The 60948-nt window shown below is 39.6% G+C and overlaps 3 protein-coding genes across 4 annotated transcripts; 2 read left to right on the forward strand and 1 right to left on the reverse strand.

The window, feature by feature from the left end:
• The first annotated feature begins 35338 nt into the window (after positions 1–35338).
• On the forward strand, positions 35339–37186 carry LOC105207268 (extensin-like). Its single transcript, XM_039454564.1, has 3 exons — positions 35339–35664; positions 36318–36366; positions 36429–37186. Exons 1-3 carry the CDS (start codon positions 35557–35559, stop codon positions 37115–37117), a joined length of 846 nt encoding a protein of 281 aa, XP_039310498.1. The 5' UTR covers positions 35339–35556; the 3' UTR covers positions 37118–37186.
• Positions 37187–49775: 12589 nt separating this feature from the next.
• Positions 49776–51426, reverse strand: LOC120358847 (THAP domain-containing protein 1-like). 2 transcript variants are annotated; one of them, XM_039454426.1, is made up of 4 exons: positions 51104–51426; positions 50791–51020; positions 50226–50647; positions 49776–49892 (listed from the first exon to the last, which is right to left on the reverse strand). In XM_039454426.1, exons 1-4 carry the CDS (start codon positions 51172–51174, stop codon positions 49830–49832), a joined length of 786 nt encoding a protein of 261 aa, XP_039310360.1. In that variant the 5' UTR covers positions 51175–51426; the 3' UTR covers positions 49776–49829. The 2 variants fall into 2 exon arrangements, with proteins under 2 accessions (XP_039310360.1, XP_039310359.1); XM_039454425.1 differs by lacking the exon at positions 49776–49892 and having other exon boundaries at positions 49971–50647.
• A 5085-nt stretch (positions 51427–56511) lies between these two features.
• On the forward strand, positions 56512–59927 carry LOC120358756. Its single transcript, XM_039454009.1, has 2 exons — positions 56512–57338; positions 57509–59927. The coding sequence occupies exons 1-2, from the start codon at positions 56512–56514 to the stop codon at positions 59925–59927; spliced, it is 3246 nt and encodes a 1081-aa protein (XP_039309943.1).
• The last annotated feature ends 1021 nt before the right edge of the window (positions 59928–60948 follow it).

The following is a 60948-nucleotide window of genomic DNA, read 5'->3' on the forward strand; positions in this document are numbered from 1 at the left end:
AATAAATTTTTCTTAATATTAGTATTGCTGTTTACATATATTATATAGTTAATTTTAAACTTATATAGTAGACATATGTTATATTGTTCATATTTTATTAATATTAACCACAAATATGTGTTTAGTTTGATAAGAATACATATAGTTATTGAACATAATATAGGATTGAATATTATCCACAAATATGTAAGGTACAGTTAATAAATGCTTTATTTATTAATATAGGTATTGGATAGGATATAAGGATGTATATTATCCATAAATATGTAAGGTTTGCTTAATAAATACTTTATTTATTAATATTGTTATTGAATAAGGTATAGGTATATTTATTTTATGTAATAAGGTAATTTTGTATTATAATTGGGATTATTATCCACAAATAAATGTATTTTATAGAATAAATGCTTATATTTATAAGAATACGTAGCAACTGCGGCTTAAAACCACAATAAATTGCTTTTGTATAGTAATTAACGATAATTATAGATAACTGGCTTAAATTCGTTAAGCAAGTATGGGATTTGCACGTATGCGTAAAGCAATGTGCGTAAAAATGGATTTAATCCACACGGAAATGTCCTTTATTAACTTTAATCCACAATGTAGTAATTGAGATTGAAATTTGCAATTATTGACTTAATTTGGCCATAAATCACCTTTAGAATACGGCTATTTGCAATTATTTGCTTTAAGGTTATGAATATTTGTATATTTGGATTGTACTATGCTTATTTAATGCATTAGTCTGACCAAAATTGGGCATAGGTTCGTTTCAACCATAAGTTACTTAAAGTTTCACTATGCACTTTAATTTTTCACTTATATACCCGTAAAATACTCAAATTGTATTTATTTTGTTTAATTCTCACTTAATTTGTCACAATTAATGTGTATGCGTATGATCACTATGTGTTGTCCACAACTGGGTAACATAACCTCAATCTGTCACTCGTGATACTTGTACGCTTGGAATAATTGTTTAAATGGTATTAAAGCACAACTCGTATTTGTTTATAACGTTATGTATTATTTTTCTTAAATTGACGCAAATTTTATGCGTTTCGGAATAACCGAATTGAGTTTACACTTTATCGTGCAATGAATATAAGTTTTCCCGCGCGTTGATCCACAACTGGCGATTACGTCATTTAACAAGGATTAAATCGTTGAGTCACTTTATCGTAATTTTATTTAATCTAAAAGATTTTACGAAATTCTGACACTTTTAAACACGACTGTACCTCGAACGTAATCTACGCGTTTAATATATGAAAGGTTAGTTTAACATAACGTTATTGTGCATTTAGAATCGTTGATTACTGAATAATAATCAATTTTCATTGTTAAAGTAATTTAATTTTAAATTTTATTAAGTTTTATCCACAGTGCATAGGATTGTCCACAATGCTTGGATGAGTCTATTATACGTGGTCGAGTCTATTATGCTCTCCACAACTGCATGGAATAGTCCATTATCTTGGGTGAGTCTATTTTGTGGATACGGCGTCACTTTTATGTGCCGTTCACAATAGCTCGTAAAATAACAACTTAATTTTACTGAACGATTTCCTATCTTAGCGGAAAATTTCCTTTGTCATTAATTACTTGTTAACGATTTCACTATCGTATTCACGAATGTTCTTGCAACTAATTACACACGCCGCGTCCTGTCACGGTCGCCATTACGAGAGCTTTTGCTTGTAAGAGAGCTATTTTTACTTGGAAGGATTTTACTAAGACGCATGTCATATTTATAAAGCGTGCCTTCAACGTCTCGTATGATTTGGGTTTTATAAGGTTCACGGGTGGGCGAAACTGCCTCTTATTAAAGTGCTACGTTGCAAGATTCACTTCGCGTTGCGTAATACACTGTGACCGGACGAACAAATGCTAATTTCCGAATTTTCACTTTTCAGGTTATTTCACCTACCTTTAAGATGAATCCTGCGTGAATTTCACGGTCGCCAGGTAATTTGACCCTCTAATTACCAAGGTGTAGTATGTAATTGTAGTTTCCCTCTGTTTCAGGAATCCTCGTACGTGTTTGGCCAGGCTCGTCAACGGTCGTCGTGGGATTGATTACGCCGCTGCGTAATGTTCGTCGGTACACAGGTAAGTTTATTATTTCAATTGCGTGCACTGAGTTTAATGTTCATGCACTTCTTATTTCAGGTAGTGACATGTGGATGGGACTTATCAATGTCAGTTGCGCAAATCACTTATGCCGATTTACATAATATAATGTTTATTGCACACACATGATAATAAAAGAAAATAAAAGTACAATTGGTCCCTAGTCACTATTACTATCGTTCTTAGTAAATAACTTAACTGTTCGCGTCGCGCGCGAGATGATGCAATGTTGCATCATACCACGTATGCCCGATGGCATAGGTCTGTCTCTGAGCTCGGTCTGTAACCGACTGACTGTCAATATGGCGACGCTTGGCTTCTCTCGTCGAGGCCCCTATTTCGGACGCCGCCATGTATCACTCCGCCAAGATGGCGGTATTACCACAACTGAGCGCGGGAAGGCGCATTTGAACCTGTGGTATTTTTAACAAGCTATGATTAAATGACATTTTGTTGTGATTAATTATGCAAATATTGATATATTAAGTGGAAAATTAAAACTGTTTAGCGCGTATTGTTTGATTGTGTGTTTAACCTATTTTGTGGTATACTTTATGCTTATACTTGTGTATTTTAAAATAATAATAATACTGGGTACAAAATAATAATTATAAAAATAAACTGATAATGAGAATATTTATACATGTTAAACTCTTAGCTTTAGTATTATCAATTTGTTTTGTTGGACGGTATTTGGCTGTTGTCCGGATCTCCCTCTTTCCCTGAGGATGCTTCTGTCGCGTCGATCCTCGTTGTGTGGTCGCTTGTTACGTCGTTGCGATCGTTGTGGGATTCCTGGATAGCCGTGGTCTCCGCTTCCTCCGGAGTGGTTTCCATGTTCGCTTGGCTAGTTTTCGGGGTGCTTTCCTTGGCTTGCGGATCCATTTCAGCCTCTGGAGAGTGTTTTACGGGGGGCTGTGACCGGACGAACAAATGCTAATTTCCGAATTTTCACTTTACAGGTTATTTCACCTACCTTTAAGATGAATCCTGCGTGAATTTCACGGTCGCCAGGTAATTTGACCCTCTAATTACCAAGGTGTAGTATGTAATTGTCGTTTCCCTCTATTTCAGGAATCCTCGTACGTGATTGGCCAGGCTCGTCCTTCCTGTCAACGGTCGTCGTGGGATTGATTACGCCGCTGCGTAATGTTCGTCGGTACACAGGTAAGTTTATTATTTCGTTTTCGTGCACTGAGTTTAATGTTCATGCACTTCTTATTTCAGGTAGTGACATGTGGATGGGACTTATCAATGTCGGTTGCGCAAATCACTTATGCCGAGTTACATAATATAATGTTTATTGCACACACATGATAATAAAAGAAAATAAAAGTACAATTGGTCCCTAGTCACTATTACTATCGTTCTTAGTAAATAACTTAACTGTTCGCGTCGCGCGCGAGATGATGCAATGTTGCATCATACCACGTATGCCCGGTGGCATAGGTGTGTCTCTGAGCTCGGTCTGTAACCGACTGACTGTCAATATGGCGACGCTTGGCTTCTCTCGTCGAGGCCCCTATTCGGACGCCGCCATGTATCACTCCGCCAAAATGGCGGTATTACCACACTTCGCAATTTGTGGTGATATAGTATGGCCATCTGTTGGTGTGTTATTGAACCTTGTAGCCAATAGTACCACAACTGGAATTTGTGGTTATTCTAATATTTTTGGTTAATCTTAGCCTTTAGACCTTTCGTATAATAAAATAAACTTATAATTATTAGTTTGTTGATGAAAGAGTGTTATAACCTAAATTAATGTATTGTTGTTTGATTATATGTTGTGTTTACACATATCTTGTATATTAGATTTATATGAATGGTTATTATGTGTTAATTATGATTTCTTGAAATAAACTAAAGTGTGTGGTTAAGCTACGACTAATATTAATATATTATATGTGTTATACATGCTTAATAATGTTTTATAATATTTCTTTAGTTGACTCGGTTGCTTAATCCATTTGCCGTTCCTCTGATGTCCGCTGCGGGGAAAAGCTTGGATATTCGAGTGGGCCCTGATCCTGTGACGAAGCTGACGGCTCCTTTGCTGCGTCGCTGCGATCCTCAGGCGGCTCCCTGGTGTCGGCCGTTATCCCGCCGACAGCTATGTATTCTGTCATACCCTGATCCGGCTCCTTGCTCGTCTCGGGTTGATTCGGTAGGTTTTCTTTGGTTGTTTCGTCCGTTTTTGCGTCCTGCCGTTTTGCTACCGGGGGCTCCTCTTGCCTCGGCAATCTTTTGAGTGTAACCACGGGAAATATTTCCCGCGGTTGCATCTTTCCCGCCAAATTGTCATCGTATCTTGTTACGATGGCAATTTCTGTAGATGGTGGTGTAGGATGGTGTTTCTTAATTATGTATTTGTATGTTGTAGCCTTCTCGCTTATTATTTTTGGTTTCTTTACGAATTTACCTGCTTGGTTCCTTCGTTTAGCCTTAGCTATTTGAGATTTTATCTCGGATTTTACGATTTTTGTCCTTTTGTTGTGGTTATGTTTTTGTATTTTTGGACTTTGTGTAGGTATTATTGTTTGTTCGCTAATCATTGATGTGGATTCGTCCGTTACGTTTGGAGAGTCCGGTATTAATGATTGCGTTTCTTCTTTTTTACCGCTTTGTTTTTTGAGTTCGTATGTTCTTATTGCTGTTTGATTTTTTATGTTGTAGTTTACGGTGCATTCTCTTGCCTCACCGTCTTTAGTTTTTCTAACGTCGGACATGTTTATTACCACGTTTATGTTGTAATAAGGCTGCCCGTTTTCGTCATTTATGACAAATTGGTCGACTAACCTCTGTTTGTGGTTGTCCTCTTCGTAATATTTTTGTATAGTGTTGTTGTATTCGCTTTCCCATTTTTCTTCTTCCGCTAAAATGTTCTCATCGACTTCCTCGTCTTCATGCGTCGGAGATGTATTAGCGGTGAACGTTTCCAGTGCTTGGATCCTTTTGCGTTTGTTGTTTATAATCTTTTTTCCAATTTTTTTGCCTTTCTTCTTTTGGATTCTTCATGAATTTCTTTTTCCCTGATGCACAGTTGTTCGTACCACATTCTGCCGTACGGTGGTTCTAGATCCATATCGTTCATTTTGATAATTGTCTTTTTATCAGCTAACCACTTTTTATTTGTACGTATCGTGTCGGTTTGCTGTGACAGCTGATCGCTTTTGCGTCTACGGGTTATGATGGGTGAGCGCGTTCTATGACTAGGTTTATTTTGTCCTAGTGTCTTTTTATGGCTGTTATCGCATGACATAGTATGATCGTGCGATTTAGCGTGTTGGTTCGCATTTTTAGCGAATATTATTGATTCTTTTGATGAATCATTGTTGATCTGCGTAAGAGATTTAGTTTTAAATTGGTTTGGTGTGCACGGTCTGTTCTTTTGTTGACCGATTTGTGTTTTAGCTTTATCAATCAAGTTCTGCAATTGGTCTTGCAGGTTTTGAATATTATTACTTATTGATTGTACTTGTTCCTGTACTGTTGTGGAACTTGGTTCGTTTCTCGTAAGAAGTTCGTTTTGTGTTGCGTTTGCATGTACTTGGTTTACGTGTAATGCAATTTTCGCTTGGTTTTGTTTACCTTTTGTTATGTTTGCAACATTTAATGTGTCTACCTCACTTTTCTTTAGTGCGTAGGTCTTATTTAACACTGTTTCGTGTTTTTGTCTGTTTTCATTGACTAACCTTACTTTTTCTTTTTGTTTCAGGTTCAATGAGTCTTCCTCGGTGGGAATTGGCTCCATGGTCCTTATTGCGGTTTCCATGTGATATTCATCATCTTCTGTGGTAAGTATGTTGGTTTTTGATACGTTTTCGTTTTCTGACTTTATTATTGGGTCAGTAACGTTAATTATTTTTAAAATTTGGACTTCTTCTTCGTCCTGGTGTAGTGATTTGATGGCATTTGTGGGAATTGCTACCATCTTTCGTTTTTTGAGATTTTCCTTGGTTGTCTCATTATTTGTGGTATGTTTATCCACTTTTGTGTTTGATTTCAATGTTTCGATCTCTTCTCGTGGTCTCATATTGTTGTCATTGATATAAATACCGTTTATCGCAATTTTTCTGCGAATTGGTGTTACAGTGCATTCCGGAAGATTAAATTGTTCCGTAGGTTCTTCCTTAATAGTAATGGTGCACAAGCGATATTCGCTTTCTAGTGTGGCGTCCGTAGTTCCGCCCCTAGTTGAATATCTTGTTGCCTTTATTCTGGCTTGAACACGGTCGTCCTGGTAGGTCTCCTGGTGTTGATTCGGCAAGTTTGCCATTAATTGTGCCAATTGTTGACTCTGTGTCGCTATACTGCGATTTTGTGGTTGAATCGTCGTGATTCTATCTTCTTGGTCACTGTCTTGTGGCTCCTCGACAATGTAGTCGTCTTCTTGTTCTTGCCATTGTGGTATTTCGTCCAGGAATAGTCCTCCTCTGGGATCGTATTCTGTGAAATGCTCTTCTTGAGAAGAATTCTCGAATTCGTCAGGGTATTGTTGATCTTCCTGCGAATATTCTTCAATCGGCTCATGTTCGCTGATGATTTCGGAATCATCCAGTGTTTGGCTTGTGGTTGTATCCACAATTTCATTACCCTCTTCGAGGTATTGTTCCGCCTCTATGGGTTCGTAGTCTTGTTCATACTCTGCGGTATCAGATGGTTCGTAGTTTGAACCTTGTTCGTCAGCTTCCGGTTCGGAGTAATATTCTTCCTCCTCTGGAATATATTGTTCGTCATCTTCGTCGGAATCATATTCGTTATCTTGATCCTCTGGTAGATATTCATCTGGAACGTATTCGTCTTGCTCTAATTGGTCGTCTCGTGGTATTTCTTCATCAAGACTTTCGTATCTCTCATTGTAATCTTGTGAACCGTCTTCTGCATCTAAGTACTCGCTCGTTTGTGGTGAGTCCTGCTCGGGTTCGTCTATTTGTTCGTCTAGGATCTCCTGTCGTGGCTTCATGTGCGGCTCGCGATCAGGTCTTAGTAGACGAGTATTGTAAGCTCCCCTCACGTTTCCGTTGAGGTCTCCAATGAGATATGCATTTCGTCTCAACACATCGAGAACTTGGAAAGGCCCGTCGTATAGTAAATGAATTTTTGCAACTTTTCTCTTTCTCGCGTCTGAGCGTGGCCTTGTTTTGATCCAAACTATGTCTCCTGGTTGATAGACGTTAGCGGTTTGAAATTTGTCCGCTTGTTTCTTTCTCTTCTGCGCGTTTCTTTCTAGGTTCACACGCGCCTCGACAATTTTGTCGTCTTGTGAGATTTCTTCATATATTCGCGGTAGAATTTCTCTTGGCAGCTCCAGATGATCGTCAATGCCAAAATGTAATTCATTTGGTGTGAATCCAGTGCTGGAGTGTATTGTTGCATTGATAACGCGTTCCGCGCGTTGTACAATGTTTGCCCATAGGGTGTGTTCGTGCGATGCGTAGGTACGCATTATTCGTCCTAGCTCACGCATGACTCTTTCTACTGGGTTGGACTGAGGGTTGTATGGCGTAGTCTTTTTTATTGCGCAGTTATATTCCTCCGCAAACTGTTGCCATCTTCTGGACAAGAATTGTCCATCGTTGTCCGTAAGAATTTCTTCTGGCACTCCGATGTTTGGAAAGTAGTCATTCTCCAATTTATCGATGATTGTGGCCAGTTTTTTATACTTTAGTGGATATATTTTCACTAGTTTGGAGAATTTGTCCATAATCACGAGTACATGCTCGTATTCTCCTCTGGATTGTGGCCATGGTCCGCATAGGTCCAATGATATGGCTTTGCCTGGTTTGTCCGGCAACTCGTAGTATTCCATTCCTACGGTTGGTCGGGTGTAAAACTTGGTTGCGTGGCACACCTTGCATGATGCTACCACATTTCTGGCGTATTTCTCGAATTTCTTTCCGATAAAATACTTTTTCATGAATCCGATTAACTTATCGGTACCAAAATGAGCTAATAATTTGTGTGCTCGTTTCATCATCTTCCAGTTCTTTTCTTCCGGTAAGACGATTTTGTCAGAGTTTCCGTCCATGTGTCGAACGATGTTATCCCTTTCAAGGAACATATGTGGATCCGTTTGTGGTGCGTTCATCAAATCTGGGTGCGCTTCTTGTGCTTCCCGTATGATTTTTACCCAATCGTCGGTCCTGGTTCCATCTCTTGCGTTTTCAATCAAACCGATGTACTTGTCATCTTTCGTGAGTATGCGCCTTTCGTCTGCGCTTCTGGACAAAGTATCGGCGAATGTGTTATCTTTCCCTGGGATATGGATCACATCTAGGTCGAACTCTTGTAGAAAGCTGAACCATCTAGCAATCCTTGTGTTGTTTTGCACACAAGTGCTCAAGAACTGCAGGGCTCGGTGGTCAGTGTGTACTCGCACTTGTCTTCCTAGTAAGAGAGTATGCCATTTCTTCAGGGCCCAAACTAGAGCTAAACATTCTAGTTCGGTGATTGTGTAATTTACTTCGGCTCCATGCAACGCACGGCTTGCGTATGCAATGGTAAATTTTTCTCTGCCGTCCTCCTTGCATTGGTAGAGTCGGGCTCCCAATCCAGTTCTTGCTGCGTCGACATATATGCCGAATTTGTAGCCTGGACGGGTTAAATAAAGATTTGGCGCTTCCTCGAAGGCTAATTTTATCTCCTCGAATGACTTCTGTTGCTCATCGTTCCATGCGAACTTTTTTCCTTTTCTTAGAAGCTCCTCCAATGGCTGTGTCATTCTGGCTAGGTTCTTGATAAATCTGCGGTCCCAGTTTACAAGACCGAGAAAGACTTGGACGTCTCTTTTATTCTTTGGTCTTTGACAATTTCTGATGGCCAGTTTCGTATCGGCGTTTATTTCCGCTTCGATCTCGTTGAAAGTGTGGCCTAAGAATTTGATCTCCCTCTATATGAACTCGCATTTGTCCTTGTTCAAACGAAAACCTACTTCCTTCAGCTTTCCAAGGACGTAATCGATGTGTTTGATATGCTCTTCCAATGTTTTGGAGGCAATCAAAATGTCGTCGAGATAGACGATTAAGAAGTCGTTTGCATTTGGGCCTAAGGCTTTGCTCATAGCCCTGGTGAAGGAAGCTCCGGCTGTTTTGATTCCGAATGGCATGCGTCGAAAGACGTATGTTTGGCCATTAAACATGAATCCGGTGTACTTCTGCGATTGCTCCTCCAATGGGATTTGCCAAAAGGCATTGCTGATGTCGAGTGAGGTATAGTATCCGTTTGGTCCAAATCTGCGGAAAACCTCCTCTATTGTAGGTGGCTGCGCGTAATCTTCGCACATTCTTTTGTTTATTTCTCTTGCGTCGAGACAAAGTCGAATGTCTCCGCTCTTCTTGATAACAACCACAAGTGGGTTTACATATTGAGTGGCTGCTTTTTTAATTATCCCTTGTTCCTCTAAGTCGTTGATATAGCTTGCGACTTTCTCGAAATGTTTATCGGGAATGGGATATAACCTTTTCTTGTACGGTGCGTTAGATTTAACCACAATTTTATGCTTGTAGTGGTTGACCAATCCTATGCCGTCTTGGAAAATCTCGGCATTTTTATGGATTATCTCACGTAAGGCTTCATCGGCCTCTTCCATCGTTATTGTAGCGATGGTTTGTGGTTCGTTGTCGGCTTCCGCTTCGAAATTCACCGTGACTCTATCATCGCATAGCACGTTGGTGTGATATTTTACAAGGAAGTCTATTCCAAGTACCACTCTGTATGCCATTTGTTCAACGATGTAGAACTCGTACTGAAACTTCTTGCCGTTAAATTCGAATTTGATTCTTGCTTTGTTTGACACTGCTGCGCCTCTTCCTGCGAAAGCTCCTTTTAAGAAGAACTACCTCACTGGCAATGCATCAATTATGTCATTGGTGGTGACCAAAGCATCATACAGCTCCTTTGTTATGGCTGAGATCTGTGCTCCGGTGTCCACTAGCGCTTTCACTGTGAACGCTTTGAATTTTATGGTAATAAGTGGCACGTTAACCTTTGTTATTTTCTGGTTTTGCGCCTCGGTGAAGGTTTCCTCCACGTCTTTGATCATATCCTCTATCCTAAGGATATTCAATGCATCTTCGACTGTACTTGTGGTTCTTTTGGCCTTTAGCACTCGTCGTTTGGCTGGTTTTTCGCGGGAATTAGCGTTATCCGCGCGAATCGTTTGAATTTGTGGGTTGGATTGTACTGGAACTGTTCTCGTGGCAATTTTTTCGTCACTGGGTTGTTCCTTTTCCAAATCCTTCGAAAAGATCACTTTGCGTTGATCTAATACAGCTTGACTCGGTGTTTTCTTCATCACTTCCACTTCTCCGTCTTCTAGAGTAACTGGAATTGGCTTTGTTCCGGTCGTTTTACGCTGCTTCTCATTTTTAGCCCTTAGAATCCTCCTTTCTATGGTTGACTCTTGTTTTCGGACCGTTGTACTATTGGTACATTGTTTATTAGTGGTTCCTTTTATTTGATTTTCATTAATATCATCCGCTTTCGGAACTCTTTTCTTTGCGGTATTAGTTAAAGTATTGGTGGCCCCTAAATGTTTATTTTCTTTATTGTATTCCGTTTTCGAGGCTCTTTTCTTAACGGAAATGTGATTTTGTTCCACGTTCTGTGGTTCGTTATCCCATTGGTCCATGAAATAAGTGCTTTTTTCAATGGATTGTTTGCTGTGGGATCTTGCATAGTCCTTTTGTAACTGACTCTTGCGTTTTTTATACGTTTTTGAATCTTCTTCGGAATGGGATGGTGTTTGGTTTCCCGCCAATTCGTCCTCTCGGTGTACGGTCGAATTTTGTGGCTGAGCGGTCTCCGAACTCGTCAACTCGCTCGCGTTTGACTCGTCATCGAAGTTTTCTTGACGAACGGTCTGTTTCTTCCCTCTCGAATAGTTCTGGTCCACTAAGTGTGGTTTAAGTTCGTTACCGTGTTGGTGAATCATGTGAATGCCACCCAATTGTTGCTCGGTTGGCATTGTTTTAGTTCTTGGCCTTGAGTTTCGCTTTCCCCTTTGTTTGTTTCGAGGGTACGGCGAATTGAACTCTGGCATTATGATATTCATGGATCTATCCGGAAATTTTTCGGATTTGTCCAGAAATAACTCGGTATCTGCGCTGTCATCTATGTTGACTGCTCTGCTTGGTTGGCTGGATACTGGCACTGCTTTGCTCGTGTCGTCGCGTATTACTGTAGCCAATCTTCTGCGTGTTTGTGGTGACTGCTGCTGCTGCTGCTGCTGTTGTCCCACATTCTTGTGTTGATTCTGCTTCTGGTAGCGGTTGTCGATCTTTGCGACGTTTCTTCGCTGCGTAGCTTCGTCATCGCCGTCTGTAACCTCGGTGATTACGACTCTTCTATTCTGGTATTCTCGCGATCGCGTTTGAAATGAGTTGTTGTTATTAAATCTCGCTCGCGGTTCGCTCGCTCGATTGGACTCATTGTTCCATGATTTTTCTGACGCGGTAATAGCCAATGGTTTTCGCGATGGAAATGCGGTTTGTTGACCGTAAGGTCTGTTGAATTGCTGTTTATTTGCGTTCATATTCCGTTTTGGAATGGTTCCGGCTTTATTTACATTTTTGTTTGTGTTATAACTACCTTTTTGTGGTTCGCTTTCGCTTTTACGCCCTTTGCGCGTCGCTTCTATGGAATCTAGTAATCTAACTAAATCCTGCAACGTCTGAACGTTCGTGGGTCTAATTTCCCTAGCTACATCTATAGGAAAATGGTCTCCTAAGATACCTATTATATCGTCGTCTAATAACGGTGGGTTTAACGATCGTGCCTTTAATGCTGTCTGCATTGCGTATTCGGCCATTGATGTTCCCTTGATGGGTACGTATTTACCCGTAAATAATTGTTTTTTATACGCAGTTTGCGCTTCGCGACCCCAATAGTACTCACGAAACTTGTCTTTCGCGGTTTGGATGTCGTCTGGTTTGGTCATTTCGTACCAATATTTCGCGCACGATTTCATCGCTCGCTTAAAGTAGAATAACTGATCTTGCTCAGGTACTTGTTCTTCCCTAGCTATGTTTTCGAAATCTCGAACGAATAACTCGGGGTTTTGTTTGTCATCTTTTCCCCTGAATGTTAAATGTTCGAATGGACTTTTCAACCATCCGCCTCGTGGTAAACGAATACCACTGCCTCCGCCTGAACCGACTCCGCCTCCTCCGGCTCCTCCTCCAGAACCTAATACGGCTCCGGCTGAACCAAAGACGTCGTCATCGGTCAAGACGTGGTATCGGTTGTTGTCATTGTCCGTATCGCGGTTGGCTAGACACGTTCCAGGAACGTTTATGAAGATCGGGGTTTGTTTTTGTGTACGCGGTCCCGCTTCACTCGCGTTTCCCGCCAAAACCTCGCTCTCCGCGGTTTTGTCGCGTTACCTAGTAACGTTTTGCACTCGCGCTTCTAATCTATCAATCTTATCTGATAATCTCCTTATCAAGTCCACAATATTTGAATCTGACGTGGTGCGATTAGTGTTTGACGCCATTTCGGTGCTCGCGGTTGTGGGTAAAGTAGTATCTTCCAATATTTCTACCTAATACACCTACTGGTCGGTCGTCGTATGATAACGATCTTCGCGTATTCGAAACGCTCGCTTGGGTTTCGATTTGTTCGTTGTTTTCGACGTTTTGTCGACTGTCGCCCGTATCCTGCATCGTACGCGCTGTATTTCGCGTCTGGATCGGCGATCTCGGTAAATTCGGCATGGTATCGCGTCTTATTTAACGGTATCACGGCTATCGCGGTTGCAATTTCGATTTTCACAAGCGTTCGCGTACTGCGTTTACAACTTTCGAAGTTTACAATCGTATTTGTTTTAATTAACCGATTAAGCCGTATGCGCTTTTGATCAATGCTCGCTTTAACATAATCTACGGTTTATGGTAACGCACGGAGTCGTAACTTGGCGCTGAAACATAACACATAGATTAATATGTTCGAAACTCGCTTCTCGAGTTCCCTATGCATCGAATATTACGATGGTTGTGTGTCATCCACAGTTTTGTGGTGAACTCTTAAAATGGGTACTGTGTATCCATAAATAAATTTTTCTTAATATTTGTATTACTGTTTACATACATTATATAGTTAATTTTAAACTTATATAGTAAACATATGTTATATTGTTTATATCTTATTAGTATTAACCACAAATATGTGTTTAGTTTGATAAGAATACAAATAGTTATTGAATATAATGTAGGATTGAATATTATCCACAAATATGTAAGGTACAGTTAATAAATGCTTTATTTATCAATATAGGTATTGGATAGGATATAAGGATGTATATTATCCATAAATATGTAAGGTTTGCTTAATAAATACTTTATTTATTAATATTGTTATTGAATAAGGTATAGGTATATTTATTTTATGTAATAAGATAATTTTGTATTATAATTGGAATTATTATCCACACATAAATGTATTTTATAGAATAAATGCTTATATTTATAAGAATACGTAGCAACTGCGGCTTAAAACCACAATAAATTGCTTTTGTATAGTAATTTAGGATAATTATAGGTAACTGGCTTAAATTCGTTAAGCAAGTATGAGCTTTGCACGTATGCGTAAAGCAATGTGCGTAAAAATGGATTTAATCCACACGGAAATGTCCTTTATTATGTCTAATCCACAATGTAGTAATTGAGATTGAAATTTGCAATTATTGACTTAATTTGGCCATAAATCACCTTTAGAATACGGCTATTTGCAATTATTTGCTTTTAGGTTATGAATGTTTGTATATTTGGATTGTACTATGCTTATTTAATGCAATAGTTTGACCAAAATCGGGCATAGGTTCGTTTCAACCATAAGTTACTTAAAGTTTCACTATGCACTTTAATTTTTCACTTATATACCCGTAAAATACTCAAATTGTATTTATTTTGTTTAATTCTCACTTAATTTACCACAATTAATGTGTTTGCGCGTAATCACTATGTGTTGTCCACAACTGGGTAACCTAACCTCAATCTGTCACATGTGATTCTTATATTGCCTGAATAAAATTGGGCATAGGTTCGTTTTAATTACAAGCTACTTAGAATTTCACTGTGTATTTTATCTTTCACTTGTATATTTGTAAAATATTCGAGTTGAATTTATTTCGCTTAATTATTTACCACAATTAATGTGTTTGCGCGTGATCACTATGTGTTGTCCACAACTGGGTAACATAACCTCAATCTGTCACTCGTGATACTTGTACGCTTGGAATAATTGTTTAAATGGTATTAAAGCACAACTCGTATTTGTTTATAACGTTACGTATTATTTTTATTAAATTGACGCAAATTTTATGCGTTTCGGAATAACCGAATTGAATTTATACTTTATCGTGCAATGAATATAAGTTTTCCCGCGCGTTGATCCACAACTGGCGATTACGTCATTTAACAAGGATTAAATCGTCGAGTCACTTTATCGTAATTTTATTTAATCTAAAAGATTTTACGAAATTCTGACACTTTTAAACACGACTGTACCTCGAACGTAATCTACGCGTATAATATATGAAAAGTTAGTTTAACATAACGTTATTGTGCATTTGGAATCGTTGATTACTGAATAATAATCAATTTTCATTGTTAAAGTAATTTAATTTTAAATTTTATTAAGTTTTATCCACAATGCATCGGATTGTCCACAATGCTTGGGTGAGTCTATTATACGTGGTCGAGTCTATTATGCTCTCCACAACTGCATGGAATAGTCCATTATCTTGGGTGAGTCTATTTTGTAGATACGGCGTCACTTTTATGTGCCGTTCACAATAGCTCGTAAAATAACAACTTAATTTTACTGAACGATCTCCTATCTTCGCGGAAAATCTCCTTTGTTATTAATTACTTGTTAACGATTTCACTATCGTATTCACGAATGATCTTGCAACTAATTACACACGCCGCGTATCCTGTCACGGTCGCCATTACGAGAGCTAGCCTCTATGCGTGTGAGAGAGCTATTTTTTACTTGGAAGGATTTTACTAAGACGCATGTCATATTTATAAAGCGTGCCTTCAACGTCTCGTATGATTTGGGTTTTATAAGGTTCACGGGTGGGCGAAACTGCCTCTTATTAAAGTGCTACGTTGCAAGATTCACTTCGCGTTGCGTAATACACTGTGACCGGACGAACAAATGCTAATTTCCGAATTTTCACTTTACAGGTTATTTCACCTACCTTTAAGATGAATCCTGCGTGAATTTCACGGTCGCCAGGTAATTTGACCCTCTAATTACCAAGGTGTAGTATGTAATTGTCGTTTCCCTCTATTTCAGGAATCCTCGTACGTGATTGGCCAGTCTCGTCCTTCCTGTCAACGGTCGTCGTGGGATTGATTACGCCGCTGCGTAATGTTCGTCGGTACACAGGTAAGTTTATTATTTCAATTGCGTGCACTGAGTTTAATGTTCATGCACTTCTTATTTCAGGTAGTGACATGTGGATGGGACTTATCAATGTCGGTTGCGCAAATCACTTATGCCGAGTTACATAATATAATGTTTATTGCACACACATGATAATAAAAGAAAATAAAAGTACAATTGGTCCCTAGTCACTATTACTATCGTTCTTAGCTAATAACTTAACTGTTCGCGTCGCGCGCGAGATGATGCAATGTTGCATCATGCCACGTATGCCCGGTGGCATAGGTGTGTCTCTGAGCTCGGTCTGTAACCGACTGACTGTCAATATGGCGACGCTTGGCTTCTCTCGTCGAGGCCCCTATTCGGACGCCGCCATGTATCACTCCGCCAAAATGGCGGTATTACCACACTTCGCAATTTGTGGTGATATAGTATGGCCATCTGTTGGTGTGTTATTGAACCTTGTAGCCAATAGTACCACAACTGGAATTTGTGGTTATTCTAATATTTTTGGTTAATCTTAGCCTTTAGACCTTTCGTATAATAAAATAAACTTATAATTATTAGTTTGTTGATGAAAGAGTGTTATAACCTAAATTAATGTATTGTTGTTTGATTATATGTTGTGTTTACACATATCTTGTATATTAGATTTATATGAATGGTTATTATGTGTTAATTATGATTTCTTGAAATAAACTAAAGTGTGTGGTTAAGCTACGACTAATATTAATATATTATATGTGTTATACATGCTAAATAATGTTTTATAATATTTCTTTAGTTGACTCGGTTGCTTAATCCATTTGCCGTTCCTCTGATGTCCGCTGCGGGGAAAAGCTTGGATATTCGAGTGGGCCCTGATCCTGTGACGAAGCTGACGGCTCCTTTGCTGCGTCGCTGCGATCCTCAGGCGGCTCCCTGGTGTCGGCCGTTATCCCGCCGACAGCTATGTATTCTGTCATACCCTGATCCGGCTCCTTGCTCGTCTCGGGTTGATTCGGTAGGTTTTCTTTGGTTGTTTCGTCCGTTTTTGCGTCCTGCCGTTTTGCTACCGGGGGCTCCTCTTGCCTCGGCAATCTTTTGAGTGTAACCACGGGAAATATTTCCCGCGGTTGCAGGGCTCCCCTTTGCTTGGGAGTCTGTTTATTGTGACCACGGGTAAATTTACCCGCGGTTGCAGGGCTCCCCCTCCTCTGCAGCGGGAGGAAAGTGGAGCCTCAGAAGAAGATCGGCGGCTGACTCCTCCGCCTCCCGCCCCGCCCGGCGCTCAGGCCGAGGATGATGGTGTGGCGGGGGGGCCAGTGGCCGATATAGACATGGAGGAGACCCCTCCCGTGGCGGAGGCCTCAGCCGATGAGGCCTTCATCACGGGAGTGATAGAGATCTCGTCGGAGTCATCCGGAGCATCAGGACTCCGGACGAGTCCGCCGATTAAAAAGAGGTGCGAGGCGCTCGACAGTCCGAGCGCCGCGCACCTCCCCCAGGCGAAGGTGGTGCTCGAGCCCCTCCCTCTCCCGCAACGGGAGAAGCAAGTGGGACGAGACTCGAGCACGCCTCTCAGAAAGGCGTTGAGACCCCGGGCGGAGAAGACGTTGACGCCTTCTCCCCCGGGGTCGCCTATCCTCGGAGACAGGGCCGCGAAGTGACTCCCCTGGGGGGGGGGTCATTACGCGATCCCGGGCCTCGTTTCCGGCTGCCCCTGCGCTCGGGGATGCCCAGGAGACGAGTACCCTGGCTGTTGGGCCGCCCGATGAGTAGGGGTCTCCGCTCATCCGGCGTGCCGGCCACGCGAGGATAGGAGGTAGGCCCGGTCGGTTCCTTCGGGACCACTGGACCTTGGGTAGGGGGTTGGCGCGGAACGGGTAAGTTCGGCGCTCGCCTCCTGCCCTAAAGGAGCGCGGGGGGCGTGCGGTGTTTTTCACGGCGCTACCCCGGGGTGGACAAGGCGGCGGCTGACGTATCTCGGCCGCCGCCCTGGCACGTCCTCTCCCAACCTGACGAACTGGCGCGTCGGGGGGCTCACGCTCCGACTCCCGGGGGAAGGCTACTGATGAAATAGCGTATTGCTGGCCGGGGCCTTCCTTCGATCTGTGGCTCGGTGGCTCGGTTAGGTTTTTAGTTGGTAGGCTGGTTAGGGCGAGCCTGGTCGCTGAAACTACGTGGCCGGGTTAGCACCGTCCTGACTCGAGTCCAACACTGTCAGGTCTAGCCAACCTGTCGTGCCATGAGCATTTCCCTCATCGTACCAAAAAAAAAAAAAAAAAAAAAGTAATAACGGATACGCCATTATTTCAAAGACAAATCATTGTATTAGTAATAAAATAAAATAAACTAATTATTTAACAGTTAGATATGATAACAGTAAATACCAAAGACAAACGCATGCCCGTAGAGAGTCAAAAAACATCACAGACACATCTCTCAATGAGCATAAAACGACGGAGTAGCGACTGAAGAGATGACGCGTACGCCTTGGCTGCTACTTGAGTGATATTGTTAAATAATTTTTTAAATAAACAATAAGAGCCGTCATCGCTTTGGTCGCTACTCCGTCGTTTTATGCTCATTGAGAGATGTGTCTGTGATTTTTTTCAACTCTCTACGGATATGCGTACGTCTTTGGTATTTATTGTTATCATATCTAACTGTTAAATAATTAGTTTATTTTATTTTATTACTAATACAATGATTGGTCTTTGAAATAATGGCGTATCTGTTATTACTTTGAGCACAACATTGGCTAACAATTGTTTTTTTGTAATTCTAATCACTTTTTATTTACGGGGCCCCGGCACCCTATTCGTCCCTGGCTGGCTGCTAGGTCTGGCTGCCAGCTTCATGCTCATCACCAGGGTGTACCCAGACATTATTCTATCCTTATTTAACATTTGGTAAACAACAAAGATAAAACGACATAATGGTGCACCCGGGTGAGGAATCTGAACTCAGTCTAGAGGGTAACTTAAGACCGTACTTAAGACGATCTTGAAAATAAGTGACGACTATGGCCCGTATTCATAGTCGGAACTTATTCTTAAGATCATCTTAAGTTTAATCTTAAGGTGCCCTCTAGGTTCATAGTCGAAAAACAAGGTAGGATTTAAGCAAATGCTCAAGGCTTACCTTGTTCAAGATGATCTTATTTGAGAATGTCTTAATGTGATTCATAAACACATCTAAGCATGTGCTTAAGAGGATGCTATAGTGAAGCCCGAACTCCGACGCGAAGGTGCTGCCATTTACGCGGAATTAAAAAAGTCGATAATTTCTCAAATGATAAATTACCGACTTTTTTAATTTCATACAGTACTATATAGGTTTAGATAATACAAGTAAACACACAAGTGTCGCGAAGTGTACGGAACGTTCTATCTATCTCGCTCGCCCGCAATCAACGTCGCGGAGTGTGCAACAAGACTATAGTTCGCGCTCGCTCGCACTCACGGTCGCAAAGTGTGCAGAACGTTCTGTCTCGCTTGCCCGCAACGAACGTCGCAACAAGACTATCGTTCGCGCTAGCATTCATGAGTAATTTTTTACTTTATTTGTACCATGTAAAACGTAAACATATGTATCTTTATTAACGATTTTATCACCACGTTGTCAAATCTCTTTTTGAGTTAGAGAAAGGCTCCGGCTTTTTGACGCATCTCCGAGTACCCAACAAATTTCTACATATGTACGTATAAGCATATAAACATATGTACGCTCACACAATTATAAGCGTATAAGGCAATAATTATTTGCATTACATGCTATATATATATATATATATATATATAGAGCTAGATTTTTGCCGGATAAAAATTAAGGATGACAGTGAACATATATATTGCATGAGAATATGCTCTCGATCTCATTTGCAAGATTTTTCGCTTTAAATTTTCATTTTACAGTTCCATTTAAATACATATCGATGCTTCAATTTTTTTCATCTAGTTCCATTTAAAAGGACGCTTCAAATTGTATTGTACTTCTAATTAAATAAACGGTTAAAATTTTTATTTTATTTTTATTTTACTAATTGCATCTAAATGCTTCCAATTTTTATTTAAAAAGTTATAAATATATAGACTCTAGTCAGGTCTAAATATTGACGCATCAAATTATTAATTTGCCAGTTCTGTCTAAATAGACACTTCAAGCTTTTATTTTGCTAGTTCCATTTATATATTTCTGTCTATACATGTATATATAGACGCTTCATTTTTTTCCGATCCACCTATGGATATTTTAGATTTTTAATTTTTCACTTTTATATTCAGACGCTTCTGATTTTTATTTTTTTTAGTTCCATATGCAGACGCTTCTGATTTTTATTTTTTTAGTTCCATCTGCAGACGCTTGTAATTTATATTTTTTCAGTTCCATCTGCAGACGCTTCTGATTTTTATTTTTTCAGTTCCATCTGCAGACGCTTCTGATTTTTATTTAAAAAATTATAAATATATAGACTCTAGTCCCGTCTACGTATATAGACGCATCAAATTATTTTTTTACCAGAAGTGTCCAAATAGACACTTCAGACTTTCATTTTACTAGTTCCTATTACTATATATATGTGTACATAGACGCTTTAAATTTTAATTTTAACATAAGCTATTTACCGTGAAATTAACAAATTTGCGAATCATCAATCTGACGTGTGTATACGAGCTCATTTTATTTCGCTCTACTATCGTTCTTGCATTCACCTACAAGAATGATATCTCTCGACTCTACATGTACACACGAAGCACATACGTGAGTTTGAAAGCGCGTAGGAGATCGAGAAACGAACGGAAAAAATAGTGGGAAATAATCCCATTTTATTGTTACCGCAAAACGCACAATAAACATAGAAAGCATAATAGGATGTGATGCTGCTTGCGATATTCTTTGGTATTATTACCTGTCCTCATATGAAATAATTTCATCAAAAATCACTAATGTACAAATGTAATACAAATACACCTTCTGTACTGTTATATATTTGTAATTTTATACAAAGTTATTTACAGTACATTTTTTTCACAAGCATACTAAAACTATATACATAAAATGTTGTAATTCGTACATAATAAGATATAAAATGGACCTCTCCATTGCTCATTCCGCTGAGAACGCAATCAATTTTTTTTGTCTCTTCAATTATAATTTATAATTCATTTTATTTGTAATAACCTATAGCGTTAGAACAGACGCTTCGGTTTTTTATTACAATCAGTATGAGATCCAAAATAAACATTTATGCCATCTATTTCTTGAGTATCTCTAAAACGATGCTTATGATTTTATTATTACCTTTATAATCATAATAGACGCATGTTTTTTATTATTCTGATACCAATTGACGATTTTAATTATTATTTTGTCGTGCATTTTATTTGAAGGGTAATTGTTGAACATATATTTTTTAATAATTTTTTAATAGTATTATTGTAAATTGTATTACATTTTTGACACAGTATTTTACATTGCTTCTATCTGCTTGGAAAAGGTAGCAGCTTATTGCTTTCTATAATTTTTATAAAGTGTTGTCTCATGCATTTTACATTTTTTGAATATTTTTCGTTGCAAGGATTACCTCCTAAGGCAACAGTTGTGGCAAAAGCTGCAGCATAAATTCCACAACTTGTCCCATCAGGTTGAGCATCTACTTGTTCATAAATTATATCATTTCTACTTATTTTCGGATATCGGTGTTCTATGTAATTTTTTTCTTCGGCTGCTAAATTATCGTATGCACAACCAGGTAAACTATCATATACGTGAAGTTTACTGCCATCAAAAAATAAGCATCGCCAGTGATTGGTACAATTTCCTCTAATTATTTGGAGGCTTTTGTCGCTACGACTAGCTTCGATCATATGAGGAAACGCTATATACAGCACATTTTGCGTTTCAAAAGAAGAAGTTTCTCTTACGACGCGTAAAAATCGGTCTAACGATTCGTCGTTTAATCTGCTGTTTGTAGGCAAGACATTATCTTTCACTTGAGAGATATCAGGAATATTTTCTTCAAGAAAGACTTTCCATCTTGCCCTGTTATCTTCATTTTTATCTGGATTGTTTGTGTAACTTATTATGACACAATCATCGTCTTGATCCGTATCTACACCACTTACGGCAGACATAGTTGTATCTTTTTGCGAATCGTCTAATTTTATTCGTTTCTTTTTTTCGCTCATATTTTCGCTGTCTTTTAATTTTCGCCGACTGTTTTTTAAAATACTAATTTTTTTAGCTGCCTCTTCTTTTGCTTCTGTAATATATGTCGGATTCCTGATTGGCATATGTCTATTATGACGACTATCCAGAATTTCAGGAAGCATGCATTCATAATAGAAGCGTATTAGTTTAGGCAGCATTTTATTTTTCCAAAAAGCATCGTCTGTATCTACATTGACTACTTTCATGCTTTTTGGTGTCCATAGAACAAATTTACAATATTGTCGTTGCGTTATATTCAATTGACCCTGAATTTGATAAAAGAAACGATGATTTTTATTTATTTGATCTGGATTTCTTTTATCATAAATACCCTTCAGGGCGGGCAATTTTTGTATGGCCTCTTCCGCTGTTAAATTTTCAGCGGATAAAGGACATTTAATCTCGACCAGACCATCATCGTCTACAAGTCCGTCAGGGGAAGCACCTAGGCATGGATTTTCTTTATCTATAAATAATCCGCAACGTTGTATATTTTTATTGAGTTTTGCGGCTAAGTCTTGTCTCGCTATTTCTTCTTGATCGAGACCATACTGCATGGCTACGGTATTGACGGGTGGAGGATACAAAATATTTTTGACTGTCATTGCACAAGACGTTGTCCGTCTTAGACGACATACGTATCCAAAATTAGACGCTGTCAACATTTCCTTTTTAAGTGCCAACCATAACCCGGATTCATTTTGCTCTCTCGTATCTTGTTCAATCTGCTTCCAATTTTTTCTATTTTCCAACAACTTCTCTATGTGATTTTGCTTTAGTTGTTCGAGTATATGATCTGGAATATCTGGCTGTTGCGATTGCGGACCATAATGAAGATCTGTTCCTCGATCTTTCTTGAATTTTTTTTGTCTTCCGTGTATGTGCCGATATTCTGTAGTTCTAGCAATTTTTATTTGCCGTCGCTTCTCTAGATTTTCGACAATAGGAGGAACAGTTTTACCCATGCTTTTATGAATTTCCGTAAGCACTTGCTGCGTATTATATTGTACAACTGCTCCTGCAACTCTAGCATTGTAAGAGCCTCATTTGCACAAATCTACACGCTTTCCGAATACAAATTTGCTTACTACCGAATGAAACACTTCTGCAGCATTATTTGTTACATTTTCTAGCAAGCTTTCAGAGTGAGCGGCTATGTACGCAATAGCACTCTCTATTTTTTGATAGAGACCGTGCAATTTCAAATACGGTATGTAATTTTTATTTATTTCACCGTTATCTTCGCAGTTACGACCGCGTTCTTTACACCGTTTATGCTCACCAAAAACGTGGCTAGGAATATTCAATATATCTTTTCGTAATTCTCTAGCCTTGTAATGATCTGGTTGTTTTTCTTCTCGTCGTATTGACGCTGCATTTTTTATCTCTTTCATAACTGTCTTAATGTTTTTTTTTACAACATTTCGTGCTTCAATAAAACCACGTTTTCTCTGCTTCTTTGGCTGAGTTGTTTCAGCTACAACTGTCAGCTTTTTGCGCAGATTACGATGCATATGATTGGTGCATTCTACTTTTTTCACCATTATCTGCTGTTCGCGATATGGATTATTGTTCTTAATAGAGTTATAAACACTACTATCGCCATCAGCGATAAGTTTATTATATATCAATTGATGCATGTCGAGGCTACTTTTAAAACCTTCTGTAATAGCGTCACTTTCCATCATTGTAGAGCTTGCATTATTATCAAAATTTTTGTAGCATTTATGAACTCTTGCTTCACAATTTTTTCGTTCAGCTACATCGCATATTGCACAATATTTGTTACGGATTCCAACAAAAAGAACTTGTTTTGTGTGAAAACCAACAATTGCGCCAACACCGGCACGCGAATCAAAATTTCTCCCATATGATCTCTTTAACCAGCTGCCATCTGCTACAACTGGTATGCACACAATTCCATTAATTACATCATTTCTTTCTAATGCGAGTTGTCTTTCTAGCTCGCCTGCTTTTTTCATTTGTTCCATGGCAGTTTTTTCAAAATTTTCAACTAATTTTTCGCGCTTATTTATATAGGTCACCTCGGTCATGCAATGTATATTTATTCCCGAGCACACCTCTTCCAGCGTAGAAAAACCAATTCCGGCTGTAATTGTTGCAGCTACGGCTGCTGTGTTTATATCTAATTGATCAGATTCTGGTGGTTCTGACCAAATGCTTGTTTCATATTTGCACATTCGGCACTTAAAAAACAATTGCATTTTTAATCCACGGTAAAGGAATTTTATGGGTACCCAATCGTTTAATTGGCAATCAATTCCTTGCTTATGATCTATATACGTCCTATAGAATTCTGTCAGAAAAAAAGATAGGTCTATAATGAAGCGACCTTTAGGCAAATTTTCTAAGATACGACCTACATCCAATTTGCCTGTATTATCAATAAAAAGCGTATCGTCGATTACATCGTCAATAACGCTTTCGCAAGTATCTTTTTTAATTGTACTTACGCACTGTCCAGAAATACTGCATTCCGAATCTATGTCGTCCGGGATGGTCGCACATTTTACCAACCTCCGACAAGATTCGTTGTCAGTAGTCTTTGTATTGTCCTGCTGTTGTCTCTGTAACTCTCGCCTGAAAAAAACATTTATATTATAATATTATAAAAACATGTATTTTTACATCTTTTATGATAAATAATTATTTACAACTGTACAAATACAATTTAAACTGACAATTTAAATTTTTATTTTACTTTACTTCCGCCTATGTAAATGTTTTTTTTATTTTATTACCTCCATCTACATATAGACGATGCAATTTTTCATTGTACAATTTCCGTTACATCTATATATTCCTGTCTATACATGTATATATACACGCTTCATTTTTTTTTCGATCCACCTATAGATCCTTTACATTTTCAATTTCTCAGTTCCATCTTCAGACGCTTCTGATTTTTACTTTTTCAGTTCCATCTGCAGATGCTTCTAATTTTTACTTTTTCAGTTCCATCTGCAGACGCTTCTGATTTTTATTGTTTTAGTTACATCTGCAGACGCTTCTGATTTTTATTGTTTTAGTTCCATCTGCAGACGCTTCTAATTTTTATTTTTTTAGTTCCATCTGCAGACGCTTCTGATTTTTATTTTTTTAGTTCCATCTGCAGACGCTTCTGATTTTTATTGTTTTAGTTCCATCTGCAGACGCTTCTAATTTTTATTTTTTTAGTTCCATCTGCAGACGCTTCTGATTTTTATTGTTTTAGTTCCATCTGCAGACGCTTCTAATTTTTATTTTTTTAGTTCCATCTGCAGACGCTTCTGATTTTTATTTTTTTAGTTCCATCTGCAGACGCTTCTGATTTTTATTGTTTTAGTTCCATCTGCAAACGCTTCTGATTTTTATTTTTTCATTCCTATCTGAGTAGATGCTTCAGATTATTATTTTATTACTTTCATCTATATGTTGTCAAGTTTTTACAGACAATACTAATTTTATAGTTATACAGTTGTAAAATATTAGTGACATAAAAATATAAAAATAAGAACATAACAAAACATACTCAAAAAATATACATGGGTATCAATATAACTACAGTGATCATATTTTTTTCGAGAAAATAGAACAAATTTGAAATTATTATTTTTCGTTTCTACATGTTTCCACTAAACAACTAAATTTATCAATTATTTAAATTTTTGTGTAAAAAACTCAGTATATTGAATATTGAAACGCTAATTACAAACGAAATTCGTGTAAGAAAGAACAAATAAAATACAACAGATTAAAATAAAAGACGAAACAGTATAGAGAAAATCAATACATTTAAAAGACCATTACACGAAATAAAGGAAACTGAACTTTATAATAAAGGACGTATCATCACCGTATTTATTATTGATACTATTACAATTATTGTGAATAAAGTATACGTACCTCTTTCTCCAGGCTTTCTTCAGAGAAAGCCTACGCCGATATAGAGGCCTACACTTGGCACTATAAAGTCGCACCATGATAGTGACACTAATTGTACACTAATACTGTGTTGTTATGTCACAAAACGCTTTGAACACGATTGCTCTGCTTTCGTGTTACTGCGTGTCACGCTACGTTTCCTTGCGACTCGCGACTTGTCAACTGTTTACGCGCGAGCCTCGATACGCTATCCTTGTCGCTCTACACGTTACCCGTTCGCACTCTCTCGCTCCCGGTGGGCGGTTAGACGAACAGCCCGCGCGAGAAGTCGACGAGCGGCGTGTTGCTTCGCGATGGCATTTACAACCAGGAAATACCCTCGTCTTGTCCGCATCAGGATGTACTCCCGTACCAAAGTATGCACTTGCAAAAACATTTGGGGAGACGGTATTGTGATGCACCCATTTTCATTATAAAAATGTTAATAAATTTTATTCTAGTATTATTTACATTTATGACATAAAAGAGTAGTCTTTTCTTGCATTAATAAAAAATAGTAGTTCTGAAAATAAAGATTTTTAATTTGTAAGCTTTAAAATTTTTTATTTTTTGTTTCTTTAGTTTATAATTTTCAGCATTCATTTTTACAAGTTTTTAGTAATATTTTTACAAAAGGAGATTTTTATGCAAGAAATGTTTTTTTAGACTCCTTACTTGGAATTATTCTTCTTTTTTTTTGCTAATCTTGTCGGTGTGATTATGAGCTTTATAATAAGCTTTGATCTACGAGAATGCTTCAAAGCTATACTAATATGAAGTAATACTTATATAGTTTTACATAAAAAATCAGAAATATTAATTTTACATACTTCTACTTTAATATACGTGAAAAAGAAAATGTAAATGACTTTACTATGCTTACATCATAAACTGTATTAAAAAAAAAATTATAACGTTTTTATTAATGCAAAAGGGGGGAATCGCAGTTACACTGCGATACCCTCGGGGGGCCCAAGTCCGAGGGCGGATTGTTACATCTCAGTAGCCGGCAGCGGATTGCACACCTGAGTTAGACCGGCACGGCGGAACAGGAATTACATCCTGGAAAAAAAGGCCTATCTATCGTGGCCTATGTGGAAGACGACAGTAACGGCGGCGGCGGCTGGGATCGAACCCTGGCCCACGGCGTGACAGTCCGACGGATCCGCTACACCACTGCGTCTTGCCGCTGGTCTTGTCTTCAATTTGGGTATTTCTGTTACACAAGCAGCTTCATACGAAATTCTATTTCTCAGTTTTTCATTCTTACACAAGTTTATGTTTCTGTATGTAAATGACGCTTCATAATGACAATATCTAACATATTGATTGTAACACTTTTTAATTTCTTTCTTTCAAACATAAATAGATAGACAACTTTACGCGTCTTCGGTAACGTTTCAGAAAAAATAAAAATTATTCCCCAAAATAATTTTTTACGCATGGCACACGCAAAATATAATAGCCACATTTGTTCAATATACACATATATGAATATACAAATACATATATATACCGGGTGTCCCAGACCACTCGTCCCACCCGATTTTTTCGTAAACGCGACATTTTAAAGAAAAATGTTTCAGACAAAAGTTGTAGGGTTTTAAAAGATCTATTTACTGATTTTATCAGTTTGACCTTGGATGGCGTCGCCAAGGTCAGATCAAAATAACATTAACTTTTTTAAATAGGACACCTCATTTTTGGTTCCAGAATCTAATAGCTGGTGTCAAGACCTTTCCAAAACACTATAAGAAAGTTTATTTTTGTTGAGTACTTTCCGAGTTGTGAGGCTTGAAAGTTACGGTGTACTGTTACCTTCAAGCGTCATAACTCGGAAAGTCCTTAACCAAAATAAACTTATTTATAGTGTTTTGGAAAGCTCTCGAAATCGACTACAAGAAAATGCAATGAAAAATATACCTGTTTCAGACCACCCGTCCCACCCTTTTAAAACGTAGGGATGTGCTTGTACAAAAAAATGGCTCAGACAAAATTTGCATGATTTCGAGGGATCAACCTGATGATGATCTTGAATTCGACCTTGAGATCGATCTTGGGCATAAAGGTATAAGTCAAAGTAACATTTTTAAAATGTAAAAACGAAATAATCGGTGCCGCCTGTAGGTATTAGCGTTACCTAAGGTGTACCACGTGTAGGTAACAAGATCGTACTTACACCTTATCGTGGTGCTTTTTTAAGGTGGTTCCCCTCGCCGTCACCTTTGTCGGGGTGCTTTCATAAGGTGGTTCCCCTTGCCGTCACCTTTGTCGGGGTGCTTTCATAAGGTGGTTCCCCTTGCCGTCACCTTTGTCGGGGTGCTTTTTTAAGGTGGTTCCCCTCGCCGTCACCTTTGTCGGGGTGCTTTCATAAGGTGGTTCCTCTTGCCGTCACCTTTGTCGGGGTGCTTTCATAAGGTGGTTCCCCTTGCCGTCACCTTTGTCGGGGTGCTTTTTTAAGGTGGTTCCCCTCGCCGTCACCTTTGTCGGGGTGCTTTCATAAGGTGGTTCCCCTTGCCGTCACCTTTGTCGGGGTGCTTTCATAAGGTGGTTCCCCTTGCCGTCACCTTTGTCGGGGTGCTTTTTTAAGGTGGTTCCCCTCGCCGTCACCTTTGTCGGGGTGCTTTCATAAGGTGGTTCCCCTTGCCGTCACCTTTGTCGGGGTGCTTTCATAAGGTGGTTCCCCTTGCCGTCACCTTTGTCGGAGTGCTTTTTTAAGGTGGTTCCCCTCGCCGTCACCTTTGTCGGGGTGCTTTCATAAGGTGGTTCCCCTTGCCGTCACCTTTGTGCATACGCATGTTGTTCAGTCTCGATGTTCAAAATGTCCACCACGTGCATTTATACAGGCTGTTACCCTACTTTGAAAATCATCCGTCGCCCGACGAATTTCGTCAGTATCTAGAGACTGAATGACTTGTCGAATTCTGTTTTTCATATCTTCTGCAGTCGTAGGTCGTTCGCGGTATACAAGGTCTTTTATTCGTCCCCACAAATAATAATCTAAAATTGTAAGGTCCGGTGATCGTGGTGGCCAATTATGTGGACCATGTTTACCTATCCATCGGCCGCGAAATATGCGGTTCAGTTGATGACGAGCAATGACAGACGTGTGGGCGGGACATCCATCCTGTTGAAACCACATATTTAGACGTAATTGGAGTGGAATATCTTCAAGTAAACGTGGAAGTTCGTTTTCGAGTAAATCGGCGTATAAAAAACGGTTTAAATTCTCTTGAAAGAAAAATGGTCCCACGATATGCGTATCAACAATTCCGCATCAAACATTGACTTTCCAGATACGTTGATGATCCATTTCTCGATACCAATGTGGATTCTCTTGTGCCCAATAACGAAAATTATGTGTGTTTATTTCGCCGTCACTTTTAAAGGTGCACTAATCAGAAAATAAAATACTTCTATGGAAATTAGGTAATTGTTGAGTAATCCAATTACAGAATATCAGTTTTTGTCTATGATCGTTCAATGTCATGTCCTGGTGAAGTGACATTCGATATGGATGGAATGAATTTTCACGAAAAATTCGACTGATCGTGCTTCGACTTATTCCACTATCTCTTGCTCGTCGCTTTAAAGAATCATTCGGGGTTACAAAGGCAGATGCAATTACATCAGGTGCTCTTACTGAACGAACTGATCGATGAATTTGCCTTCCCTTATTATGATCCGGCTGAACAATACCTTTTACAATTATTCGACGTTGTAAGCGACTGAAAACTTTGCGCGAATGTGGTGTATGATCGGGATATTCATTTCGCCACATTATTTCAGCTGCTCGAAAACTTCCAGCTCTACCCAAAACTGACATCATTAACGCAGCTTCTTCGTTCGGGTAAGGCATAACTACAAATTACGCTTACGACCGGGTTGCTTATTAGAAAACGTGAATTGGTGACGAGTTGCGTAATATTATGAATTCTAAGCAATGACTTTTAGGAGTGGTATGTAAGGGTGCTTTTTCGTGAAAATTACTTTATTGCTACAATAATCAACATTAAATGAAGATTAATATTAATAAATCAAGAATAAACGGCATCATAGAGCTGTACCGAATGTTAGAGATCTCGGTAATTAGGTATCTTCAAAACTCTACGCGTAGGACTATAGGTACACGCACCGGCAGAAATGGTGTCTCTCGACGCTAGCGCTCGGCTGCCGCACACACGCGGAGCCGCGCTCGTACGTGTGTCTAGGCTGCGCGGCGACGATCGGGGTGCGGGCGGAAAGTGGTGGGGGGCTTTACGATAGTGCATCCTCCTCGCTCGACGCTGGGTCGAGAGAGAAAGCATTATTCAACGTGATACCATGGGCGAAGTCGGTGTCCTCTGCTTATATTTTTCATTGCATTTTCTTGTAGTCGATTTCGAGAGCTTTCCAAAACACTATAAATAAGTTTATTTTGGTTAAGGACTTTCCGAGTTATGACGCTTGAAGGTTACAGTACACCGTAACTTTCAAGCCTCACAACTCGGAAAGTACTCAACAAAAATAAACTTTCTTATAGTGTTTTGGAAAGGTCTTGACACCAGCTATTAGATTCTGGAACCAAAAATGAGGTGTCCTATTTAAAAAAGTTAATGTTATTTTGATCTGACCTTGGCGACGCCATCCAAGGTCAAACTGATAAAATCAGTAAATAGATCTTTTAAAACCCTACAACTTTTGTCTGAAACATTTTTCTTTAAAATGTCGCGTTTACGAAAAAATCGGGTGGGACGGGTGGTCTGGGACACCCGGTATATATATATATATATATATATATATATATAGTAAATAACGTTTTCTATAATTATTTATAACATGTATAAATTTGTAACAAAGGTGACTACGTTATGCGAGAGAAATCATGCTTTTATTATGTTTATTTTTATAAAAAATATGTTGTTTAATTTGCAAGACTTGGTATATCGATATGCACTTTTCATCGATTTTTATCTTCAGTTAACGAAGCGCAATCTAATTGCTCCGTTCTTCCTCCGCTGTACACGTGGGTCGTGCGCGGCGGTGAGGTGAAGGGAAATGTTGGGAAGCGGTATGTTTTCATTTCGAGCTTTCCTCTTTTATCTTAAATTGTAACTCGTCAAACACCGTGTTGTCACGTTACCTCTTCCGTCTCGACTCGCCAAGCGGTGTTGCCGATGCCACGAGCCTTAGGGTCATGGCATCGCTTGACGCTGAGTAGAGAGAGAAAGCATGATACGATACAGTCTTACGGACAACTGCGGCGTTCTCGCCGTTTTGCGTGTCGATCGAACACACGTGTACAGCTGGACGATAGTTAGCGGTCACAACTCATCGTTCTGAGCGATTTGTTACATTGTATTACAGTTTTTCCACTAACTTTTATGTATTAATAATTTTAGATAATTATACACACATATGTATCACATAGCTTTTTTTTGCATTTATTTATAGATATGTATAACCGTGTAGGACATGTCATTGTGTGATGTTTTATTATTTTCTACGATCGAGATCGACATACATTTCTGATCGAGTTTTATCTACAGTCAACGTAGCAAGGGCAAGGGCAATGCTTGCAAATCGCCGGACCGCCCGCGTCTCCTCACGAATCGGAGAAGACTTCTATTTCCTTCTCTCTTATGCGTTCTCTTTCTCACTTCAACTATCCTTTACGCTGTCTGCTTTTCTCTAGTTTAAATACATGATTTCCGATCTAGATTTGCCGACCATGCGACGTTAATTTTGCAGTATTGCATCAACGAATGGAACACGGTTCGCAGTCATTGATTTGATAAATTTGATAGGATTGTAGCAATCATGTATACAATCACTACGGTAGAACCCGCTATTCAAGCATTTATGAGAAAATGATAAAACAATGAATGTTTTAAGAAAGTCAAAAAACTGTTATAATTTTTACATATGTTTTGTGTCCAATTTAAATTTAATTTAATTGTAAAAAAGCATTTGAGAATTTCATGATTTTTGTTTTAAATAGTAGATTTTAAGAAAAAAAAAAATATTGTTATGAGGAATCGAACCTGGAACCTTCAGCACGATAGCCAAGAATCACGACCATTCTGCCAAAGAGATCAATTGCCAATTCTTCTTCCGTCAGTATACTATAGGTGCTAAAAGAATTTTATCATTTTCTCATAAATGCTTGAATAGCGGGTTCTACCGTAGTGATTGTATACATGATTGCTACAATCCTATCAAATTTATCAAATCAATGACTGCGAACCGTGTTCCATTCGTTGATGCAATACTGCAAAATTAACGTCGCATGGTCGGCAAATCTAGATCGGAAATCATGTATTTAAACTAGAGAAAAGCAGACAGCGTAAAGGATAGTTGAAGTGAGAAAGAGAACGCATAAGAGAGAAGGAAATAGAAGTCTTCTCCGATTCGTGAGGAGACGCGGGCGGTCCGGCGATTTGCAAGCATTGCCCTTGCCCTTGCTACGTTGACTGTAGATAAAACTCGATCAGAAATGTATGTCGATCTCGATCGTAGAAAATAATAAAACATCACACAATGACATGTCCTACACGGTTATACATATCTATAAATAAATGCAAAAAAAAGCTATGTGATACATATGTGTGTATAATTATCTAAAATTATTAATACATAAAAGTTAGTGGAAAAACTGTAATACAATGTAACAAATCGCTCAGAACGATGAGTTGTGACCGCTAACTATCGTCCAGTTGTACACGTGTGTTCGATCGACACGCAAAACGGCGAGAACGCCGCAGTTGTCCGTAAGACTGTGGCTGTGTTCCGTTTTTACTGGCAGTACTGAAAATTTATAGTTCACGTCACATATACTATACATTTTCAGTACTGGCAGTTAATATCGGAACACAACCCATATCGTATCATGCTTTCTCTCTCTACTCAGCGTCAAGCGATGCCATGACCCTAAGGCTCGTGGCATCGGCAACACCGCTTGGCGAGTCGAGACGGAAGAGGTAACGTGACAACACGGTGTTTGACGAGTTACAATTTAAGATAAAAGAGGAAAGCTCGAAATGAAAACATACCGCTTCCCAACATTTCCCTTCACCTCACCGCCGCGCACGACCCACGTGTACAGCGGAGGAAGAACGGAGCAATTAGATTGCGCTTCGTTAACTGAAGATAAAAATCGATGAAAAATGCATATCGATATACCAAGTCTTGCAAATTAAACAACATATTTTTTATAAAAATAAACATAATAAAAGCATGATTTCTCTCGCATAACGTAGTCACCTTTGTTACAAATTTATACATGTTATAAATAATTATAGAAAACGTTATTTACTATATATATATATATATATATATATATATATATATATATATATATGTATTTGTATATTCATATATGTGTATATTGAACAAATGTGGCTATTATATTTTGCGTGTGCCATGCGTAAAAAATTATTTTGGGGAATAATTTTTATTTTTTCTGAAACGTTACCGAAGACGCGTAAAGTTGTCTATCTATTTATGTTTGAAAGAAAGAAATTAAAAAGTGTTACAATCAATATGTTAGATATTGTCATTATGAAGCGTCATTTACATACAGAAACATAAACTTGTGTAAGAATGAAAAACTGAGAAATAGAATTTCGTATGAAGCTGCTTGTGTAACAGAAATACCCAAATTGAAGACAAGACCAGCGGCAAGACGCAGTGGTGTAGCGGTTAGCCCGTCGGACTGTCACGCCGTGGGCCAGGGTTCGATCCCAGCCGCCGCCGCCGTTACTGTCGTCTTCCGCATAGGCCACGATAGATAGGCCTTTTTTTCCAGGATGTAATTCCTGTTCCGCCGTGCCGGTCTAACTCAGGTGTGCAATCCGCTGCCGGCTACTGAGATGTAACAATCCGCCCTCGGACTTGGGCCCCCCGAGGGTATCGCAGTGTAACTGCGATTCCCCCTTTTGCATTAATAAAAACGTTATAATTTTTTTTTTAATACAGTTTATGATGTAAGCATAGTAAAGTCATTTACATTTTCTTTTTCACGTATATTAAAGTAGAAGTATGTAAAATTAATATTTCTGATTTTTTATGTAAAACTATATAAGTATTACTTCATATTAGTATAGCTTTGAAGCATTCTCGTAGATCAAAGCTTATTATAAAGCTCATAATCACACCGACAAGATTAGCAAAAAAAAAGAAGAATAATTCCAAGTAAGGAGTCTAAAAAAACATTTCTTGCATAAAAATCTCCTTTTGTAAAAATATTACTAAAAACTTGTAAAAATGAATGCTGAAAATTATAAACTAAAGAAACAAAAGATAAAAAATTTTAAAGCTTACAAATTAAAAATCTTTATTTTCAGAATTACTATTTTTTATTAATGCAAGAAAAGACTACTCTTTTATGTCATAAATGTAAATAATACTAGAATAAAATTTATTAACATTTTTATAATGAAAATGGGTGCATTACAATACTGTCTCTGCGAGTGTATTTGCAAGTGCACACTTTGGAACGTACATCCTGATACAGGCGACACAAAAGTGTTTCCAAGATATTGGGCAAAGGTTTATTCTCGGCCGTCTACGTGAATAATGCTTCACATTTGTTAGGGTACAATAAATGATAATTGTTTACAAAAATTGGATGTAATGTTTGTAAAAATTACATAAGAATAATTACAAGTATGACAAACAAGACTTCAGAGGCTGCAAGTTTTTGAAATGGTTCACCTAAAGGGCGCCAATACGTAAGCGTGAATCTCGCCGGGCCTAGGAGATTGCGCATTGCTTGCGCAGTGGTGGGGGTAAGGTAGAGCGTGGCAGTCACACTTGCAGTCGCGTGCCGCCACGTGCCACGTTTTGTGGTGAACCGTTTTACGAGTGTGATAAAAGTGAGATTAAAAAGAGAAGAGTGAAAGAGAGAGAAAGTGAAAGGGGAAAGTGATAGTGAGAGAGAGAGAGAGAGAGAGAGCTGAAGAAGAAAATGCAGAAAGGGAAATCAAAAGAGGCCATAAGAGAGGGCAAACTTCGTACGAAGACGACAATGACGACGAGGAAATGTAAGTAGACCTTACCCTACATTTATAGTAGTGCACAGTCGCGGTCATTAGAGTTGCAACACTTTTTGTTCGATGGTTTTTGGAATGTAGACTTGCTCATCGAGCGGCGAACGTAATTTGTTAAATCTGCACGTAAGAACAAATTACGTTTGCCGCTCGATGAACAAGTCTACATTCCAAAATCCATCGAAGAAAAAGTGTTGCAACTCTAATGACCACGACTGTACAATAAAAAAAAAATAAATTTATTTGAGCCTTGTGCCTGTGCCCGAGTTGTACACGAGCGAGACAAAAAGCTATCGAGAAGAAATGGCGAGGCGTGTTAAATCTCTCATCATCCGCGACATTCGCCTCGCGGTATCTTCTCGCCGATCGACTCGCTCGAATACAACTGGACTATGAATTGAAAATTGTCGACTTCAATAATTTGTATTTCGGCTTCTAAGAGAGTCCTTTTCTTTAAAATTTGCACACACCTTTGGAATAACATTAGAGTTATCAGTAAAATTTTGAAGAAGGAATCCTCTCAGAAGTCGAGTTATAAATAAATCTTTTTTTATCTTTTTCTAATTTTTAATGTTTGTGTTTGTATTTCAGCAAAAAGTGAAGGCGTCATTTCACGGTTAGTTTAGAGGGCTGAATGCGCTGGCTGTGGTGATACAAAAAAAAGCATGTTTCGTCACAGCCACCGCCACCGTCACCACCACTACCGCCTCCGCCACTACCGCCTGCATCGCCATCGCCGCCACCGCCGCCGCCCCCGTCATCATCGCCGCCACCGTCATCATCGCCGCCACCGCCGCTGCCGCCGCCGTCATCATCGCCACCGCTGCTACCATCGGCGGAACGTAGTCTTCCAAAATATATTTTGTCAAACGAGTATCCCATGAGCGGCCAGCGTATGCCGACGCCGTGTCTCATGGGATACTCGCAAAATATGAGACACCGGGCGCCGCGATCACGAGCACCGCCACCGCCAGTAATAACGCACAAGGTAATACAATATAAATATAAAAAATTAAACACATGCCTACGCACACAAAGGGAGATAGATAGACAGACAGACAGACAGAGGGGAGGGGGGGAGAGAGAAATTTTATTACACGACTTGCTAAGCCGTGTAATTGCTGCTAAGTAATTTATTTAATAAATAATTAATCCTAGATCTTGCTCAGGTAAATTACTAAGAGAAATAATTGAAGCCTTACCTATCCCGGAATAAAAAAAAGCATTTGGGATCTAAATAGACGTTAGGAGATACATTAAATATGGCAATATAAATTAATAAGGCTGATCATTAATATTATAAATAGTACAGAACATTCTAATTTTAGCAATATAGAAAATATTACAGTAGAAAAAAATCATAAAAAGTGCATTTATGATATTATTAGCAGCAATTACACGACTTAGCAATTCGTGTAATAGAATTTTCAATTTGTGTTATATATCCAGAAAATTCTTGTCCTAAAGTCAATGGAGTTGCCTATATATATATATATATATATATATGAATGACTGCTTTGCTACAATCGTACACACATGCGCGCTTGCGCGTATGATAGTAACGAAACAGTGTATATGTATGTATGTGTGCGTGGGTGCGTGTGTGCGCGCATATACACATACTAATGTTTCTTTTTGCAGCTAATGAAGAACATGTTTCGGCGCGCGTTGCAACAGGCGAAAAAAGAAGGTCAGTATATGCAACGTAAAAAAAAAACGGAAACTTTAATATGTTTTCAACGTTTTTTGCAGGATATATTGGTGGTGCAGGATATGGTGGAGGATCTGTAGACGCGCCACCAATAAAAAATCATCCGCCTTTTACTGAGGCGTCCAATCCGCCGCCGCCCACCCAGGTGTACTATCCGCCGCCGCCGCCGCCGTCCACCCAGGTGTACTATCCGCCGACGCCGACTCAGGCGTACTATCCGCCGCCGCCGCCGACTCAGACGTACTATCCGCCGCCGCCGACTCAGGCGTACCATCCGCCGCCGCCGACTCAGGCGTACTATCCGCCGCCGCCGACTCAGGCGTACTATCCGCCGCCGCCGACTCAGGCGTACAACCCGCCGCCGCCGACCCAGGTGTACAACCCGCCGCCTCCGACCCAGGCGTACAACCCGCCACCGCCGACCCAGGTGTATAACCCGCCGCCGTCGACCCTGGCGTACACCCCTCCTCTGCCGACGCAAACGTACAATCCGCCGCCGCCAACCCAGGCGTACAATCCGCCGCCTCCGACCCAGGCGTACAACCCGCCACCGCCGACCCAGATGTATAACCCGCCGCCGTCGACCCTAGGGTACACCCCTCCTCTGCCGACCCAGACGTACAATCCGCCGCTGCCGACCCAGGCGTACACCCCTCCTCCGCCGACCCAGGCGTACAATCCGCCGCCGCCGACTCAGGTGTACAACCCGCCGCCGCCGACCCAGACATAAATTGTGGCGATTTTTTTGTATTTTTCTAAATAAAAATTATCTTAACGTACAGAAAACCAATTCATCAATTTTTCAACCTTTTTTCTATATTAAAAGTACATTGGAACAAAAGTACATGTAATTAATTCATTTAATTATACATACATACATACATATATACATATATAATTATATATATATATATATATATATATATATATATATAAAATTAATATATATATGTATATATAATACAAACACGCAATACTGTTGTTTCGTATATAAGACAAAATTTTTTTTATTTATTTTCAACTCGTGGATGTGAATCGCGATCAACTTTTATCATTTACTGACGTTCTGTAGCTCGTATGTATGAAATGAGACCAGCGCGGACTTCAGAAAACTCTAACAAACGCATCTCGAGCCTCATTCGCGAAAAAAGATATGTATGCATGCGTGTGTGCCTGTGCGCGCGCGCGCGCGCGCTAAGCAAAATTTACACGTACAGCTGTTTACGTGTTAAACTTTTTTGTTACGTTTTTGATTAGAATGACACTCAGTCAGTGTTGTTTGTTAGAGTTTTCTGAAGTCCGCGCTGGTCTCATTTCATACATACGAGCTACAGAACGTCAGTAAATGATAAAAGTTAATCGCGATTCACATCCACGAGTTGAAAATAAACACTGACTGAGTGTCATTCCAATCAAAAACGTAACAAAAAAGTTTAACACGTAAACAGCTGTACGTGTAAATTTTGCTTAGCGCGCGCGCGCGCGCGCACAGGCACACACGCATGCATACATATCTTTTTTCGCCAATGAAGCTCGAGATGCGTTTGTATGTGCCTAATTTTCGCATGTTACATTTATGGAAATTAATTATTAATTTCTTTAATTATACATACGTATATACATACGTACATACATACGTACATACATACGTACATACATACGTACATACATATATATATATATATATATATATATATATATATATATATATATATATATATATATATATAATACAAACACGCAATACTGTTGTTTCGTATATAAGACAAAATTTTTTTTATTTATTTTCAACTCGTGGATGTGAATCGCGATTAACTTTTATCATTTACTGACGTTCTGTAGCTCGTATGTATGAAATGAGACCAGCGCGGACTTCAGAAAACTCTAACAAACAACACTGACTGAGTGTCATTCTAATCAAAAACGTAACAAAAAAGTTTAACACGTAAACAGCTGTACGTGTAAATTTTGCTTAGCGCGCGCGCGCGCGCGCACAGGCACACACGCATGCATACATATCTTTTTTCGCGAATGAGGCTCGAGATGCGTTTGTATGTGCCTAATTTTCGCATGTTATATTTATGGAAATTAATTAAATTATTTATTTATTTATTTAGCTTGAGGCAAATTGAAAGCTGACCAATCGATGGAAAACTCATTTTTATTCATCAAAAGCGACATAAACATGATCGAACCCATAAATCCTCAGGCGAGCAAGCCGCTATTTTACCGAACGCACTTGATCCGATTATAGCGCCATCTGCGAAAGAACCTATGAACTACAGCCACTGCTCTTCTTGCCATCGTTTACGTGCGCTAAGCGAAATTTGGACACGTACAGCTGTTTACCTATTAAACTTTTTTGTTACGTTGTTGACTGAAACGATACACAGTCAGTGTTGTTTGTTAGAGTTTTCTGAAGTCCGCCCTGGTCTCATTTTATACATACGAACTACAGAGCGTTAGTAAATGACATAAATTAACCTTGGTTGACAGATCTACGAGTCGAAAATAAATGAATTTTTAACTTTTTGGTCGATTTACTCATAAAATTTACCAGAGCACACTTTGTTTTGGTGCGTACTTTTATTTTGCAAAAGGATTTTGCGATCTGTAAAGCCAATTCGAAAATTAATGAACACTGTAATGGTCGGTAATTCCCGTCAGTATAGCATCCTCTTAAGTCTACCTTGTTAGTCATTAATTCATAGTCATTTAAGACTGTCTTATTTCACGCACACATTTATAAATAAGACGATCTTTGCGAAGACGTGTCCGAGGACGTATTAAGCAAGGCTTTTGGAGGTTAAGTTGTTCGCGTGCTCCGGTCATAGGCCTAGTTTACATCGAGCACTTGATACGCGTACTAACTCGTAACTTTCTATTAATTTATCTTATTGTCGACAATACGTGTATACATAATGCATATATTTAATTATCTTGATTCATATTATACCAACTTAATATACTATTTTTTAAATTTATTGCCGAAATCAAGACAATTTAATAGAAAATTACTAGTTAGTACGTGTATCAAGTACTCGGTGTAAACTAGGCCAAGGTCATACTTTTAATTGATCTGAAGTAAAATCTGTAGTGATAATAAAAAAGTTCTGCATTCTTAAGGCTGGTTTATAATTACTTAAAGTAGGTTTATAATAGCCGTAACCGTAAGAAATTGACCAATCATAGTTAATTTATAAGAAAATAATCGACGATTAACCAATTTCTTACGGTTACGGCTATTATAAACCTTAAGTGTAGTATTAAATTTTAAACTATTAATATCAATAATGACACAAATCAGAAAAAACTGTTCTGCATGTGGTACATTGCATTACAACAATAAATTTATTTTTCAGAAGGACGGTGTGAACATAAGCAGATATATATATATATATATATATATATATATATATATATATATATTGTAAGAGCGGGCCGAAAGGATTTTAAAATCCCGCCTCACAAAGGAGAGGGGAACGTGCGAGCCGGAAAATACTAGGAAAGGAAATATCTCGTCACGATCCCTCGTGTGTCAGGAGCCGGAAGTACCGACGGAAAGGAGGGTAACTAGAATTAACTGCGCACCAGGAGTACAATAGCAGAACCGACTTTATTCACCGGTCGTGTACAGAAAAACGTGGCGGCCATGCCGCACTTGACGAGAGCTTCGACGAGTCTGATGCTTGCGATGATACACCCACGAGAGAGACCGCAGGGGCGCGCTAGTGAGCCTCGCAGGGCCAATCGCATGGCGGTATATGTCTAACGTGGTTTGCAAAACCAATTGGGGCACGAGACAGAAGGTCACGTGATCCACGCAGCCAATCAGGCAGCAATCCGCTGACAACGCCACCGCAGTGGCGGCCGATTTGAAATTTATACCGAGTGAGCCGATTGCTCACTTACAATATATATTTATACAGCTCAGCTAGTCAGCTAGTCGCTGAATTGTCATCATCACCTTGGTTTATCTTGAGCGCCTACTCATGCAGAAATAATATCGGTTAATTAGAAACGAATTGTGCTGGAGACTATTTTATTGCCAATTTTATCAGGCAGTGTAAAATGTGGATCACTCGCAAAAATTGAGAGACATCACGGTGAAAGACGAATGTAAATATGCTTATCATAAGGATTTCTTTGTGCTCGAAATACTCTAGGCCATCCCTGGTATATTTGCAATATTTAATATTAATTAATAATACTTAACAATTACCTGCCGATTCCGTTAACTCTTCAGTTCAAATGAAATTAAAATCATAGCTTAATAATATATAAGATAGTATTACAGTATATAAAAATTACTTAAATGCAACGTTTCTATTGGAGGAGTCCTAGGGAATATTACGAAAATAGCCAAACGGCAAATAAGTACAATCTTAAGATCATCTTCGTCAAGTCGAATAAGAATTACTTGAGCAAAATCTTCTTCGCGAAGGTCACCTTATTTGGCGACTATGAATTCTTATGACTTAAGACAATCTTGATTGAATAAGATGGTCTTGGCCAAGACGATCTTAAGCGCTGCCTTGAGCTTGGACTATGAATACGGCCCTATGAATACGGGCCATAGATTGTAATTCGTGGCTCATCATTCCCGTCTATTATCGATAAATAAATCGCGAACATATATCAAGATACTAATTACTATCAAGAAAAATGATTTTACCTAACAATATCGAGGACTGGGTGGATTTCATTGTGATGCTATTAAAACCAAGGATCATTAACAATTTACGTACAAGTATAGTAATTTATATTAAAGAAATAATATTTTATTTATTATTCTCTTAATTGTATAAGCTTCAAAAATGGCAAGTGTTATGCCTATTATATTTTTTAACAATAAATAAATTTATAAGAAATGACATAATATGTTAAAAAAAACACAATATAATATTAAAATTTACTACAACTTTTATTAAGAATACCATATCGAAGATTATAAAATTAATGTTGTAAAACATTATGAAATGTTAAAAGATAAGAATAAATATATATATATAGACAGAATTACATAACTCTTTTCTTTTCGTTTCATTTAGAAACTTGTTATAATTTATTGATATAGTAATTAAATTATTTTCTTTATATCATCTTTATTTAACAATTAATAAATTAAAAAATTTATTGTAAAGTTATTTCTTATATATAAATAATTTAGCTTTATTTATAATCAACAGATAAATTTATTATAACAAGTTTTTCTTTAAGAAAATTAATTTATTAACAATGGATATAATTATTTACTAATTACAAATTATATTTTTCAGAAAATAAGACATCACCAACGAATACTTCATCAACAATTACTTCAGATATAAACAATATAATAAATTTAGATTCGAAGAGTAAAATTGAATATTGTATACATATAATATCGTTATTAATTTCTGTTTTGTTTGTTTTTTTAATTTTGCTCGCTATTATTTGATTTCAAGTGCTCTTAACGGTAATTATGTGGAATTTTACCAATTGGTCCTACAGACTATTAGGGGAGGAACACTGGATGCGCTGGATACGCTGGATACGCCTCATGGCTCTGGCAGACCAGCGCGATTTACTATTCTAAAAGTCGATAAGTAATGTCGTTTGAATCAGTCAGATGACATACATTGTAGAGCTCATTAGAGACCTCCCAGATAACAAAATGCGCGCATAGTGAGTTCACGGAGCGCGTATACCGTGCGAATTATTCGCACGGTGTCAGCTCACAGTATCCGACAGATGCGTCATCATATGAGAATCATATCAGTCGCACGCGTGCGGTACTCATGCATGCGAACGATATGAACCTCAAATGCGTTCTCCAAATGAGACTCATATTGCTAGCATGCATGCATACAGCACTCAAAAATTCTAATCATTGCCCATTTTTTTCACGTCCCAATCAGCACACAATATTTAAAAAATGTTTTTAAAAACGTTAAAATTAATGGATTCATGCTCCTTTCTACATTAAACAAAATTTTTTTTAATATTGAGGTTTTTTTAAGAGTTTTTTTTCTGAAATTTCTACGCGATCACCCATTCAAGTTGCGACCCCGGTGAATGTTGCTTGATCTCTGTGATCACTGCGAATTGATCCCTCGTGATCACCTGTAAACACTTTATGCTAATACATGTACATCACTGATAAATCAAGTCAATATACAATATGTTATCGAAAAGACGAAATATATATAATTAAAATATATTATTTATATAAATATATGTAATTAAGTTAATTTTTTACTGATTTTTATAGATGTTATTGAGACATTTTTCAAACGAATTTTAAAATCAATAATAATTAAAAAATAAGTAACTTAAATGTTAAATAAATAATAAATAAATAAAATTTTATAGAGATGAAAAATAAATAAAATAATATTAAATAAACATTTAAAAATGCTTAGTGAAACCATTTTTTTAATTAAATAATTCATTAAAAATAAATAGTAAAACAATATTAAATAAACATTTAAAAAACATATTTAAAAAAAAATATTAAATTAATATTTAATAAATGTTAAATTAATGTTTTTGAAATTGTTTCAAATAAAAAATTAATATAAAATAAATATTAAATTAATGTTAAATAAATGCTGAATTAATGTTTTTAAAAAATGTTTTTTTAAATAAAAAATTAATGTGAAATAAATATTAAATAAACGTGAAATAAACGTTACATAAACATTAAATAAACGTTAAATAAGTATTAAATGAATATTTTCTCTAAATCATTATTTTGAATATTTAATTAATGTTAAATAAATATTTAATAAACCTTTAATAAATATTTTTGTTATAATAAATTGTACAATGAAAAATTAATATTAAATAAATATTAAAAACAATTTTTTAAATATTGTGTGCTGATTGGGGTACTTTTAATTATATTATATATCAATGTTTTTATTTTTTTATGATTTATAATTAAAGATTAATAATATTATTATTTACAATATTTTTGTAAATTTGTTAATTTAATATAATATACGGGAGGGTCTTGTTTGATTACATTGCGATTGACCACAGCCCCCATCACACCGTGAGGACAGCGTGATACGTTCTTGTGCGCTCGGCGGAATTATCACGTTACCCTCACACCGTGAAATGTTCCCATCACGCGTGATTGCACCATGCGACCTTTTACGTGTACACGTGTGCGCCCATTACATTGTGAGGACACTGTGATGCACTTTTGCACGCACAGCGTGATTATCACGTCGTGAAAATAACGTGAACTCACGAATTGTTATCTGGGCTGTCTCTCTAATGTACAAGCCCCCCCTTTTTTAATATATGCATTTTTCATGTATAAATATTCATGGCTGTTCGAGCGTGGCTGAATAAAGATTATTTTTATATCTTTATCAAATCAACTGCTTCTTGTTGTAAACTCCTTTGTACTAGAGACCCTATATCAGAGTCTGGACATGACGCGATTTGGGCATAATCGCACGAGAGAGAAAAAAACATAGACATAGGATTTATAGACCGAGCATTTGAGGAGTGGGAGCGTGAAAAACTAAAAAGAGATAGCAAGCTTTGGACCACTATTCTGTCTTTGTCTAATGACGAGCGTGGGAAATCTTTACTTGTTTTTTTTTTATATATTTTGACGTCTACAAACGTAATAAAGAAACTGATAAATTTAACATTAATAAAACTAAGAATAAATGATTTATTTACTGAAAAGGAACATGCTTTTAATCAAGCTCCATTGATGGATCATAGAAATCAATTGATTCGTATTCTCTTAGAAAAGTTTTTCACTCTTCGAATACATCATTATGCTGCTTCTAAGAATAACAAAATTAGACGAATAAGATCTAAATTCACAAAACTGATTTTATTTAAAAATCAATACTTTATTGTTTAAATTTTAATACACAATTTTATATTATATATAATTCTATATTTTGGCACTTTTTTCAATGCTTTTCAATTCCCCTTCATTCTTTTTTCACATTCACTTACATTTCCTTTTTCTCTTTCCCTATAATAACCTTACCGAGAGTTTCGTTACCTTTACTGTACCCCCACGCGCGTCATTAGACAAAGACAGAATAGTGGTCCAAAGCAGGCTATCTCTTTCTAGTTTTTCACGCGAGAACTTTACCCCCACTCCTCGAATGCTCGGTCTATAGAGCCTAAGTCTATGGAAAAAAATACACCTCTCTCTCTTTCTCTCTCTCTCTCTCTAACTTATTCTTGACGTGTCTAACCTCAACTTAAACGCGAAACCACGTTACACTATCGTTGTTGTTTTCTTATCGTGTGTACAAGAGTTTATTTTAAAAATTATTCAAAATGGGCGGCTGTGCAGCCCCATTTTGCAATAATTCAAGAGCCAAAGAATACATCATGAAAATTTACATAAATGTACATAAAACAAATTAACAATGGTAGTTATGATAATAATGATAGCAAATATTTATCAGGCTTAAATTTTTATCAAAAGAAAAACAAACGAATAAAGGAAACATTGATATTGTAACGCTGGTGGTTTTCGTGCTGTTCTGGTAGGTGTCAGGATACGGTTGCGGATAAGCTCGCCGGATTGGTCGGGTTCGGTATAATAATCGCACTCGGTATTTAGTTGACAAAAATACTAAATCTTTGTTTGGTGTGATGTTTACAAGTAGCCTCATTAGCCGATTGTGTCTAACGCCTCGTGACAAGTGGACCCAGCCTTAGCGGGGACGCGATTGGCTCGCGGTGGTCGCGGCGACCAATTGCCGCTGCGCGGTCGGAATTGCAAGCGGTGGTAACGATAAGCGCGCGGTGACGCGTGGGCTAACGAGCACGCTAGGCGAGAGCCAAGACTGAAGTTCGAAACAAGAATTTTTAATAACCGCGAGAGTACGGATGAACCGTTAAAGTGACAAAAGATAATTCTAACTTAAACGGAGACATAATAAGAACTGAAGTACTAGAACTACGAAATCATAAGAATACAAATAACTCCAACTTAAATTAAATCGCGTGGTTTGAAACGGACTCGGTGTCCGGGGTGGTCGGGGAGCCGCGGAACGCGGGATCGGAGCGACGGCGACGATTCCGCGTCTCGCCCGAGCCGCCTCGTGCAAAAAGAGGCGAAGTTCTCGTCAGGACGCGGATGCCCTGACGAGGCTTTAGGTTACAAGAGACTCTTCCCTGAGGGAGAGGACCGATGGGATTGGCTAGGGATACCCAGCCTGCGGACTCGACGAGGATGCTCGTCGTGGGCGGTGATTCGCCGAGGATACTCGGCTACGGAACACGGCGAGGATGCTCGCCGTGATTGGCTGTGTACGGTATTCGGTATGACAGGATTAGCCGAGGATACTCGGCTAGCCGGAACGACGAGGATGCTCGTCGAGGGTAGTCAGGATGAGGCGAGTATTCTCGTCCTCTTGGGAGTCGGAGTGCGGTCGAGGATACTCGACCTGTCGGATTCGGCGGACCAGGAAGATCTGTCTCGGCGTTCCCACTGCCGGCTTATATATCCGAACGCACGGTTGGGCGGACCAATCCGTGCGTTCGGTCGGCTGGCCCGGAGTGGGAGCGTTGCCGAACGCCACGGGCGGCGCGCGTGCTGCCGCGTGATCGCGACGGCAGGTTAGCTCGGTGCGCGCACGTGGCGTTCTGCCGGTGCATTGCTCGGGTGGACGGAGTGGAGTGGCCGTGCGCGCGAGGTGGAGGGGCGTTTTGTTACATCATGAATAATAATAGCACAAGTAATAGCGCAATTCCGCCTTTCAATAAACATTAATAAGTTTATCAAATTTAGAATTAAATAGTTTATATAACATTGCCGGATACCTCATAAAATCTATTACAAAACATGCAAACTGTGTAATAAATATTTAAAATCAGTTGGTTCAAAAACTCCAATATTATATTTATTTACAAAATTTGTACAATTAAAATGTTATAAGAATAATTGTTTATTTTTTCTAAATATTAAAACTTTTTTAATTTTTTTTAAGTTTGAACAAATGTTTTGACATTATTTTAAATATTTTAATAACATTACAGATATTAGTTTAAAAAATTTTTTAATTAAAAAATGTAGTAAAATGACAGCAAACCATATTTTACCATGTCACAACTTATATACAAATTATACATATAATTAAGAGGTTTGTAACATTTAGATTAAAGGTTTTTAATAAAAAAAATGCAATAAAATGTAAAAAATATGATAGTAAGACGATGGCAATGCATACTTTATTTAAATAAAATATATTGTGTTACATTATTTAAAAAATTGTTATTTATTTCTTTCCTATACTCGCTTTTGCTGTAACATCTAAACATAATACAAATATTTGAATACAAATACAAACGGGAGTTGGCCAGAACTGAAGAACCAATCAAAAGTGATTGTCTCGTGTTCAGACTCTGATATAGGCCTAGTTTACACCGAGCACTTGATACGCGTACTAACTAGTAATTTTTTATTAAATTATCTTAATTTCGGCAAAAAATTTAAAAAATAGTATATTAAGTTGGTACAATATAAATCGAGATAATTAAATATATGTATTATGTACCCATACAGCACAGAGGACTGCAGAAATATTGTTGCAACATTGCTGCAACGTTGTAATATTGCTGCAACGTTGCAACAATATTGTTGCAAGTTTTGTGCTGTATGGGTATACACGCATTGTCGAAAGTAAGATAAATTAATAAAAAAGTTACGAGTTAGTACGCGTATTAAGTGCTTGGTGTAAACTAGGCCTAAGATAGTAGTTTACGCTCGGTCTATAGTTTCCTAAGTCTGCTCTTGTAGTACAGTATACCCAAGGACTTTGATTCTGTCCATGGGGAAATTTTCCAAACTGAGAAGTTGCTATCTTTCTACATACTTACAGTTCATGATTAACGTAACGACCAATAAGCTTTAGTCGTTTCATTAATCATGAACTGCGAGTATGTAGAAAGTGGTGACATCTTAGTTTGGAAAATTGCCCCATGGACAGAATCAAAGTCCTTGGGTGTACATTGGCTTTACATTGGTTAACATTGCCGAAACATTGGTTATGTTGGGAGTACATTGACTAATATTTCTTTATGGGGCAATACTTTATTGACCAATAAAGAGCCAATATTAGTCATAGAAACAATTGCACATGTATGTACAGTCATGTTCATTATAGTTGCGACATTTTTTCTTTGATGGTTTTTGGAATGTAGCCTTGCTCATCGAGCGGCAAACGTAATTGGTTGGATCCATAAGTAAGAACCACAGACTTCTATAATACACTAGACCGCTAGCTCCCTATGTAGGCCTGGCCGAAAAATTTATGTACTGCTGCCAGTATTGAGGAATGCAAGATGGCTGTCATGTTAGGTTACGAGTCGGTTTTGCCTTAATCAGACGTGTGCGTTGTTTGTATGGATCTAATAATCCTAAATTGCAAAATTCTTTTATATTATTTTATTTATAAGATAAAAATACAAATTTGCAATATATATCAATAGTTTTAATTATATATATATATATATATATATTACAATGAATAGAGAATATAAAAAAAAAGTAATTTTTTTTCAAGTGAGTGATGTTTATTTGTAACAATATTATTAAATATCACTCACTTGAAAATAAAATTTGCTTCGTTAAACGATGCCGTTTGCGAATCGGTTTCAGGATTTCGTTGCAATAAAATTTAGAATAGGAGTGTAATCGTATTTTTATATACCGTGTTGCTATCACAACTATTAGTTTTATTTTATGTGAAGTTTCTAATATATTAATATTTTCACAATTTAAATTTGGAAAGATATTATTGTCTAAAGTCAAAGAATTTTTTACTTTGCTTAATACTTTTAAATTAAGATTAGGATCTCTAAGATTGCTAAAATTGTTTGTTTGTATGTTGATTTGTCGCTCTGTTTCAATTATGATTTTAAATACTCTATTATCTGAAATTATCAAACCTCCATTATTAGCAAAATCTAAAAACTTAGAATAAATACTTGAATGGACATAATTATGGTGGCTTCTTTGCTTTTGTAAATTAATGGCACAAGTATAACAATCTATCTGCGACAATAATTTTTTTATAATGTATCCAGCGATATAAAATAAAATGTATTCTTTTAATGTGCTGCAATTAGATAATGAATCATTATTAAATGTCTCTATTTCATTGTCACTTTCATCGTCCATACTTTCAAATATTGCATTTTGTTGCTTCTTTTTTTTCCAAATAAATTGATACATTGTGCCACTAGGATCACTATCTAAATGTAAACAGTTGCTATTTGGTGAGCCTCTTATTTCATTTCTTAGAAGAATTTGTCTCATGGCATATTTAAACTGTAAAACATTTGGGTTGTTATTGTAACCATGTCTGCTTCTAATTTTTGAGAAGAATATTTCTAAATAGTCTTGTGAAAATTTGTACGTCAAGATATATTTAAAGGATTCTCTTTCTGAAAATATATCTTTTGCCACAGCGAATATAGATTTAACTGTTGTAGCCATTCCGCAAATAAATGTTCTTCTACCACTTAAGCACAGCATATCACCAGTTTTAGTTTTTAATGAAAATAAAAAACTTATTTTTTCAATCATGATTGTTTCTAACGCGTTTATGTTATTTTGATTTATAGGTGTATGAAATCCTTTTCCAAAGGGATTCCTTGAATTCATAAAGTCAAATAATCTGTCTATAACCTTAATGAATGTTATTGTAGCTTTAGAGTCCTGAAATTCAGGACAATATTCTTTTAAAAATTCAATTGTTGTTGCTACAGATGAACTTAATGTCTGAGCGGCATATTTAACTTTCATTTTGTTTTGCCACCAATTAATGCATTGCAAATTTAATTTGTTTTTAAATCGAAAAGTTAATTGATTCTGCAATTGATGCAATTGTATTATATATCGCCATTCAATATTACCATCATTTGTATGAAATTCTTTAAAATCTGCTAACGCATTACGAGCTAGTTTCAACATATGACATGCGTCCAATATGACATAAACATTATAATCTTGTGTAGGATGCTTAAAACTATTAACAATAGATTCATAATTATTTACGTAAATACTACATCCTAGCTTATTTAATGCGCTTATATTAACGGATGCGCCGTCGCATGTGATAGATCGTACTTTTAACTCGCTATTACTTGTTAAAGATAAGGCAGTCAATATTAATTCTGCAAGTGTCGCAGCAGATAAAGATTTCTTCAAAAAATAAGCTATGGGCCATTTCCATTTGCCATTAAGGGCAACCAGCATGAATACTAATGATTCATTTGCTAATGAATCTTTTTCTTCTATATGAATATCATTTCCATAGTCCACATACCCAACAAGTTTCCCTTCTTGTTCATTCCAAAGTAATTGCTGCCGTATCGACATACTATCAAAAATCATGTTGCAATCTTTATCCTCTGCGGGCAAATTCTTTAAAAATGAAATTATCTCTTTGTGGAACCCAGGTTCAGCGTTTACAGATGAATGCAAATGTCTGATGCTTGACGGATGTGGCAAATTGAAAATCCCGCTAGATATAAATAAAGCATATTTTATAGTAACATAAAAATTTTATTTTGTTGTATTTTATAATAGAAAAATATAAAACATAAGTGCAAAACAGCAAATCATGCAAAACAACAAATCATGTAAATAAATGAAAAGAAAAAAAGAAAACCAACCGGCAATAGTCATAAGCTTTAGTAGAATTATAGAATAAGGTTACAGCAAACTTCTTTACTTGCTCCGAATACCTTCTACCACTTGCAGATCGCGAATTATTTTTTACTTCGTTTTGAAAAAGATTGAGTGACATGCCTTCAAACTCGCGACTTAACATATTAAGTGCATCGGTATCACTTACATATTTCTTTTTTAATTCATCGAATAAATGTTTCATAGACTTTATTTGTTCCTCTTTTCGTTTTACACTACGTTGTAGAGTATGCAATTTTTGTTGTCCAGATTCAATCTTAGACCTAAATTTTGACTTTTCATTTTCCAGAATTGTAGAGAAGATTTCTGCTTGTCTCTTTAGTTCTTGCTGATGCAATTCAAGACCAGATTTTATCTCGGACTTCAGTTTTGACTTTTCATTTTCCAAAATCACAGAGAACATTTCTGCTTGTTTCTTTAGTTCTTGCTGATGTAATTCACGATCATGTTGCAATCGTTCCTTTAATATTTCAATTTCATTAAAAGATTCTGTCGAAATTGCTTGAAGTTTAAAATTCTCTGCGTTTTCTAATGTTTCCTCGAACGCACGTTTGCTGCTATTCACAGTTACTGAAATTACAATTATCTGTTTATAGTGTAAATTAATGTACATATTATCTTAACTAATATATAGCATATTTGATTTACTCAAAATACAAAAATACAACATATTAGAAACGCATAAATTAATTATGCATTTATATATCACTTACATTTATCATTTAATACTTTGAAGGGATCAAAATTCTCTTTGTTGTCACTCATCCGCACAATACATTTTCTTGGAAGAACTCCAGGTTTTAGAAATAACCTGTCGTTCCAACGATAATAGTCATCATTATTAAAATGTAAACTGCATATTCGAGAGGTATTAGTCGGTTGCCAATTTGTTCTGCCCACAAATGATATCCATGAGTCTAAAATGTCTTTATTCCGTGGAAATCTAGAAAATATTTGACATTATTTATATCGATTATATTGATTTATATATTAAAATACTAACAATAACATATTATTTCCACTTACCTAAAAAGACTGATATTTTTTTGCCTGTCCGCCTTATTTTGGCAGCCAAGAACACAACAACACATTGGCATTATTTATTTTTATATTCACTTTCTTAATCTTAACAACATACTTCGCCGTTCTCGATCAAGTGCTGTCTTTACGCATGCATCGTCGCGCAAGTATATAAGCAATGATTGGACGAACCCCCACTATCGTCAAAGTCAACCAATGGAATCCGCATTCCACAGTACCTCCACTTGTACATGGATTTCTTGGCCATTATCTCTGTTAAGATCACGCAAGCTAGCGGTCTAGTGTATTATAGAAGTCTGTGGTAAGAACCAATCATGTTCTCAGCTCTCGTTATAGTTGCGCGTTCAGAAACGCATCGAAGAAAAAGTGTCGCAACTATAATGAACACGACTGTACACCCAAGGACTTTGATTCTGTCCATGGGGAAATTTTCCAAACTGAGAAGTCGCTATCTTTCTACATACTTACAGTCATGATTAACGTAACAACCAATAAGCTTTAATTGTTTCATTAATCATGAACTGCGAGTATGTAGAAAGTGGTGACTTCTCAGTTTGGAAAATTTCCCCATGGACAGATTGGTTCTTACTTGTGGATCCAACCAATTACGTTTGTCACTCGATGAGCAAGGCTACCTTCCAAAAACCATCGAAAAAAAGTGTCGCAACTATAATGAACACAACTGTACATATGTACTTGTAATATTGCTCGCCAATTAATAAACAATATTGCATTTACATTGCAGGTGCATTGGCCAAGATTTGCCAATGTAAAGCGAATATTGTTTATTAAAGAAATGATAATGTACTGCCAATATTACGAGTCAATAATTTTACAATATTGCTCTTACATTGGCTTTGTTTACACCGAATACTTGATACGCGTAATATTTAGTAATTTTCTATTCAATTATCTTAATTTCGATAATAAATTTAATGAATAGTATATTAAGCTGGTACAATATGAATCAAGATAATTAATTAAATATAGATATCACGTATACATTTATGTGCGCTGCACGGCACTGGAGCGCGCTTTTGGCACTGATGCTATTTGGCGGGATGGAGATGCCGATTGAATTGCTTCGAATGTGCTTGTTGCGTTCGGAAAAAATATATCTTTTATTTCGCACTGAGATAATCGCTTTCTGTAACCACGATACGTCTCGGAACCCGACTGCGAAGAAAAGGCGCGCTCCCGCCGTTTGCGGGAACCTATATAGCCCGCGACACGATCCGTCCCGATGAGGGTCTCACGTGAACTTTTCGCGGTTTCTCAGGGAACAAGTCGTGCCGGGCTTACGGCTTCGAATACGTGAGATCGTCGCGTATCGAACGTCAATTGGTCGGCTACAGCGCGCATCGCGCTACCACGCGCGCGATCACGCGGACGTTAGACCGAGCTCACCGCTCCGCTCCGACCGGCAAACAACAACATGTTGACTCCAAAGCCAAGAATTAATCGCCGGAATTTGAAAAATGATAATTTTAGCGCTTCGCAACCTTCTTGGCTTTGGAATCAATAATTGGAAAAGAAGTTGAAAATTGCGGCGTTCCTCAACAATTTACACGTATTGTTGAAATTAAGACAATTTAATAGAAAGTTACTTGTTAGTATGCGTGTCAAGTGTTCGGTGTAAACTAGGTCATTGGAGGTGCATTGGCCAAGATTTGCCAATGTAAAGCGAATATTGTTTATTAAAAAAACGGTAATGTATTGCCAATATTACGAGTCAACAATTGTACAATATTGCACTTACATTAGAAGTGCATTGGCCAATATTTGCCAATCAAAAACGAATATTGTTTTTTAAAGAAACGGTAATGTGCTGCCAATGTTACGAGTTAACAATTGTACAATATTGCACTTATATTGGAAGCGCATTTTTGGTCAAGATTTCCAAATCTAAAGCAAATATTGGCTATAAAAGAAATATTAATGTGTTACCAATGGCCTAGTTTACACCGAGCATTTGATACGCGTACTAACTCGTAACTTTCTATTAATTTATCTTACTGTCGACAATGCGTGTATACATAATAGATATATTTAATTATCTTGATTCATATTGTACCAACTTAATATACTATTTTTTAAATTTATTGCCGAAATCAAGACAATTTAATTGAATCAAGACAAGAAAATTACTAGTTAGTACGCGTATCAAGTGCTCGGTGTAAACAAGGTCAATAATTGTATTGTAAATATTATTAATAAACGAAATAGGTCCATAAATGAAGAAACCTCAATCTACATTCCAATGAGCAAACAATACTTTTCAATTATTTAAAAATTTTTTATATTTAATTTAATTTGTATTATATTGACATATATTTTCTAATTGCATTCTTACTCAAACAAATAACAGAAAAGTTATTCCAGATACTATTCCGCATTTGTGAAATTAGTAAAAAAACTATAATTTTATATTTGTTTATATAAATAATGTGTTTTAATTATACATATTCCATTTTTTCGATAACGTATATTGACCTGATCTATAAGTTATATACACGTATCAGCACAAAGTGTTCACAAATCATCACGAGGGATCAGTTCTCAGTGATCACACAGGTCAAGCAACGTTCACCGGAGTCGCGACTTGGATGGGTGACTGCTTGGGTTTGAAAAAAAAAGTCGACTAATATTGATTAAAGTGTCAACCTTCTAATATTGGACCAATGTTGAAAACCTAATGCACAACCAATATATAATTCGTATTTATTTTTTTTTCAATATTGGTTAAATAAAGGTCAATATCATACTTTGCAATATTGGACCAATATTGAAAATCAATTCACATCCAATAGAAAATATTAGGTTGACATGATTTTTCAATATTGGACCAATATTGCAACTTCAATATTGGTTAAATAATAGCGTTTTCGATTGGGATGCACTGACTGCACTCAGTGTCAGGCGCGTGTTCGATTCGCAGTGCCAATGCGTACTTGGCTAGTGTCACGTGTTCGTTTGAACGCACGACACTCGCATAGTGCGCACTCAGTGCGCACTAGAGTCCTATATAAAGAGAGAAGCGACATCGAACCCCCACCACAACCTTCAGTATCCAATTGAGTCCTCCACCGCCATTTTGGGACCGCTTTAACGTCATCAAACACCATTCGTATCATTCTACAAACAGCTGTGGTCACAATATGGCTGCTCGCTTAGCCAATCAAGTATCAATCAGATTACCAATCAGAGCTTCGGACATCAATGTCGCTTCTCTCTTTATATAGGACTCTAATTTTGACCGTGCCAGTTCAGTGCACTGGATGCATGCAAGCATCAGTGCATTATTGTAAGCAATAACGAACAAAGTTTTAAATTTAAAAAAATAAGCAATCCGGATTTGAATCTTTTTAATATTTTGGAGACATTTTTGGAATCTTCTTCTAGTTCAAGCGAGGAAGAAGAAATAATTGCAATCTTCCGAACTAGAAGAATGATTCCAAAAACTGTAAATTATGTAGCATGTGTAAAAAAATGGATAATGACACCGTAAGTGTTATATCTTTTATACAAGTACATCAATTTTATACCTTTTTTAAAATATAATTAATTACTTGATGTAATATAATAGCATTTTTTAATGATTATATACTATTTAATTACATATAGTAAAAATCATTACTTACTGAGCACGAGATTACTTTTTCGAGGTTACTTTTTTTCTTTTTCGCGTGATCTATTATAATTAACTCAAGTGACACTTGCACTGAAAATTTGGGCGTGTTCTTTTGCATTTGCACTACTCAGTGCAACTCATGGAACTTGTCCAGTATTGGCGTGAACTGAGTGCGCACTGGTGCGCACTAACTTTTTCCCAATCAAAAACGCTATAAGAGTCGATATCATACTCTGCAATATTAGACCAATAGTGAAAATCAATTCACACCCAATATAGAATATTAGGTTTACATTATTTCCCAATATTGAACCAATATTTTGTGCTACTAGGGTGTTTTCTGAACTCATTAATCAGCATACTTTTGACGATGTTTGTACAAAAGCGGTCATTGGTCTAGTTTACACCGAGTACTTGATACACGTACTAACTAGTAATTTTCTACTAAATTATCTTAATTCGGCAATAAATTTAAAGAATAATATACTAAGCTGGTACAATATAAATTGAGATAATGGCCTAGTTTACACCGAGTACTTGATACGCGTACCAACTCGTAACTTTTGTAACAAACCGCCTCCGCGCGACCCCACCCCCCCCGACGGACCGGTCATCGTCCGCAAAACGCCGGCCGAACATCCGCCGAGCGTCAAACGAGGCGCTACGCGCCGATAAACGACTTCAAACGCGCCAATGCACAGCGAGGCATCCGCGCGTCGCGGTGACCGCGCCGCGCACGCGCACCGGCCCCAAACCGGCACGCGCTAGCGACGTGCTCACTCGCCTCCGTCCGCCCACCACGCAACCGATCTCGAGCGGCGGGGACGCTGGCTCCGACACAAACCGAACCGCCACCGAACGTTCCCGACGTCTCGAGATGCGGGTATAAAAGCGCCGGAGCAGCGAGATGCTGCGCTTTTTCTCCGCCGACTGCTCGGACCGCTACTCCGCCGACTAGTCTCCAAAGAAGTCTCCCGAGGTAGTCCTGGGGTCAAGTGTCTTGGCCTCTGTCGAGCGTTCTCGACGGCTACCACTCACGTACCCGTCTCTCCTCGCCGAAGCTGGGCTCAAGCGTCTTGGGCTCAGGCAAGCGTACTTGCCCGACCGGCTTTCCTCGACACCGATCCGATCCTACCGCGGCGGCTACAGAAAAACGGGGTAAAGCGTCTTTGCCTCCGTCGAGCGTACTCGACGTAGCCGTCGCATCCTGCCTGCGAGCGAGATCGCAACATAACAGCTGCGGATTTAAAGGGACGCTCGGCCGAGCGCCGCCCCGCGCCCCGCTACCGTGCTGACGACCGCGAAAAGCCGAGCACGCGACCTCGCAAGGCCGAAAAACACGAGGCCGCCGGCGCGCCGAAAAGAACGCCGACCGCGTAAACAACGCATCTGCCGTGTGAATTAGCGGCAACCGCGCCGACGACGTTCCCCGCGCCGAAACCGTTGCCCGACGGTATTCCCGATTGCCGCGATCAAGATAGCCGTCACCCCGCGCGCGATACGGCCGACGACGTATCGGCGGTGACGCACCCTCTGTAAATACTAGCTTTAAGACAATTGTATTCGTCCCTTCACTCAATAAAACTTGTACATATTTTACACGTTCAAACACACGAGTCTAATTCTCTCTTAACCCGGATCGTGCCCTGGAATTCCCGACGAGCTACGTCCGTGCGCGATATCTATCCAAGAAAAACGGGTTGTTACATGGCGCCCGAACAGGGACCGTTGCCGTCCGGAGAGAATTAGACCCGCGTGGGCCATGCCAAGAAGCTGGATCTACCGAATAGACCGTACCGCGCTAGAGTCTCACCTCGAAACTCTCAGGCTGGACACAACCGGGAACGTGGACGATCTCCGCCGCCGCTTACGGGAATACGCTATCGCGCATCCCGAATATCAGCCCGCAAACATGCCGCCCCCGGAGGACCACGCCGAGATCCGCATCGAGATACCGGACCCGCCACTCGCTGGCGGGGGACACGCGTCCGACGCCAAGCAAATGAACCAGATACGGAAGTGGGGATGCCACTTCGAAGGGAAAGACCCCATCGCGTTCCTTGAGCGGGTCGACGAACTACAGCGAGAGTACGGGTTCTCTGACGCACAGTTATTGCGCGGTCTCCCCGAACTGCTGCGCGGGGAAGCGCTCCTGTGGTACCGCAACAATCGCGACCCCTGGGACGACTGGCAGGCGTTCACCGGCGTATTCCGGGAATATTACTTACCACGGCGATACGTCGCCAAATTAAAACGGGACATTCAGGCGCGAAAACAAGGTACCGACGAGCCATATTGCAAGTACGCGACAGAGCTCCTCACCATGATGAGACGCGCCGGCGGGTACGAAAAGGAGGAGCAGCTCGACCTGCTGTACGAAAACCTCCAACCGCGGTACAAGTTATACGTCCGCCGCGACGGCCTCCGCCGAACAACCGACCTGCTCCGTCAGGCGGAGGAGTTCGAGGAAATCAGCGCGCAATGTCGCGATCGCGGCGTCGCCCCCAAGCCAACCGCCACCAACACCGCCGCGACCACGTACGACAAGAACGAATGCTGCTGGCGTTGCAAGCAGCGCGGGCATACCCGGTTCGACTGCCGTCGCATCGCGAAAAAATTCTGCTCCCAGTGCGGGAAAGACGGCGTCTACACACGCGACTGCCACCCGCCGCCGGGAAACGCCACCAGGACCGGGGAGGCCCCTGCCGCACCCCGGTCCTCCGAGTAATATTTAAACCGCGACCGCACATCTACCTCAGCATCGACCAGCACGAGCTCGAGGTCCTCCTGGACTCGGGCTCAGAAGCCTTCTTCGTGAGCCCGGCTACCGCGAACCGCCTGCGACGCCGAGGGCGAGAGATACGACCCGTCACCGGCCAGGTCTACGTGGCGGACGGGTCGAGCGTACCGATTGGGGGATGCATCGTGCTACCGATCGTCATCGACAACCGAGCAATTTCGCACGAGTTCCAAATACTACCAGGACTCGACACCGACGTACTCTTCGGTGTCGATATCATGGCTCGGGCACAAATCGCCATCCCGCCGCCACCGAAACACGCCGCAAGGGCACGCACTCCCCCGCACGCAACCCTCCCGATACGACCCGCGGCAGAAGGGGAGGGAGAACAGGAACGCCTGCAAGCCTTCCTCGCCGAAGAACTCCCACGATTCGAAGCCGTACACGGACCGACCGACCGCCTGCAACACACGATACGTGTCAGAAATCATCCGCCGATTAAGCAACGGTACCGCCCTCGGAATCCGGCGATGCAGGCCATCATCGACCGCGAGGTCGACGAAATGCTCCGTAACGGAATCATCGAGCCGTCGCAAAGCGCGTGGAGCTCACCTATCGTGATCGTGAGGAAAAAAGACGGCAAACCACGCTTTTGCATCGACTTCCGCAAGGTGAACGATGTGACCGAACGCGACGCGTATCCGCTGCCACAGATCGCCGCGACGCTGGATAAACTTCGCGGCGCGCAATTCCTGACCACGCTCGACCTGGAGAGCGGCTACTGGCAGGTGCCGCTAGCACCGGAAAGCCGACCGATTACCGCGTTCACAGTACCCGGACACGGACTAATTCAGTTCCGCGTAATGCCCTTCGGACTGCATTCCGCGCCCGCCACGTTCCAACGGTTACTGGACGGCATACTAGGCCCGAAGCTAGAACCTAGCGTGTTCGTCTACCTAGACGACATTATCGTTGTTAGCCGAACCTTCGACGAGCACCTCGACATCCTGCGAGAAGTCTTTTCGCGACTAAGGTCCGACCGACTCCGGCTTAACCCCGCGAAATGCCGGTTCTGTACGACAACAATCAAGTATCTCGGACACGTCGTGGATCGCGAGGGCATACGAACCGACCCGGAAAAGACCAACACGATCGTGGAATGGCCGGTACCGCACACCGTGCGGCAAGTACGCCAATTCCTCGGCATCGCCTCGTGGTACCGACGATTCATACGCGACTTCGCGACCCTCGCCGCCCCGCTAACCGCACTCACTCGCAAAAACGCCGCCTGGAGGTGGGGAACCTCGGAGCAGGAGGCATTTGACGCCCTGAAGAGAACGCTCACGACCGCGCCGGTATTGGCCTGCCCGGATTTCGAGAGACAATTCGTCTTACAAACGGACGCGAGTACGACCGGCCTGGGGGCCGTACTAACACAATACTTCCCCGAGGGCGAGCGCGTGATCGCATATGCCAGTCGTACCCTGAATTCCGCCGAACGAAACTACAGCGCGACGGAGCTGGAGTGTCTCGCGATACTGTGGGGAATACGCCGAATGAGGGACTACCTCCAGGGCTATCGCTTTAAGGTCATGACTGACCACCAGTCACTACGCTGGCTACAAAAACTCGATTCGCCCACCGGCCGACTCGGACGGTGGGCATTCGAGTTACGCCAATACGACTTCGACGTTCAGTACCGCAAAGGAGCGTTGAACAAGGTAGCCGATGCTTTGTCCCGCCGACACGCCGTCAACGTCATCGCGGAGCCCCGATGCCCGTGGTACCGGAAATGGTGGGGAACCGCACGCGACACGCCGCACGACGCTCCCGACTTCCGCATCGAAGACGGGAAATTGTACAAACACGTGCTACATACCCTCGACTTGTCCGAAACGCCGAGCGACGCACAATGGAAAGAGTGCGTCCCCCGCGAAGGACGCACCGAGATCTTGCGGCGGTATCACGACGCGCCGACCGCCGGATATCTCGGGATCGCCAAGACCATCTCGCGCATCGCCGCACAGTATCACTGGCCCGGCATGTTCCGCGACATAGCCCAATACGTGCGGCAGTGCGAGACATGCCTGGCTCACAAAGCGGAGCAGCGGACTGCTCCACCCGACCGTAATTACGCGACCGTGGCAACAAGTTGCCATCGACCTCATAGGACCGTTACCGCGATCCTCCCGGGACCACACGTGGCTCCTCACTATGCAAGACCGGTTCACCAAATGGCTCGAGATGCGTGCTTTCCGCCGCGCTACCGCACAGTACGTAACAGCCGCCCTCACGGAAGCTATCGTGCTCCGCCACGGATGTCCCGAAGAAATCCTCTCCGACAACGGGACCCAGCTGCGTTCAGCCTCACTGACCCAGCTTCTGCAGAAACTGCAGATCCGCCACCAATTGACGCCGGCGTACGCCCCGCACTGTAATCCGGTCGAACGCACGAATCGGTCCGTAAAAACAATGATCAGCCTGTACGTTAAAAGGGACCACCGCAAGTGGGACACATACCTCGCTGAGCTGCAGTTCGCTTACAATACGGCAGTGCACGAAGCAACGGGGCATACGCCGGCGTTCCTAAACCACGGCCGCGAACTGCGACGTCCGGGAGAACGCGCGGCATCGAACGACGCAGAGGCACCGCACGCGCTGCAACGACGCCTACGCGAGGCGTACGAAGTCGTGCGCATAAAGCTTGCCCGAGCGTTTCAAAGGCAAGAACGATACTATAATCTACGCCGCCGGAATTGGCGACCGCGGCTAGGCGAATGGGTATGGAAACGCGACCGCCCGTTGTCGCGGCGCGCGGATGCATTCAACGCAAAACTCGCGCCAAAATACATCGGACCGCTAGAAATCCGGAAAATCATCTCACTCGTTATAGTCGACCTCCGGAGCAAAAGTGGGAAATGGTACCGACACACACACATCCAAGATCTGAAGCCGGCCCCCACTCCACGAGCCGACGGTGACACCGACACCGAGGATGAAAACAATGCGGCCGAAGATGACAACATCGATCTGGAGGAAGGACGTCCGCCCGAATTTGAACATAACGGCCCAGGCATCGCAGAGCTCACTTTGACGCGAGCCATGGCAAGCGACGCAGCATCCGACGATATCCTGAGCATCATCCGGGACTTCCTGGGCGAAGTGGCCCGTGGCCGAGTACGACCGGAGTACGGCCGGAGCGACCCGGCATGGACGAAGCCGGACCAAGCCAGTCACGGCCAGCCTCCGGAACTGGACCCAGCCAGTCCACCGAGCCGAGAGAACGGCCGCGGAAACCAGCCGCTATAGCCGGTGTCAGACGGGGCCAGCTACGACAGCCGTCCGACCGCCAGACGAAGACCAAGATCTCTTGGCTCACAACAACACCACCGCCGCCGATACCGCGGCCGATAGCGACACGGCCGGAAAAACCGCAGCCGTCCCTCAACCCGATCCGAC

The sequence above is a fragment of the Solenopsis invicta genome, chromosome 10, assembly GCF_016802725.1.
Source record: "Solenopsis invicta isolate M01_SB chromosome 10, UNIL_Sinv_3.0, whole genome shotgun sequence".
Lineage (NCBI taxonomy): Eukaryota > Metazoa > Arthropoda > Insecta > Hymenoptera > Formicidae > Solenopsis > Solenopsis invicta.

Coding starts and splice junctions, on each gene's coding strand:
- LOC120358756 (XM_039454009.1), top strand. CDS start 56,512: ATGCCAAGAAGCTGGATCTACCGAATAGACCGTACCGCGCTAGAGTCT. Junction 57,339..57,508: donor AAGCAGCGCGGGCATACCCG/GTTCGACTGCCG, acceptor CATCTACCTCAG/CATCGACCAGCACGAGCTCG.
- LOC120358847 (XM_039454425.1), bottom strand. CDS start 51,174: ATGCCAATGTGTTGTTGTGTTCTTGGCTGCCAAAATAAGGCGGACAGG. Junction 51,021..51,103: donor AAAAATATCAGTCTTTTTAG/GTAAGTGGAAAT, acceptor AATATTTTCTAG/ATTTCCACGGAATAAAGACA. Junction 50,648..50,790: donor CAAAGTATTAAATGATAAAT/GTAAGTGATATA, acceptor TTGTAATTTCAG/TAACTGTGAATAGCAGCAAA.
- LOC105207268 (XM_039454564.1), top strand. CDS start 35,557: ATGAGCGGCCAGCGTATGCCGACGCCGTGTCTCATGGGATACTCGCAA. Junction 35,665..36,317: donor CGCCAGTAATAACGCACAAG/GTAATACAATAT, acceptor TTCTTTTTGCAG/CTAATGAAGAACATGTTTCG. Junction 36,367..36,428: donor GCAACAGGCGAAAAAAGAAG/GTCAGTATATGC, acceptor CGTTTTTTGCAG/GATATATTGGTGGTGCAGGA.